The following is a 72,089-nucleotide window of genomic DNA, read 5'->3' on the forward strand; positions in this document are numbered from 1 at the left end:
CGAAGGCCAGCCAACGAGAGCGTACAGGTCGCAGTGGTGGGTAGTATATGGGGCTTCGGTGACAAAACGGATGTCACTGTGATAGACTGCATCCAGCTTGTTGAGTAGGGTATTGGAGGCTATTTTGTAAATGACATCGCCGAAGTCGAGGATTGGAAGGATGGTCAGTTTTACGAGGGTATGTTTGGCAGCATGAGTGAAGGATGCTTTGTTGCGGAATAGGAAGCCAATTCTAGATTTAACTTTGGATTAGAGATGTTTGATGTGAGTCTGGAAGGAGAGGTAGGCCATCATTGTAAATAAGAATTTGTTCTTAACTGTCTTGCCTAGTTAAATAAAGCTTAAAATAATGTTTAAAATGTAGCAGAATTAAATACCCACAGCATTCATTCTGGGGGAACTAGATTGACTCTGTTCACAGACCGTCAGCCAGACAGTGATTGTGCATCAATATCATCAGACTAAATTAGAGAAACAACCAAATAAAACAGACAAACAGGGAATGTTCAATGACCCAAAAAGACACTATAGTTGATTGTGTGAATCCACTTTATTTCCTATCATAAAAAACAGCTGTGGAAATGGGCTGTGGATTTAGACGTCCATCTGACTCCACAACAAGACATGACTGAATAGTTCAATAGTGTCTAATCCAAATAATCAGCACAATGTCAGGTGTTAGTGCAGGGCTGGAACAGAAACCTGCACACCCAGTAGCTAGATCTCTAGCAGCAAGGTTGGCCATGCATTTTCTAGGTCTCTGCATCGTTGCTTTAACAGTATTGGTGTAGTCATACAACTTATTCTAACAGTAAACCAATAGCATATACAGAGCATTTAGAAAGTATTCAGCCCCTTGACCTTTCCCACATTTTGTTACGTTACAGCCTTATTCTAAAATGTATTCAATAATATTGTTTTCCTCATTAATCTACACACAATACCCCATAATGACAAAGTGAAAAACAGAAATACCTTCTTTACATAAGTATTCAGACCCTTTGCTATGAGACTCGAAATTGAGCTTAGATGCATCCTGTTTCCATTGATTATCCTTGAGATGGTTCTACAACTTGATTGGAGTCCACCTGCGGTAAATTCAATTGATTAGACATGATTTGGGCACACACCTGTTTATATAAGGTCCCACAGTTGACAGTGCATGTCAGAACAAAAACCAAGCCATGAGGTCGAAGGAATTGTTCTTAGAGCTCCGAGACAGGATTGTGTCGAGGCACAGATCTGGGGAAGGGTACCAAAAAATGGCTGAAGTATTGAAGGTCCACAAGAACACAATGGCCTCCATCATTCTTAAATGGAAGACATTTGGAACCACCAAGACTCTTCAAACAGAGCAATCGGGGGAGAAGGGCCTTGTTCAAGGATGTGACCAAGAACCCGCTGGTCACTATGACAGAGCTCCAGAGTTCCTCTGTGGAGATGGGAGAACCTTCCAGAAGGACAACCATCTATACAGCACTCCACCAATCAGGCCTTTATGTGGACAGATGGAAGTCACTCCAGACCATGAGAAACAAGATTCTCTGGTCTGATGAAACCAAGATTGAACTCTTTGGCCTGAATGCAAAGCATCACGTCTGGAGGAAACCAGGCACCATCCCTACGGTGAAGCATGGTGGTGGCAGCATCATGCTGTGGGGATGTTTTTCAGTGGCAGGGACTGGCAGACTAGTCAAGATCGAGGGAAAGATGAACGGAGCAAAGTACAAAGATGTTTCTACTGATGAAGCTCATATCATGCTGAAATCAATAGAACAGGGGGAAACGTTTAGGGGTTTACATTGACATAATTAAAATACTTCTACTACAATGTTAAAACCTTTTAGGGACAGACGTTCCGCAAGCGGAACGCCTCACCAATATCCAATGGTAGAGCGTGGCGCAAAATACAAATACCTCAAAAATGCTATAACTTCAATTTCTCAAACATATGACTATTTTACACCATTTTAAAGACAAGACTCTTGTTAATCTAACCACATTGTCCGATTTCAAAAAGGCTTTACAGCGAAAGCAAAACATTAGATTATTTTTGGCAGGGTACTCTCCTGATATAATCACACAGCCATTTTCAAGCAAGCACATATGTCACAAAAACCAAAACCACAACTAAATGCAGCACTAACCTTTGATGATCTTTATCAGATGACACTCCTAGGACATTACGTTATACAATACATGCATGTTTTGTTCAATCAAGTTCATATTTATATCAAAAAACAGCTTTTTACATTAGCATGTGATGTTCAGAACTAGCATACCCACCGCAAACTTCCGGTGAATTTACTAAATTACTCATGATAAACGTTCACAAAAAACATTAAATTATTTTAAGAATTATAGATACAGAACTCCTTTATGCAATCGCGGTGTCAGATTTTAAAATAGCTTTTTGGCGAAAGCACAATTTGCAATATTCTGAGTAGATAGCTTGGCCATCACAGGCTAGCTAATTTGACACCCACCAAGTTTGGTACTCACTAAACTCAGAATTACTATAAGAAAAATTGGATTACCTTTGCTGTTCTTCATCAGAATGCACTCCCAGGACTTCTACTTCAACAACAAATGTTGTTTTGGTTCCAAATAATCCAGTTATATTCAAATAGCTCCGTTTTGTTCGTGTGTTCAAGTCACTATCCGAAGGGTGACGCGCGAGTGCATTTTGTGACAAAAAAAAATCAAAATATTCCATTACCGTACTTTGAAGCGTGTCAAACGCTGTTTAAAATCAATTTTTATGCTATTTTTCTCATAAAATAGCAATAATATTCCAACCGGGTGACGTTGTATTCATTCAAAGGCTAAAATAAAAAAATGGAGTAGTCTCGTGGACGCGCATCTCCAGTGTCACTGTTCCCAGGCTGACCACTAACAAATTATCCTGCTGTTCTTTGCCCAGAGACTGCAGACACCCCATTACACTTTCTGGCGCCTTCTGAGAGCCAATGGAAGCCTTAGAAAATGTCACGCTACAGCACAGATGCTGTATTTTCGATAGAGATGCCACAGAAGGAGAACAAATTGTCAGACAGGGCACTTCCTGTAAAGGAATCTCTCAGGTTTTTGCCTGCCATTTGAGTTCTGTTATACTCACAGACACCATTCAAACAGTTTTAGAAACTGTGGAGTGTTTTCTATCCAACGCTACTAATTATATGCATATTCTAGTTTCTGGGCAGGAGTAATAACCAGATTAAATCGGGTACGTTTTTTTATCCGGCCGTGAAAATACTGCCCCCTATCACAAACAGATTAAAACATTCTACATTGTGACATCATTAAAATACTCCAACTACAATGTTAAAACATTCTAGATTGTGACATCATTAAAATTCTCCTACTACAATGTTGAAACATTCTACATTGTGACATTAATTCATTGATATCATGAAACAACTCCTTCATGTATTTTCTGATGTTTAATCAGAGATCTTTTATCAGAGTATCTCTTGTTACATTGATCACAGCTATGAGGTTTCTCTCCTGTGTGTGTTCTCTGGTGTACAATAAGACTACTAGACTTAGTAAAACTTTTCCCACATTGATCACAGCTATAAGGTTTCTCTCCTGTGTGTGTTCTCTGGTGTGATACCAGGTTGCTTGACTGAGTAAAACTCTTCCCACATTGATCACAGCTGTAAGATTTCTCTCCTGTGTGTTTTCTCTGGTGTGATAACAGGCTGCCTAAATGAGTAAAACTCTTCCCACATTGAGTACAGCTAAGATATTTCTTTCCTGTATGTGTTCTCTGGTGTACAATCCATTGGCTAGATGTAGTGAAACTCTTCCCACATTGAGTACAGCTATACGGTTTCTCTCCTGTATGTGTTCTCTGATGAATAGTCAGACAGCTAGATATAGTAAAACTCTTCCCACATTGATCACAGCTATAAGGTTTCTCTCCAGTGTGAATTCTCATGTGTACTTTTAGTGATTTTAATCTTAAGTAACTCTTCCCACAATCAAAACAGTGGTGAGATTTCTCTCCAGTGTGAATTCGCAGGTGTACTTTTAGTGAATTTGATCTTGAGAAACGTTTCCCGCAGTCAGAGCAGCAGTATGGTTTCTCTCCTGTGTGTACTTGCTGGTGTATTTTAAGTTCTGATGAAGGTTTGCAACCTTTCCCACAGTCAGAGCAGCAATGAGATTGATCATCTGTGGGTCTCTGCTGGTGTTTCTGGAGGTGTTCTGATGTGGAGAGACTCTGCTCTGCCTTGTCAGCATCATGATGATGTTGAGGCTCCCCAGAGGATCCACGATAGTCCCGTAGCTCTCCTGTGTGAACAACAAAGTCAGACAGATGGTTAAAGGCCACAACAGCAGAAATCCACTGTAAAAGGTGATGCTGTCTTAAGACAGTCAAGTCAGAAACTGTAGTGATATTTTGTCTTGTTTTCACATTAGCAGAAACATCAATGATTGTAGGCTAGAAATAAGTTATTAAAGTTGTTGAAATCCTAAGCAGTGTGCCAGACAACTTTTTGGTCTCCAATATAGGCCTCTTCTGTGTTTGCAAAAATTGCAGCACGAGGGCGATGCACACACAATCTGGTTGCAGAAACTCCTCCCTGCTAATGAGGAAACCACTAGTTATGGATGTAGTATATCTGGTAATGAGGAAACCACTAGTTATGGATGTAGTATATCTGGTAATGAGGAAACCACTAGTTATGGATGTAGTATATCTGGTAATGAGGAAACCACTAGTTATGGATGTAGTATATCTGGTAATGAGGAAACCACTAGTTATGGATGTAGTATATCTGGTAATGAGGAAACCACTAGTTATGGATGTAGTATATCTGCTAATGAGGAAACCACTAGTTATGGATGTAGTATATCTGCTAATGAGGAAACTACTAGTTATGGATGTAGTATATCTGGTAATGAGGTAACCACTAGTTATGGATGTAGTATATCTGGTAATGAGGAAACCACTAGTTATGGATGTAGTATATCTGGTAATGAGGAAACCACTAGTTGTGGATGTAGTATATCTGGTAATGAGGAAACCACTAGTTATGGATGTAGTATATCTGGTAATGAGGAAACCACTAGTTATGGATGTAGTATATCTGGTAATGCGCACGCAATTTGGTTGCAGAAACTCCATGCTAATGCAGAAACTGCTAGTTATACCAATACCATAGACCTACTGTAGGACCCATAACTTCACCTAACAACAACATAGACCTACTGTAGGACCCATAACTTCACCTAACAATAACAAAGACCTACTGTAGGACCCATAACTTCACCTAACAACAACATAGACCTAGGACTATAAATCATTTAATATTTCAGGTGAAACATGGAAAGTAAAATGTCTTTGTCATGACATTTCATAACTGATCACCAGATAATTTTGTGAATAATCCCACTAGGCTACTCTGTGATGTGTTGTCATTCTAAATGTCCTGAATAAAGGAAAATAGCTCTGTGTGTTGTACAATAGCCTTTCCATCAAGGAACAGTTTTCTACACATTATGAGCTAAGTATCTCCGTTTCCAAACGGACTAACGAGACCCTACTGTAAATCAAGTAGACAATAACACATTATAAATATCGATTTGTTTGGGATGTTGGATCCAACGTGGAGCACGGCATAACTGTCTTTACCGGTGTAATGAATGAAGAACTACATTTGACTGGCATGCAGAAAATGATTTCCTGGATCAGCTGATGATAGTTGAACATGTGACTGTAACTAAACAGCTACAGTATTAAGTATTATGCGTAATTATTTAAGAACCGCATTAATGACAGTATCCATTTGGGAGTTGTCAATAAAGTTAAGGTGACTCTCGGTTAGAACCATTGGATTTAGTAAACTGAAATGATTTAGGATTTCTGTTCCAATGAAAACTGTTTTCCCAGCGTAACATAAGGAGACAATAAATGTTACGTAGTTAGAGAGCATTTCAGAGATCTGAATACAAAAAAACTGTCCGACAGCAAGATCCGGTATTTAAGTTAAAGTTCATCACTACATGCCGTGGCCCCCCAGTCTGCGGTCAGCAGATAGACCCTCCTCAAATATATATGTTAAGTCACTTTTTGGAAACGGAACGGAGAAAACAAGGGGCAGCTTGTTCTCTACGTCGTCTGATTCTAGACATATCAGTCATCATCCCAGGACCCTCCGTTGAAGAGGTATTGACGAGCCAACTCCGAATATCCAAAGTTAAAAACTAATTGAAGGCGGTACTTACTGGTGTTACTCAGATCTCCTGTCTCCTCCTCTTCATCTTTCAATGTGACAGTAATCTCTCCTTCCTTCTTCACTCCAAAAACAGCATCATCCTCTTCTTCCTCTTGTTTAACTGAAACGTCTTCCTCTTCATCTTTCACTGTAACAGCCTCACCCTCTACTTCTTGTTTAACTGTAACATCCTCCTCTTCCTTCTCCTCTTCCACGACAATGTTCAGCCCCAGAGCTTCTTTCTCCGTCCAGCAGACCTCCTCTTCTTTAACAGGAGGGGAGTAGTTTAGGGAGCTCATGTTCGGGGATGTTAGCTAGCTAGCTATCATTAGCGACTAGGCTAATGCTAACTTAACCAGCCAGCTACTATAGCTGACTAATAAACAATAACGTAATATTAAATTAAATAGGTTAACAAGTAGATACGACAGAAGTGTGTCTAAAACACAGTAGGTAATATAGACCGAAAGCGTATAAATAGGTTGAATCTTTCGGCTATGTTGGCTAGCAAGCTACCGAGGTGGTTGACGAGCTGTTTATGAAGAACCGTCCACTAGATTATACGTCACGCTGCAGCATCGCCTGAAAGACGCACATCGCCGTCTGCTGACTGGAGGGAAACGCAGTTGAGGATCACATTTTATTTTCAGACTAAGATTATTTTACATGGATTTAATTAAATAATACTATTATATTGAGACATACAAAGACAGTAATGTGTTGATTGATTAGTGCGAATATTTTTTTTTTTACTGTGGCACATCGCCGTCTGCTGTAACAATACATCATGTAGATGTATATAATGAACAGACTAGGTCTATACTGCTCCTACATGGTGTAACAATACATCATGTAGATGTATATAATTAACAGACTAGGTCTATACTGCTCCTACATGGTGTAACAATACATCATGTTGATGTATATAATGAACAGACTAGGTCTATACTTATCCTACATGGTGTAACAATACATCATGTAGATGTATATAATGAACAGACTAGGTCTATACTGCTCCTACATGGTGTAACAATACATCATGTAGATGTATATAATGAACAGACTAGGTCTATACTGCTCCTACATGGTGTAACAATACATCATGTAGATGTATATAATGAACAGACTAGGTCTATACTGCTCCTACATGGTGTAACAATACATCATGTACATGTATATAATGAACAGACTAGGTCTATACTGCTCCTACATGGTGTAACAATACATCATGTAGATATATACTACCGTTCAAAAGTTTGGGGTCACTGTTTTTTAAAGAAAGCACATTTTTCATCCATTAAAATAATAATAAAAATGATTAGAAATACAGTATAGACATTGTTAATGTTGTAAATGTTGTATCTAAGCAGGTGGCCAGTTGAGAACAAGTTCTCATTTGCAACTGCGACCTGGCGAAGACAAAGCAAAGCAGTGCGACACAAACAACAACTTGTTCTTTAACAAAGCTTTTGTAAACAGTGTTTTTCCATAACAATCAGGCAGTAGAACAACAATAATAATCACCCTCTTGACCAATCTTCCCTCCCCTTAACATTGGGTTGATTCAGACCCTGTCAGTGTACCAGGTGGACATTGGGTTGATTCAAACCCTGTCAGTGTACCAGGTGGACATTGGGTTTGATTCAGACCCTGTCAGTGTACCAGGTGGTCATTGGGTTTGATTCAGACCCTGCCAGTGTACCAGGTGGACATTGGGTTTGATTCAGCCCCTGCCAGTGTACCAGGTGGACATTGGGTTTGATTCAGACCCTGTCAGTGTGCCAGGTGGACATTGGGTTTGATTCAGACCCTGCCAGTGTACCAGGTGGACATTGGGTTTAATTCAGACCCTGCCAGCATGCCAGGTGGACATTGGTTTGATTCAGACCCTGCCAGTGTCCAAGGTGGACATTGGGTTTGATTCAGACCCTGCCAGCATGGCCAGAAATGTATTCCAAAGTCAGTAACTTATAACCACAGAACCACCCCAGACCTTTCATGCATGACTAAAAACACCTAAGTATTAGATGTACTACCATGGTCTAGTATGTCACTGCATCAGACACCAGTCACAATGCTGGCTGAGGTACTTGTAAAACATGAAATATTATTTCCTAACCATTCACAATGCTGGCTGAGGTACGAGTAAAACATGACATATTATTTCCTAACCATTCACATTGCTGGCTGAGGTACGAGTAAAACATGAAATATTATTTCCTAATTGTAAAAAATTCCCCAATCTTTTAAAAAAGATCTGAAATGGCAAGGCTTTAGTTCAGTGGACTTTTCTATTGTTGAGGAAAGCAGGGGAAGTGTTGTGAGTAACAGAACTGCCTGAGATGTGGGGGAAGGGACACTGCTCACTGATTGGCTGTAGTGACAAGGGTCCCTCCAAAAATCTATCACTATTCCAACTCAAACTCTCCCCCAAATCTACCACTAATAGGCCAAGCCTCCACAGACCCTGTCTTGTATTGACAAACAGAACAAATCATTTGACATTCAAATATGTCATTTTAAATAGCTCAATTCAATCCAGCTGGGCCTTTTAAACACAGACAGTTGTTCCTGCTGTAGATGTTATGCCTTTGTACAGATCTAAGATCAGTTCTCCTCCACAATGCATATTCAGTACCGGTCAATTGTTTGGACACACCTACAAATTCAATGTTTTTTCTTTATTTTAACTGTTGTCTAAGTTGGCCTTCCCTGTGGCTCAGTTGGTAGAGCATGGTGTGTGCAACGCCAGGGTTGTGGGTTAGATTCCCACGGGGGGCCAGTACAAAAACAAATAATGCATGAAATGTATGCATTCACTACTGTAAGTTGCTCTGGATAAGAGCTTCTGCTAAATAACTAAAATGTAAATGTAAAAAATTTACAATAATAGTGAAGACAACACAACTATGAAGTAACTCATATGGAATCATGTTGTAACCAAAAAAGTGTTAAACAAATCAAAATATATTTTATATTTGAAATTCTTCAAAGTAGCCACCCTTTGCCTTGATGACAGCTTTGCACACTCTTTGCATTTTCTCAACCAGCTTCACCTGGAATGCTTTTCCAACAGTCTTGAAGGAGTTCCCACATATGCTGAGCAATTGTTGGCTGCATTTCCTTCACTCTGCGGTCCGATTCATCCCAAACCATCTCATAGGCATAGTTGTTGTCTTCACAGTTAACTCTAATGAACTTATCTTCTGCAGCAGAGGTAACTCTGGGTCTTCCTTTCCTGTGGCAATCCTCATGAGAGCCAGCTTCATCATAGCGATGGATGGTTTTTGTGACTGCACTTGAAGATTCATTCAAAGTTTTTGAAAGTTTCCGTATTGACTGACCTTCATGTGTTAAAGTAATGACGGACTGTCATTTCTTTTTGCTTATTTGAGCTGTTGCCATAATATAGACAAATAGGGCTATCTTCTGTATACCACCCCTACATTGTCACAACACAACTGATTGGCTCAAATGCATTAAGAAAGAAAGAAATTCCACAAATGAACATTTAACAAGGCACACCTGTAAATTGAAATGCATTCCAGGTGACTACCTCATGGTAGATGATAGGAGATGGTCAAAAGATAAAAGTTGTTTTTATTTTTTTAAGTCAAAATCAAACATAATAAAAAGTACATTTGAATGACACTAAGTGGCAGTGTTTTTACAACTAATGCTGGTTTGCCTGAGGCTGATGCCGTGCAGGAACACATGCATATTCACACACTCTCATTCAAACAAACACATACAAGAACACACACATACATGTAATAGTGCCAGACATGCACAAAAACATATACAGTTGGCATTGCTGTTATGATTTTAGTTGTCCTTGATGTCCTTTGTTTTAAATGTATTATTTTGTTTTATAATTTTTTTGCATTGTTGTTTGCTGTTTTCTTCTGTCTTTTCCTTTTTTCTCTTTAGTTCATTCTCTTGGTTGTTGGTGCATTATGGGGGTTCTTGGAGGTGGGGAATGGAATTAATTGTCTTTTTTTATTATGGGGGACTGTGTGAGGGGTCTCGAATGGTTGAGGGACAGCTATTGGGGAACTGTGGGGGGGGGGTCTCGAAAGGGTGAGGGACAGCTATTGGGGAACTGTGGGGGGATCTTGGAGGGTTGAGGGACAGCAATTGGGGAACTGTGGGGGGGATCTTGGAGGGTTGAGGGACAGCTATTGGGGAACTGTGGGGGGGATCTTGGAGGGTTCGGGTTTCACTAGATTGTGATCATGAAAAAGGAAACTATGACATACATTTTATATCACTATCATGCACACGCACCCTCACACATAAGGATGGCTCTGTTGTGGACAGACTGATACATGTTAGATAGTGTCTTGATGCTGTATTGTTTGTCCTTCATGTTCTAATACTTTAATGTTACCCCTTCCTTGTGTTGTTTGTAATAAATAATAATATATATATATATATATTTTTAAATCAGTCGGGGTCTAAACTTACTGTTGAGAGTTAGAATAGAAGAATAGACAAGGTGTCATTTAGAAATGTGGTTGTTCATCAGCAGTTTTTCTCTTGAAAAAAATAAAGAGGTGGGGAAAAGTACATTCAACACAAATGACCTTCATTATATCAAAGAACAAATGTGTGTCTGAGGGGAAATTAACTTTCATACAGCCACAAGGGGTGAGAAGTTATACCAATATCAGTGGACAATTTGCACTGCTGCTGAAACACATCCCCACAGCATGATGCTGCCACCACCATGCTTCACCGTAGGGATGGTGCACATTTTCCTCCAGACGTGACACTTGGCATTCAGGCCAAAGAGTTCAATCTTAGTTTAATCAGACCAGAGAATCTTGTTTCTCATGGTCTGAGAGTCCTTTAGGTGCCTTTTGGCAAACTCCAAGTGGGCTGTCATATGCCTTTTACTGAGGAGTGGCTTCCGTCTGGCCTCTCTACCATAAAGGCCTGATTGGTGGAGTGCTGCAGAGATGATGGTCCTTCTGGAAGGTTCTCCCATCTCCACAGAGGAACTCTGGAGCTCTGTCGGAGTAACCATCGGGTTCTTGGTCACCTCCCTGACCAAGGCCCTTCTCCCCCGATTACTTAGTGTGGCCGGGCGGCCAGCTCTAGGAAGAGTCTTGGTGGTTCCAAACTTCTTCCATTTCAGAATGATGGAGGCCACTGCGTTCTAGGGGACCTCCAATGCTGCAGACATTTTTGGAACCCCTCCCCAGATCTGTGCCTCAAAACAATCCTGTCTCAGCGTTCTATGGACAATACCTTTGACCTCATGGCTTGGTTTTTGCTCTGACATGCACTGTGAACTGTGGGACCATATATAGACAGGTGTGTGCCTTCCAAATCATATCCAATCAATTGAATTTACCACAGGTGGACTCCAAACAAGTTGTAGAAACATCTCAAGGATGATTAATGGAAACAAGATGCACCTGAGTCTCACAGCAAATGGTCTGAATACTTATGTAAAAAAGGTATTTCTGTTTTTTACCTTATTTACCTGTTTTCGCTTTGTCATTATGGGCTATTGATGACACCCCTCTGAAACAAGATAGCCTAACCATCAGAAAAAAATAGTTTCTGGTAATAGACTATACCAGCAGTCGTGGGCCAGTACAAAAAAAAAAAAAAAAATGAAATGTATGTATTCACTGCTGTAAGTCGCTCTGGATAAGAGCGTCTGCTAAATGACTAAAATGTAATGTAAAATGTTATGCTCCTATAGTTTCTGGTAATAGGCTACACCAGCAGTCGTTATGCTCCTATAGTTTCTGGTAATAGGCTACACCAGCAGTCGTTATGCTCCTATAGTTTATGGTAATAGGCTACACCAGCAGTCGTTATGCTCCTATAGTTTCTGGTAATAGGCTACACCAGCAGTCGTTATGCTTCTATAGTTTCTGGTAATAGACTACACCAGCAGTCGTTCTGCTCCTATAGTTTCTGGTAATAGACTACACCAGCAGTCGTTCTGCTCCTATAGTTTCTGGTAATAGACTACACCAGCAGTCGTTATGCTCCTATAGTTTATGGTAATAGACTACACCAGCAGTCGTTATGCTCCTATAGTTTCTGGTAATAGACTACACCAGCAGTCGTTATGTTCCTATAGTTTCTGGTAATAGACTACACCAGCAGTCGTTATGTTCCTATAGTTTCTGGTAATAGGCTACACCAGCAGTCGTTATGCTCCTATAGTTTCTGGTAATAGGCTACACCAGCAGTCGTTATGCTCCTATAGTTTCTGGTAATAGGCTACACCAGCAGTCGTTATGCTTCTATAGTTTCTGGTATTAGGCTACACCAGCAGTCGTTATGCTCCGATAGTTTCTGGTAATAGGCTACACCAGCAGTCGTTATGCTCCTATAGTTTCTGGTAATAGGCTACACCAGCAGTCGTTATGCTCCTATAGTTTATGGTAATAGGCTACACCAGCAGTTGTTATGCTTCTATAGTTTCTGGTAATAGGCTACACCAGCAGTCGTTATGCTCCTATAGTTTCTGGTAATAGGCTACACCAGCAGTCGTTATGCTCCTATAGTTTCTGGTAATAGGCTACACCAGCAGTCGTTATGCTCCTATAGTTTCTGGTAATAGACTACACCAGCAGTCGTTATGCTCCTATAGTTTCTGGTAATAGGCTACACCAGCAGTCGTTATGCTCCTATAGTTTCTGGTAATAGACTACACCAGCAGTCGTTATGCTCCTATAGTTTCTGGTAATAGACTACACCAGCAGTCGTTATGCTCCTATAGTTTCTGGTAATAGGCTACACCAGCAGTCGTTATGCTCCTATAGTTTCTGGTAATAGGCTACACCAGCAGTCGTTATGCTCCTATAGTTTCTGGTAATAGGCTACACCAGCAGTCGTTATGCTCCTATAGTTTCTGGTAATAGACTACACCAGCAGTCGTTATGCTCCTATAGTTTCTGGTAATAGGCTACACCAGCAGTCGTTATGCTCCTATAGTTTCTGGTAATAGTCTACACCAGCAGTCGTTATGCTCCTATAGTTTCTGGTAATAGACTACACCAGCAGTCGTTATGCTCCTATAGTTTCTGGTAATAGGCTACACCAGCAGTCGTATGCTCCTATAGTTTCTGGTAATAGACTACACCAGCAGTCGTTATGCTCCTATAGTTTCTGGTAATAGGCTACACCAGCAGTCGTTATGCTCCTATAGTTTCTGGTAATAGGCTACACCAGCAGTCAGCAACCTTTTCCATTTGGTGCCAATTTATCTGACCATTTCTACTGATCTGGTGCCAGTTATGATTTTCATTTTCACATTTTACTGGAACAGTTTCATTTAATTTATAATAGTAATAATAATTATAATAGTCTTTATATCTCAACAATTCTGTGGTTAATCTACATTATATTTAAATTAAAATATAAATAAAAAATGTATTGCCATTGCTACGTTTTTTTTTTTTAAACCTACATAAAGCTCAAATTTAAACATTGCAGCCTGCAGGTAGAAAATATGATAAAAATAAATATCATATAAATCACATTGCTGCACATGGCCTGTCTTCAATGAACTTGCAACATTGTATAAAATATTCAGGGCTCTCAGTTTCTCGCCAGTGAGTTCTGGACAGACACAGCTGTAGGCTATTTGTGCAAAGGATAAGAAGTAATCAGGTATTTTATGACATTTCCACTGGATCAGAGAATTACATTTTTCCCTTTTATGCTGAGTGGTTATCGAAAGGGTGAGAGCTGGAAATATTTTACGAAAATACTTTGAGGAACTATTGTCATTCGCAATTGATTTTAGTAAGACTTTGTTTACTTACTGTTTGAGGTGAAGAAAAAATTACTTTGAGAAGCTCCACAACTCATTAGTGGTGGTGCATTAAGACAATCAGAAATACTATCAGACATCCACAAATGGACACATTTATAGACCTACATTTGCGAGCAGGACAGGTAGACTAGTCCTACTGCTATCAAATCAAAATGTATTTGTCACGTGCGCCAAATACAACAGGTGTAGACCTTACAGTGAAATGCTGACGTACAGGCTCTAACCAACAGTGCAATTTCTAAGTAAAAAAAAATGCACTCGAACTATGTAACTTTTAGTGGCTGCTTATGTTACGCTGGGAAACAGTTTTCATGGGCACAGAAATGCTAAATCATTTCAGAGTTTGCTAAATCCAGTGGTTCTAACCGAGAGTCATCTTAACTTTATTGACACCCAAATGGATACTGTCATTAACACAGTTCTTCAATAATTACACTTAATACTGTAGCTGTTTAGTTACAGTCTAGAGGTCGACCGATTATGATTTTTCAACACCGATACCGATTATTGGAGGCCCAAAAAAGCCGATACCGATTAATCGGACATTTTTGAAAAATTTCTTTGTAATAATGACAATTACAACAATACTGAATGAACACTTATTTTAACTTAATATAATACATCAATAAAATCAATTTAGCCTCAAATAAATAATGAAACATGTTCAATTTGGTTTAAATAATGCAAAAACAAAGTGTTGGAGAAGAAAGTAAAAGTGCAATATGTGCCATGTAAGAAAGCTAACGTTTAAGTTCCTTGCTCAGAACATGAAAACATATGAAAGCTGGTGGTTCCTTTTAACATGAGTCTTCAATATTCCCAGGTAAGAAGTTTTAGGTTGTAGTTATTATAGGAATTATAGGACTATTTCTCTATATACAATTTGTATTTCATATACCTTTGACTATTGGATGTTCTTTTAGGCACTTTAGTATTGCCAGTGTAACAGTATAGCTTCCGTCCCTCTCCTTGCTCCTACCTGGGCTCGAACCAGCAACACATCGACAACAGCCACCCTCGAAGCAGTGTTACCCATGCAGAGCAAGGGGAACAACTACTCCCAAGTCTCAGAGCGAGTGACGTTTGAAATGCTATTAGCGCGCACCCGGCTAACTAGCTAGCCATTTCACATGGGTTACACCAGCCTCGTCTTGGGAGTTGACAGGCTTGAAGTCAAAACCAGCGCAATGCATTGCGAAAGCTGCTGGCAAAACGCACGAAAGTGCTGTTTGAATTAATGCTTACGAGCCTGCTGCTGCCTACCATCGCTCAGTCAGACTGCTCTATCAAATCATAGACTTAATTATAATATAATAACACATAGAAATACGAGCCTTTGGTCATTAATATGGTCGAATCCAGAAACTATCATCTTGAAAAAAAAAACATTTTTTTTCTTTCAGTGAAATAGAGAACTGTTCCGTATTTTATCTAACGGTGGCATTCCTAAGTCTAAATATTGCTGTTACATTGCACAACCTTCAATTTTATGTCATAATTACGTAAAATTCTGGCAAATTAGTTTGCAACGAGCCAGGCGGCCCAAACTGTTGCATATACCCCGACTCTGCGTGCAATGAACGGAAGAGAAGTGACACAATTTCACCTGGTTAATATTGCCTGCTAACCTGGATTTCGTTTAGCTAAATATGCAGGTTTAAAAATATATACTTCTGTGTATTGATTTTAAGAAAGTCATTGATGTTTATGGTTAGGTACAGTCGTGCAACGATTTTGCTTTTTCGCAAATGGCTTTTGTTAAATCATCCCCCGTTTGGCGAAGTTGGCTGTCTTTGTTAGGAAGAAATAGTCTTAACAGTTCGCAACGAGCCAGGCGGCCCAAACTGCTGCATATATCTTGACTCTGTTTGCAAGAGAAGTGACACATTTTCCCTAGTTAAAAGAAATTCATGTTAGCAGGCAATATTAACTAAATATGCAGGTTTAAAAATATATACTTGTGTATTGATTTTAAGAAAGGCATTGATGTTTATGGTTGGAGCAACGTGTACCTAAGCGATTATATGCAACACAGGACAGGCAAGATAAACTAGTAATATCATCAACCATGTGTAGTTAACTAGTGATTATGATTGATTGATTGTTTTTTAAAAGATAAGTTTAATGCTAGCTAGCAACTTACCTTAGCTACTTACTGCATTCGCGTAACCTCGGGGAGTGCAATGTAAAGCAGGTGGTTAGAGCGTTGGACTAGTTAACCGTAAGGTTGCAAGATTGAATCCCTGAGCTGACAAAGTAAAAATCTGTTGTTCTGCCCCTGAACAAGGCAGTTAACCCACCGTTCCTATGCCGTCATTGTAAATAAGAATGTGTTCTTAATTAACTGACTTGCCTAGTTAAATAAAGGTTACATATAAATAGTGTTTCATGACAAACCGTTTTCTACAAATCCGTCAAGGGACCAACTTTGAGAAGGTTTTAAAACAAAGGTTTCAAACCAATTCATGAATGTAATTGAATCTAGGTATGTTTCGCCTTTAACATAATGGCATGAAAATTTTTTGCTGAATATTATAAAATGACTTATCAACACCTGTAACAATTTGCCTCCAAAGGAAAACTACACTGGCAGTTATAGAATATACTATATATCCTAGAAACCTGGTTAAACTATCATTATGACATCATGGATGAATTCTAGAATATACTATATAGCCTAGAAACCTGGTTAAACCATCATTATGACATCATGGATGAATTCTAGAATATACTATATAGCCTAGAAACCTGGTTAAACTATCATTATGACATCATGGATGAATTCTAGAATATACACTATATAGCCTAGAAACCTGGTTAAACTATCATTATCATAGATTATCATAGATGAATTCTATTATATACTATATTAGAGGTCGACCGATTAATCGGAATGGCCGATTAATTAGGACCGATTTCAAGTTTTCATAACAATCAGAAATCGGTATTTTTGGACGCCGATTTGGCCGATTTAAAAAAATAAAATAATAATAATAATTATACATATATATATAATTATTTTTATTTTTTTGACCTTTATTTAACTAAGCAAGTCAGTTAAGAAGAAATTATTATTTACAATGACTGCCTACCCCGGACGACAGAGGGCCAATTGCGCGCCGCCCTATGGAACTCCCAATCATGGCCGGTTGTGATACAGCCTGGATTTGAACCAGGGTGTCTAGTGATGCCTCAAGCACTGAGATGCAGTGGCCGCTGCGCCACTCGGGAGCCCCAAAATCATGTTCAAGTGCTGTCCCCAACTAAAATACATCTTGGTCAACCAAGTCATCTGTTCTTTCAGTCAGAGTGCCAATTTGTCTGACCATTTCTACCAATCTGTGTGCCAGTTATGATTTTCAGTTGCACATTTTTTGTGGAACAGTTTCATTTCATTTATAATACACTGCTCAAAAAAATAAAGGGAACACTTAAACAACACAATGTAACTCCAAGTCAATCACACTTCTGTGAAATCAAACTGTCCACTTAGGAAGCAACACTGATTGACAATACATTTCACATGCTGTTGTGCAAATGGAATAGACAACAGGTGGAAATTATAGGCAATTAGCAAGACACCCCCCAATAAAGGAGTGGTTCTGCAGGTGGGGACCACAGACCACTTCTCAGTTCCTATGCTTCCTGGCTGATGTTTTGGTCACTTTTGAATGCTGGCGGTGCTTTTCACTCTAGTGGTAGCATGAGACGGAGTCTACAACCCACACAAGTGGCTCAGGTAGTGCAGCTCATCCAGGATGGCACATCAATGCGAGCTGTGGCAAGAAGGTTTGCTGTGTCTGTCAGCGTAGTGTCCAGAGCATGGAGGCGCTACCAGGAGACAGGCCAGTACATTAGGAGACGTGGAGGAGGCCGTAGGAGGGCAACAACCCAGCAGCAAGACCGCTACCTCCGCCTTTGTGCAAGGAGGCGCAGGAGAAGCACTGCCAGAGCCCTGCAAAATGACCTCCAGCAGGCCACAAATGTGCATGTGTCTGCTCAAACGGTCAGAAACAGACTCCATGAGGGTGGTATGAGGGCCTGACGTCCACAGGTGGGGGTTGTGCTTACAGCCCAACACCGTGCAGGACGTTTGGCATTTGCCAGAGAACACCAAGATTGGCAAATTCGCCACTGGCGCCCTGTGCTCTTCACAGATGAAAGCAGGTTCACACTGAGCACGTGACAGACGTGACAGAGTCTGGAGACGCCGTGGAGAACGTTCTGCTGCCTGCAACATCCTCCAGCATGACCGGTTTGGCGGTGGGTCAGTCATGGTGTGGGGTGGCATTTCTTTGGGGGGCCGCACAGTCCTCCATGTGCTCGCCAGAGGTAACCTGACTGCCATTAGTTACCGAGATGAGATCCTCAGACCCCTTGTGAGACCATATGCTGGTGCGGTTGGCCCTGGGTTCCTCCTAATGCAAGACAATGCTAGACCTCACGTGGCTGGAGTGTGTCAGCAGTTCCTGCAAGAGGAAGACATTGATGCTATGGACTGGCTCGCCCATTCCCCAGACCTGAATCCAATTGAGCACATCTGGGACATCATGTCTCGCTACATCCACCAACGCCACGTTGCACCACAGACTGTCCAGGAGTTGGCGGATGCTTTAGTCCAGGTGTTGTAGGGAGGTCATACAGGCACGTGGAGGCCACACACACTACTGAATCTCATTTTGACTTGTTTTAAGGACATTACATCAAAGTTGGATCAGCCTGTAGTGTGGTTTTCCACTTTAATTTTGAGTGTGACTCCAAATCCAGACCTCCATGGTTTGATGAATTGGATTTCCATTGATTATTTTTGTGTGATTTTGTTGTCAGCACATTCAACTATGTAAAGAAAAAAGTATTTAATAAGATTATTTCATTTATTCAGATCTAGGATGTGTTATTTTAGTGTTCCCTTTATTTTGTTGAGCAGTGTATTTTCATTGTGAGAAAAAAGCTATTGGTTTTCTACCCAAAGTTGGAAAGAAATTGTTGTGAGCCATTTAATAAACACAGCAATATTGATTAAAAAAACGTGTGGCGTTAGTATTCACACAGTTCGCAACGAGCCAGGCGGCCCAAACTGCTGCATATACCCTGACTGTTGCAGAGGTGACACATTTTCCCTAGTTAACTCTTTCACACGTACCATCACACGGGGTGTGATCGTTCTACAGTGGTCCCTGAACCGTACGATCACACCCATGTGATTAGAACAGTCATTTTGAACGGCCAGTTTCGAATGACGCAACAATCAGCATTTGAGCTGGCCACATTTTTTTTCAGAAACTATTTACACAAACACAGTCCTTACAAAGTTATGTCCAGAATGTGAGCAGTTTATTTTTGGATGCAATGTTTAGATATTCACAGAAGTATCTATAGCACAACACGATCATCCTAACCGGAAAAATGTAGGCTACATTTGTCGTAGCGCCAACTGAGGAAAGATTGACCCAACACAAGCGGTCATATTTATCTAACTCTGGGCTGACATAAACTACAATATGAATTAGCTAATAGCAATTACTATGTATAATTAATCACATCACGGGTGAGCTCACCATTGATCAAAATCATTAGGTAAAACACTTTCTAGAAATCGAAAGTAATCCGTTGATTAGTTTCAGCACGCAGCCATGCATTTTTCCCCCTTACAGAAACCGAAGACAAGATGAGTTTGGTCTGTTTATAGTGTTGAAGGGGTGTGTCATCTACCGTCGTTCACATCCCACCATTCATTTCCAGAAGTCCTCAAAAAATGAGTGAACTCGTACTCACCTCATTTTGTTATAACATCTTTTGGTCAAACAGACGATTACGTGAAACCCAGAATGCATTGTATGTCAACAAACATTGCTGCACTGCTGGAAACAGCTTAGCTCATCATAATCAGTACAACCTTCAAAAAAGTATTTTACACACATAATATGCACCCATTACAATCTACGCAAGAATCGGAATGCATGATTTGTCACCTAGAATTGAAAACGTGAATAAAACAGTAAATACACAAATAATTACCACACAAAACATTTTCTGACAGTGATTTATTGATACAAATGGCGGTGCAGGCAATCAATCACGGTAACCTCTCACTCCCACTCTGAGCCGTTCAGTGTTGTTGTTTATGTAACAATCACATTCTGGAATGGAGAGAACGTTCGAACATCACGTGCATAAAAAAATCTCACGCTGAGGCGACCGTTAGAGATATTTGGAACTCACGCATGAGAGGGTTAAAATAAATTCATGTTAGCAGGCAATATTAACTAAATACTTACATTTACAAAGACCTGAATGTGTTGATTGATTAGTGCGAATAAAAAAATGTTCACTACATTCCACACTCTGTGTTCTCCTACCCAGGTCTGGTGATGGAGATCATTCCACACTCTGTGTTCTACTACCCAGGTCTGGTGTTGGAGATCATTCTACACTCTGTGGATCTCCTTACATGTATTTTCTGATGTTTAATCAGACCACATGAATGAGAGTATCTCTTGTCACATTGATCACAGCTATAAGGCTTCTCTCTTGTGTGTTCTCTGGTGTTGTGTCAGGTTTCTTAGGGAAGCAAAGCTCTTCAAAGTCAGAACAGTGGTAAGATTTGTCTCCTGTGTGTGTTCTCTGGTGTTGTGTCAGGTTTCTTAGGGAAACAAAGCTCTTCAAAGTCAGAGCAGTGGTAAGGTGTCTCTCCTGTGTGTGCTCTCTGGTGATACCAGGCTGTTTGACTGAGTAAAACCCTTCCCACACTGATTACAGCTATAAGGTTTCTCTCCTGTGTGTGTTCTCTGGTGTCCTTTAAGGTGTTCTATCCGAGAAAAGCTTTTCCCACATTGCTCACAGCTATATGGCTGCTCTCCTGTGTGTGTTCTCTGGTGTGATACCAGGTTGCTTGACTGAGTAAAACTCTTGCCACATTGCTCACAGCTATATGGCTGCTCTCCTGTGTGTGTTCTCTGGTGTGATACCAGGTTGCGTGACTGAGTAAAACTCTTCCCACACTGATCACAGCTATAAGGTTTCTCTCCTGTGTGTGTTCTCTGGTGTCCTTTAAGGTGTTCTATCCGAGAAAAGCTTTTCCCACATTGCTCACAGCTATATGGCTGCTCTCCTGTGTGTGTTCTCTGGTGTGATACCAGGTTGCTTGACTGAGTAAAACTCTTGCCACATTGCTCACAGCTATATGGCTGCTCTCCTGTGTGTGTTCTCTGGTGTGATACCAGGTTGCTTGCCTGAGTAAAACTCTTCCCACATTGATCACAGGTGTAAGGCTTCTCTCTTGTGTGTGTTCTCTGGTGTGTTTTCAGATTACTTGAATGAGTAAAACTCTTCCCACATTGATTACAGCTATAAGGTTTTTCTCGTGTGTGTACTCGCTGGTGTTTTTTAAGTTCTGATGAAGATTTGAAATGTTTCCCACAGTCAGAGCAGCAGTGAGGTTTCCTTTCTGTGCGTCTCTGCTGGTGTTTCTTGAGGTGTTCTGATGTGGAGAGACTCTTCTCTGCCTCGTCAGCTTCATGGTGTTGTTGAGGCTCCCCAGAGGTTCCACGATAGTCCTGTCTCTCTCCTGTGTGAAGGACAAAGTCAGACAGTCAATGTAGTGAATGGTTAAATGTTTTTACAAACTTTGACAAAAGTCTTGTTTTAGTTTGATTCTGGTCCAACAGCCACTGTAGCAGGCAGATGATAGAATATACCAGCCACTGTAACAGGCAGATGATAGAATATACCAGCCACTGTAACAGACAGATGATAGAATATACCAGCCACTGTAACAGGTAGATGATAGAATATACCAGCCACTGTAGCAGGCAGATGATAGAATATACCAGCCACTGTAACAGGCAGATGATAGAATATACCAGCCACTGTAGCAGGCAGATGATAGAATATACCAGCCACTGTAACAGGCAGATGATAGAATATACCAGCCACTGTAACAGGCAGATGATAGAATATACCAGCCACTGTAACAGGCAGATGATAGAATATACCAGCCACTGTAACAGGCAGATGATAGAATATACCAGCCACTGTAGCAGGCTGATGATAGAATATACCAGCCACTGATTTTTTACCAGCCCAAATATTTTTTTGCCATGACTGATCACACCAAAAATCACAACAACAAGAAACTAATGAGCAGCTTGGCAATGTTTGTAACACAAGGAATGTAAGTAAGAAGTAATGTGGTATATTACTCAATGTAATTACATTTTTGTGACAAGAGTCTTTTAACCAATGTGTTAAAATAATTCATTTAGATACAATAGTAATGATGAACATGAAGAATCACCAAAGTGCCTCCATAACACAACACATCACAACACACTGTCCTGCCAGATAAACTGCTGATCACTACACACCACACTGTCCTGCCAGATAAACTGCTGATCACTACACACCACACTGTCCTGACAGATAAACTGCTGATCACTACACACCACACTGTCCTGCCAGATAAACTGCTGATCACTACACACCACACTGTCCTGACAGATAAACTGCTGATCACTACACACCACACTGTCCTGCCAGATAAACTGCTGATCACTACACACCACACTGTCCTGCCAGATAAACTGCTGATCACTACACACCACACTGTCCTGCCAGATAAACTGCTGATCACTACACACCACACTGTCCTGACAGATAAACTGCTGATCACTACACACCACACTGTCCTGCCAGATAAACTGCTGATCACTACACACCACACTGTCCTGACAGATAAACTGCTGATCACTACACACCACACTGTCCTGCCAGATAAACTGCTGATCACTACACACCACACTGTCCTGCCAGATAAACTGCTGCCTTATTATTATAGTTCAGGGCTCTACGCTGATATGTGTTCCTAAGTTTATATACTGAACAAAAATATAAACGCAACATGTAAAGTGTTGGTCCCATGTTTCATGCGGGATCGTCTGAGGGAGGGGGTGCGGAGGCGTATTTCTGTCTGTAATAAAGCCCTTTTGTGTGGAAAACTCATTCTGTTTGGCTGGGTCTTGTGCCCCAATTGACTTTTATGAACTGTAACTCAGTAAAATCTTTGAAATTGTTGCATGTTAAAATGTATGGAAAACAAAACAACTGCTGCTTTAAAACCACGTGTGTGTTCATCAGTTCAACAACTGCAGGGTTTGTGCCCCGTTATTAAATATTAGTATTTACTGGTGTTAATCTGACCTTTTGCCTCCTCCTCCTCCTCTCCTTCCTCTTTCACTCCATAAACTGCATCCTCCTCTTTCTCTTCCTCCTCTTCTTTTACTGTAACATCCTCCTCCTCTTTCACTCTGAAGGCGTCTTCCTCTTGTTTAACTGAAACGTCTTTCTCTTCTTCTTTCACGGTAACAGCCTCACCCTCTACTTCTTGTTTTACTGTAACATCCTCCTCTTCCTTCTCCTCTTTCACGACAATGTTCAGCCCCAGAGCTTCTTTCTCCGTCCAGCAGACCTCCTCTTCTTTAACAGGAGGGGAGTAGTTTAGGGAGCTCATGTTCGGGGATGTTAGCTAGCTAGCTATCATTAGCAACCAGGCTAATGCTAACTTAACCAGCCAGCTACTATAGCTGACTAATAAACAATAACGTAATATTAAATTAAATAGATTAACAAGTAGATACGACAGAAGTGTGTCTAAAACACAGTAGCTAATATAGACCGAAAGCGTATAAATAGGTTGAATGTTTCGGCTATGTTGGCTAGCAAGCTACCGAGGTGGTTGACGAGCTGTTTATGAAGAACCGTCCACTAGATTATACGTCACGCTGCAGCATCGCCTGAAAGACGCACATCGCCGTCTGCTGACTGGAGGGAAACGCAGTTGAGGATCACATTTTATATTCAGACTAAGATTATTTTACATGGATTTAATTAAATAATACTATTATATTGAGACATACAAAGACAGGAATGTGTTGGTTGATTAGTGAGAATAAAAAATATTTACTACAGCACATTTAAGCCAGTTTCATTCTGTCAAACTAAATCTAAATAAGTAGCCAGCTACTGTCGGTCTATACTGCTCCTACATGGTGTAACAATACATCATGTAGATGTATATAATGAACAGACTAGGTCTATACTGCTCCTACATGGTGTAACAATACATCATGTAGATGTATATAATGAACAGACTAGGTCTATACTGCTCCTACATGGACTAACAATATATCATGTAGATGTATATAATGAACAGACTAGGTCTATACTGCTCCTACATGGTGTAACAATACATCATGTAGATGTATATAATGAACAGACTAGGTCTATACTGCTCCTACATGGTGTAACAATACATCATGTAGATGTATATAATGAACAGACTAGGTCTATACTGCTGCTACATGGTGTAACAATACATCATGTAGATGTATATAATGAACAGACTAGGTCTATACTGCTCCTACATGGTGTAACAATACATCATGTAGATGTATATAATGAACAGACTAGGTCTATACTGCTCCTACATGGTGTAACAATACATCATGTAGATGTATATAATGAACAGACTAGGTCTATACTGCTCCTACATGGTGTAACAATACATCATGTAGATGTATATAATGAACAGACTAGGTCTATACTGCTCCTACATGGTGTAACAATACATCATGTAGATGTATATAATGAACAGACTAGGTCTATACTGCTCCTACATGGTGTAACAATACATCATGTAGATGTATATAATGAACAGACTAGGTCTATACTGCTCCTACATGGTGTAACAATACATCATGTGGGGCTTTAAGGTAATGCTGTTGGTGTGACGTATAATGTAGTGGACGGAACGCTTCTTTCAACAGCAGCAACAGTTATTCAGCCACCTCGGTAGCTTGCTAGACAAAATAGCCGAACCAATAAAGCTCTTTAGACGCTTTCGTGTATATTAGCCACTGTGTTTTAAACCCACGTCTGTCGTCTAGTTAGTTATCCGATTTAATTTCATATTTACGGTGTTGTTGTTATTATTCAGCTAGCGGGCTGGTTAAGTTAGCATTAGCCTAGCTAGCTAACATACCCAACCATGAGTTCACTAAACTACTCTCCTCCTGCTGAAGAAGAGGTCTGCTGGACGGAGGAAGAGGGTCTGTGGCTGAACGTTGTCGTGAAAGAGGAGGAGGAAGAGGATGTCCCAATACAAAAACAAGTAGAGGGTGAGGCTGTTACAGTGAAAGAAGAAGAGAAAGACGTTACTGTGAAAGAAGAGGAAGACGCATTCAGAGTGAAAGAGGAAGAGGATGTTACAGTGAAAGAAGAGGAGGATGCTGTTTATGGAGTGAAAGAGGAGGAGGAGGGGAAGATGACTGTTACATCGAGAAAGGAGGAGGAGGAAACTGGATATCTGGGCCCGGTTTCCCAAAGGCATGTTAAGGCATCAAATGGTTCTAACGATGAACGGACCCTGATTAACACTAGTAAGTACTGTCTTAAATACAGTGGCACAAACTCTGCAGTTGTTGAGCTGATGTTTGGTGTTAAAGGGTAAATATGCAATAGCTACATCCATATTGTGACTTTTTAAATGATTTATTTATAGCCATTGAGTCTTGAAGAATATAACACATGCCTCATGAACTTAGTTCAACTGTTGTTCCCCATCAGATCCCCTAATAAGCTTTTTTTACTCCAATGTTTAGAAACAATGTAAATGATAAACAAACACTGTAAACACTCAACATGGTTAAAACTATAATGTTGATATCATGGATGGTCAGTCCTTGCATCCGTAGGTCTGTCTATGAATTTGAGAGTAGTTACATTTCTCCAGCCCCATCATCATCTTATAACCAAACTAGTGGTGGAATGGCAGCTTTGTTATTGTATGAACTGTAGATTGGTTGATAGATGTGCTGCTATTTTATAGGGGTAACCTAGGATTTAAATAGCAAAAAAATGGCTGCCCAGAGACTTGGTTTGGTAAACATCTGAGGGATGGGGGCTGGAGAAATGTAACCACTCTCAAATTCATAGAGGAAGCTATTGTAGCAACCGTAACCCAACACCTAGCGACCTCGTCAGGAAGTTCAGACGTCTTGGTGTAACAGTTATAAGGTGTTGGCTTGACAGTCGCTGGACCCAGGTTTGAGTCCAGCTCAGGACTACCCCCTGAGTTGACTACACTATAAATACAAGCACTGGCCATCCATAAGGTCAAAATGATAGTTTTAACCAGATTTCAAGGCTATACAGTGCTTGTTTACAAATTGTGGTGTTATACGAGCTCATGTTCTGGTTTCTGGTGGGGTAATACAGTTAACATTTGAGGCATTTATAAGTTAAATTCTTCAAGAATCAATGGCTATATAGTAAATGGGTCTTTCTATAACTGCCAGTGTAGATTTCCTGTGGGGGTCAAATTGTTAGAGCTGTTGATAAGTCATTAGCTGTGTTAGAATTCTCATACTAACCGTACTATTTGTGATGTTAATTGAGTATATAGTATGCTTATTGGTCATAGTATGATATAGTTAGTATGCCAAAAGTTCCCGGATGTCGTACTAAATTCGCCATAATATGACGTAAACACGCAGTACGTTAGGGCCCATAATGCAATTCTTCAGGAAATCGGCGTGGCTTCACATTGTTTTCAGATTTGTAGAAAATGGCGGAAAATATTCAGCCGAAGTCCAACAAGAGCCGATACAAATTCATTGTTTTAACTAATTATGACAAATGTTAAGAACATTTTGAGCAATGTAATAAAGTTATGACTTTTCAAATAAGTTACCTTACACGTTATTTTGGCTGACAATGTGTTAGCATGTTATTACAGCAGTATGTACCAGTATGTTAACTAGCTACCTACCGTTAGTTGGCTACTTGTACATCAAACTTGCCAGTATATTAACTATATTCTATCTAACTACCTACCCAACGTTTATTGACTTGATTATTCCCGTCATTCTTAGCTTAGCTAAACGGTATAGTCATTGTGCTTTCTCAATGGACATTCGGGTGTTTTCATAAATTCACTCTGACTATCTACTCTGATTTCAGAGCATCTCGTCTGAGTACCAGAGAGCAGAATAATGAATTTACTAGCGCTCAACACCCGTTCAATATGTCCAGGTGTCAGTAAACGTAGGCAACAAAAACCGTAATTAAATGTTTTCCAGCAGCACAGTTACAGTCACCCTGGATAACATGAAAACTGCCTAACCAGCTCTGCTAGGGCGAGTAACATGGTCAGAGTCTCATTTGTGTCTGGAAGTAGCTAGCAAGCTAAGGTCAGAACGGTCAAATCAACCCAACTCCTCGGCCGGAGCGGCCAGTGGCTCCGAGAGCGAAACGGGCTGAATTTATAAACGGACAATCTGACAACGGTCTGAATTTATGAAGCACTCTGGTATTCAAGATTGAATTTAAAAACATGTCTAACTAGTAATGTGTTATGCTAACTAGCTAGCAAGAGGTTGCATAGCAACAGCATAAACATCCGGTAGACAGGAGAAGAGCCTCAACTGAAAGGAAACGGTTCGGTTACAGTATACTACAATTAACTAATAGTATGTAGTATATACTCATTAACTATGTAGTTACAGTATACTACAATTAACTAATAGTATGTAGTATATGCTCATTAAGTATGTAGTTACAGTATACTACAATTAACTAATAGTATGTAGTATATACTCATTAAGTATGTAGTTACAGTATACTACAATTAACTAATAGTATGTAGTATATACTCATTAAGTATGTAGTTACAGTATACTACAATTAACTAATAGTATGTAGTATATACTCATTAAGTATGTAGTTATAGTTTATTACAATTAACTAATAGTATGTAGTATATACTCATTAAATATGCAGTTACAGTATACTAGAATTAATAGTACTCATTAAGTATGTAGTATACAGTATGTTAGTATGGGTATTCAAACACATATTCGCCTTTTTCCATTTATTTTCAATGCCATTACATTAAAGGAGAAACATACCTACATTCCATAACATTTATGAATTGTTAGAAACCTTTGTTTTAAACCCTTCTCAAAGTTGGTGCCTTGCCGGATTTGTATTTTAATTTTATTTAACACTACTTGACTTTCCTTGTATTTATGGCAGTGTAGTTCCCTTCAGGGTCAGTCAACTTTGGTACAACATACTATAGGGAGTCGCGACTTCGGTTGAAGGATCTAAAATCACATCTGAAAAGGCCAATGAAATCCGCTCCTGGTTGCAAGTCCCGCCTTCCACAGGTGATGAGCGTCAGGCTGGGATTCATTCCTTCCATTATTCCGCCCTTCACCTCGGTGTCAACAGGAACAATTCATGCTACTAAAACATACAATTGGAACACGAGACTGTCTTACGTTGCTCCAACTAAACTGACCCTTAGTGGTAGAGTGTGATCACCCCCTGGACTTTGTGTGGTTCTCATAGTTTCCTAATCACAATGTCCTGGTTATAGCAATGAGTAAGATGGCTAAAAATGAGACCTAGACAATGAAAGTTCAGACCGAGGTAAAGTTGGATTTATATTCACACATTCAGATATTCAACAGACATTGGCCAAAAGCCATTTAAAATGGTATAAATCAATAACTAATTCATTGATTGTCACAGAAACATCAAACTAGATGTATTATATACATGTCTAGCATACTTTTACAACCTTTTTTAAACATAAATTCCAGTTTTGATTTTATAGAAATATATAAATCTATAAAATGCCATTTAAAAGTGGTATAAATCAATAACTAATTCACCATTTGTCACAGAACAAATAATAATTAAAAGTTAATTTGTGAAATGTCTTTCCTTAATGCATTTGAGCCAATCAGTTGTGTTGTGACAGGGTAGGGTTTTCTCACTTTCTAGTAGGCTTATATTGAACATATGGTTAATAGGAGTGGCAATGTCGTCCTCTATTATCCTCAGTCATTTTCCATCCAAGTTGTCAGACCCCGGTGGCCTGAAAAAGAAAAGGAGAACCTCACACTCTAGGAGCTCAGATGCAATAATTTAATAACCTAATAACCAACGTTTCCACAGACAAGCTGTCTTCATCAGGGTATAATGACAAACACTGCAGGTAACTGGTTTATACAGACAAGCTGTCTTCATCAGGGTATAATGACAAACACTGTGGGTCACTAGTTTATACAGACAAGCTGTCTTCATCAGGGTATAATGACAAACACTGTGGGTCACTAGTTTATACAGACAAGCTGTCTTCATCAGGGTATAATGACAAACACTGCAGGTAACTGGTTTATACAGACAAGCTGTCTTCATCAGGGTATAATGACAAACACTGTGGGTCACTAGTTTATATTGTGTCAAAGGACACACACAGGTGTCTGTAATCATGTCTGAGTGTGGCCTGATATCATTGGTTAATTTACAGATATAAATAGAACATATGAAAACATAAATGGATAGCATACGATCATAGATACAATTTGGCTATGTTGACCTCCAAACATTTACAATGAATAGCAATATTACAATAATGGATACATAGACCTCCAAACATTTACAATGAAAAGCAATATTACAATAATGGATACATAGACCTCCAAACATTTACAATGAATAGCAATATTACAATAATGGATACATAGACCTCCAAACATTTACAATGAATAGCAATATTACAATAATGGATACATAGACCTCCAAACATCTACAATGAATAGCAATATTACAATAATGGATACATAGACCTCCAAACATTTACAATGAATAGCAATATTACAATAATGGATACATAGACCTCCAAACATTTACAATGAATAGCAATATTACAATAATGGATACATAGACCTCCAAACATTTACAATGAATAGCAATATTCCAATAATGGATACGTTGAGACCGACGGGAGCAAAGGTCTTTAAATTAAAGATCCAGACAGCCTCTTGTTTTTAACAATAAATTGTCGAGGTCACCCCCTCTCCTAGGGAGGGTGACGTGTTCGATGCCGATATAATGTAGGGACGAAATCAAGGGGTTCGCTTCCAAAAAGATTTTACTACTAGGACAAATTAAAAGATAAATAACTGCCTTAGTGGTGCACCTGATAACACCTGTGATTGGGATCTGTTTCCCTGTTTGGGGGTGTTTGAAGGATCTACATTTGTAAGTGCCATTGCATTGAGCGCAGTGACCAAATTAATTAATGAATATGAAACTGCCTTAAATACAGATGTGAATGATAGCATGTTTTAAATTCTCACTTAAAATATACAGTGCTCTATTTGAACGTCTCAATATAATATTAATATTTCATGAAAGGAATGAAAAATAAATTTGTGTGCAACAAAAAAAACAATCTTAACTGCGTTTCCCTCCAGTCAGCAGACGGCGATGTGCGTCTTTCAGGCGATGCTGCAGCGTGACGTATAATCTAGTGGACGGAACGGATCAACAACAACGAGTCAGCCACCTTGGTAGCCAACAGCCGAAACATTTAGACTGTTTCTGTGCATATTTGCCTCTGTGTTTTAAATATACTTCCGACATCTAGTTAATTGCCCCCATTTAAATGTTATAGGTACATTGTTAGTCAACTAGCTGGCTTGATAAGTTAGCCTAGCACTAAACTAGTCGCTCATGCTAACTAGCTAGCTAGGGTGAGGCTGTTACAGTGAAAGAAGAGGAAGACGTGTTCAGAGTGAAAGAGGAGGAGGATGTTACAGTAAAAGAAGAGGAGGAAGAGAAAGAGGAAGATGTAGTTTTTGGAGTGAAGAAGGAGAAAGAAGGAGAGATAACGGTCATACTGACAGAGGAGTCAGGAGATCTGATTACCATCAGTAAGAACTGTCTTAAAAACGGGCTCTAACTGTCCAACTGTTTTGAACGAATGTGTTGTTTTAAAGCAGCATGCTACTGAAATTCTATACTTGAAAATGTTGTTCTGTACTATAGCAATTTATGTTATAATATAATGTTAAAGCTACATTTTAAAATGGGTGATTAAAGCCCTGAATGCTGATTGGCTGACAGCTGTGGTATATCAGGCCGTATACCATGGGTATGACATGTATTTCTACTGTTCTGATTACGTTGGTAACCAGTTTATAATTGCAATAAGACACTTCGGGTTTGTGATAGATGGCCAATATACCACGGCTAAGGGCTGTATCCAGGCACTCTGTTGTGCGTAAGGACAGTCTTTAACCGTGCTATATTGGCCATATACCACACTTCCTCTGGCCTTATTGCTTAACTGTAACATGTGTATACCATCAGAGTCCCCCCCCCCCCCCACCACCACCACAAAATCACAACTTAATTCTCACAGACTGGTAAAAAGTTATAAATGAAACTTTTGACGTGTGTCCATTGTAGGCCTTGCGTAGAGTGTGTATACCAGCAAAACGCTGATTTTTAAATAATGTTGGAGAAATACATAAAATAAGAAGCATTATTGACATGAAATGGACATGTGTTATGGGGAGACTGAACATATTAGCAAAAGGACAAGTGTTTTGGGGAGACTGAACATATTAGCAAAAGGACAAGCGTTTTGGGGAGACTGAACATATTAGCAAAAGGACAAGCGTTTTGGGAAGACTGAACATATTAGCAAAAGGACAAGCGTTTTGGGGAGACTGAACATATTAGCAAAAGGACAAGCGTTTTGGGGAGACTGAACATATTAGCAAAAGGACAAGCGTTTTGGGGAGACTGAACATGTTAGCAAAAGGACAAGTGTTTTGGGGAGACTGAACATATTAGCAAAAGGACAAGCGTTTTGGGGAGACTGAAGATATTAGCAAAAGGACAAGCGTTTTGGGGAGACTGAAGATATTAGCAAAAGGACAAGCATCTTGGGGAGACTGACCATATTAGCAAAAGGACAAGCATTTTGGGGAGACTTTAGATATTAGCAAAAGGACAAGCGTTTTGGGGAGACTGAAGATATTAGCAAAAGGACAAGCGCTTTGGGGAGACTGAAGATATTAGCAAAAGGACAAGCGCTTTGGGGAGACTGAACATATTAGCAAAAGGACAAGCGTTTTGGGGAGACTGAAGATATTAGCAAAAGGACAAGCGTTTTGGAGAGACTGAACATATTAGCAAAAGGACAAGCGTTTTGGGGAGACTGAACATATTAGCAAAAGGACAAGCGTTTTGGGGAGACTGAACATATTAGCAAAAGGACAAGCGTTTTGGGGAGACTGAACATATTAGCAAAAGGACAAGCGTTTTGGGGAGACTGAACATATTAGCAAAAGGACAAGCGTTTTGGGGAGACTGAACATATTAGCAAAAGGACAAGCGTTTTGGGGAGACTGAACATATTAGCAAAAGGACAAGCGTTTTGGGGAGACTGAACATATTAGCAAAAGGACAAGCGTTTTGGGGAGACTGAACATATTAGCAAAAGGACAAGCGTTTTGGGGAGACTGAACATATTAGCAAAAGGACAAGCGTTTTGGGGAGACTGAACATATTAGCAAAAGGACAAGCGTTTTGGGGAGACTGAACATATTAGCAAAAGGACAAGCGTTTTGGGGAGACTGAACATATTAGCAAAAGGACAAGCGTTTTGGGGAGACTGAACATATTAGCAAAAGGACAAGCGTTTTGGGGAGACTGAAGATATTAGCAAAAGGACAAGCGCTTTGGGGAGACTGAAGATATTAGCAAAAGGACAAGCGTTTTGGGGAGACTGAACATATTAGCAAAAGGACAAGCGTTTTGGGAAGACTGAACATATTAGCAAAAGGACAAGCGTTTTGGGGAGACTGAACATATTAGCAAAAGGACAAGCGTTTTGGGGAGACTGAACATATTAGCAAAAGGACAAGCGTTTTGGGGAGACTGAACATGTTAGCAAAAGGACAAGTGTTTTGGGGAGACTGAACATATTAGCAAAAGGACAAGCGTTTTGGGGAGACTGAACATATTAGCAAAAGGACAAGCGTTTTGGGGAGACTGAAGATATTAGCAAAAGGACAAGCATTTTGGGGAGACTGACCATATTAGCAAAAGGACAAGCATTTTGGGGAGACTTTAGATATTAGCAAAAGGACAAGCGTTTTGGGGAGACTGAAGATATTAGCAAAAGGACAAGCGCTTTGGGGAGACTGAAGATATTAGCAAAAGGACAAGCGCTTTGGGGAGACTGAAGATATTAGCAAAAGGACAAGCGCTTTGGGGAGACTGAACATATTAGCAAAAGGACAAGCGTTTTGGGGAGACTGAAGATATTAGCAAAAGGACAAGCATTTTGGAGAGACTGAACATATTAGCAAAAGGACAAGCGTTTTGGGGAGACTGAACATATTAGCAAAAGGACAAGCGTTTTGGGGAGACTGAACATATTAGCAAAAGGACAAGCGTTTTGGGGAGACTGAACATATTAGCAAAAGGACAAGCGTTTTGGGGAGACTGAACATATTAGCAAAAGGACAAGCGTTTTGGGGAGACTGAACATATTAGCAAAAGGACAAGCGTTTTGGGGAGACTGAACATATTAGCAAAAGGACAAGCGTTTTGGGGAGACTGAACATATTAGCAAAAGGACAAGCGTTTTGGGGAGACTGAACATATTAGCAAAAGGACAAGCGTTTTGGGGAGACTGAACATATTAGCAAAAGGACAAGCGTTTTGGGGAGACTGAACATATTAGCAAAAGGACAAGCGTTTTGGGGAGACTGAACATATTAGCAAAAGGACAAGCGTTTTGGGGAGACTGAACATATTAGCAAAAAGACAAGCGTTTTGGGGAGACTGAAGATATTAGCAAAAGGACAAGCGCTTTGGGGAGACTGAAGATATTAGCAAAAGGACAAGCGTTTTGGGGAGACTGAACATATTAGCAAAAGGACAAGCGTTTTGGGGAGACTGAACATATTAGCAAAAGGACAAGCGTTTTGGGGAGACTGAACATATTAGCAAAAGGACAAGTATTTGGGGAGACTGAACATATTAGCAAAAGGACAAGCGTTTTGGGGAGACTGAACATATTAGCAAAAGGACAAGCGTTTTGGGGAGACTGAACATATTAGCAAAAGGACAAGCGTTTTGGGGAGACTGAACATATTAGCAAAAGGACAAGCGTTTTGGGGAGACTGAACATATTATCAAAAGGACAAGCGTTTTGGGGAGACTGAACATATTAGCAAAAGGACAAGCGTTTTGGGGAGACTGAACATATTAGCAAAAGGACAAGCGTTTTGGGGAGACTGAACATATTAGCAAAAGGACAAGCATTTTGGGGGAGACTGAACATATTAGCAAAAGGACAAGCGTTTTGGGGAGACTGAACATATTAGCAAAAGGACAAGCGTTTTGGGGAGACTGAACATATTAGCAAAAGGACAAGCGCTTTGGGGAGACTGAACATATTAGCAAACGTTTGTTAGTCGACAAAAAACATGGGCAAAAAAGCCATTTCAAGGAAAGGCTAAACTAAAGAATTATCATTTAGAAAAGATGGTAATTATTACTTTAGAGATGAAGTGGGCCACCAACAAAACGTTAATAACATTGGATCAACTGCAGCCTATAACATTGACTGAAATAGTAATATATATTATTATAGAGCTCTGCTCAGCCTATAAACATGACATTATCTATTATTATAGAGCTCTGCTCAGCCTATAAACATGACATTATCTATTATTATAGAGCTCTGATCAGCCTATAAACATGACATTATCTATTATTATAGAGCTCTGCTCAGCCTGTAAACATGACATTATCTATCATTATGACATCACGACATTCCCTGAGAGATTAGATTTGGAGCTCTACATCATTTGTTTTTAAATCTCACCGTCACCAAGTTTATTATTAATGATGTAATGTTGTGAAAACTGACCTCAGGGTATTGAGGGATCTAGTCTAGATTAAACCTCATAGGAAAACAATTTTATTGAATGGAGGTTTAATTCAGGACTCTCTGTTTAACTAAATAATCTGTTTGTCTTTTGCAGGAGAGAGACCAGACTCTGACAGCGGGAAGAGTTCCTCAGAGGAAACAGACCCAGCGATGCCTAACCAACACCACTGCTCCCACTGTGGAAAGAGTTTTAGGTGGTTTGGGAGCCTGAAAATGCACGAGAGAACACATACAGGAGAAAAGCCCTACCACTGTTCCCACTGTGGGAAGAACTTTACTCAGTTAGGAGCCCTGGTTGGGCATGAGAGAACACACACGGGAGAGAAGCCTTATCACTGTTCCCACTGTGGAAAGAGTTTTAGGTGGTTATGGGTCCTGAAAAAGCATGAGAGAATACATACTGGAGAGAAGCCTTATCACTGTTCTCACTGTGGAAAGAGTTTCAGGTGGTTAGTGAGCCTGAAAACGCATGAGAGAATACACACAGGAGAAAAGCCTTTCCAATGTTCCCAGTGTGAAAAGAGTTTTAGGTGGTCAGGGAGTCTGCAAAAGCATGTGAGAAAACACACAGGAGAAAAGCCTTTCCAACATACTAATACACAGGAGGAGAAGACATACCACTGTTCTCATTGTGAAAAGACATTTTCCCAGTCAGAGGACCTGAAATCACACGAGAGAATAGAGAGGCTGTGTTCTGACTTATGTTTCTGACTGAGAATTTGTCCACGGCCAGGATTCATAGGGCCAGGGTGTCCGCTATGGACGCCTGGAAAAAATCAGCAGTGGACATTTCTGAACGTTTTTCCAACAGACCTGTACATCCATGAATGGATCTCTATAATGTGTAACTATTTCTGATGTATGTGTTGTGATGTATTGTTTAATAGATGTACTATGTTAGGTATATTTATCTGTGGTTTAATTTCAACAGATTTTACTGATGCTATTAGATTGCTGTGTGGGGGGAGTTTTATATATACAGTGCCTTCAGAAAGTATTCACATCCCTTGACTTGTCCCACATTTCATTGTGTTACAGCCTAAATGTAAAAATTATTTGTATTTATTTTTATTTCACCTTTATTTAACCAGGTGGGCTAGTTGATAACAAGTCCTCATTTGCAACTGCGACCTGGCCAAGATAAAGCAAAGCAGTTCGACACATACAACAACACAGAGTTACACATGGAATAAACAAACATACAATCAATTATACAGTAGAAAAATCTATATACAGCATGTGTAAATGAGGTAGGATAAGAGAGGTTAGGCAATAAATAGGCCATAGTGGTGAAGTAATTACAATATAGCAATTAAACATTGGAATGGTAGGATGTGCAGAAGATGAATGTGCAAGTAGAGATACTGGGGTTAAATGGATTCAATACCCCGTCATGTCAAAGTGGAATTATGTTTTTGGAAATGTTTACACATTTAATTAAAAGCCTAAATAAGTTCAAGAGTAAAGATTTTACTTAACAAGTCACATAAGTTGCATGGACTCACTGTGTGCAATAATAGTGTTTAACATGATTTTTGAATGAATACCTCATCTCTGTACCCCACACATACAATTATCTGTAATGTCCCTCAGTCGAGCAGTGAATTTCAAACACAGATTCAGCCACAAAGACCAGGAAGGTTTTCCAACGCCTCGCAAAGAAGGGCATGTATTGGTGGATGGGTAAAAAAAAGCAGACATTGAATATCCCTTTGAGCATGGTGAAGTTATTAATTACACTTTAGATGGTGTATCAATATACCCAGTCACTAACTCAGTTGCTGGAGAGGAAGGAAACCGCTCAGAGATTTCACCATGAGGCCAATGGTGACTTTAAAATAGTTACAGTGTTTAATGGTTGTGATATGAGAGAACTACGGATGGATCAACAACATTGTAGTTACTCCAGAATATTAACCTAATTGACAGATGGAAAAGAAGGAAGCCTGTACAGAAATAAAAAATATTCCAAAAAATGCATCCTGTTTGCAATAAGGCACTAAAGTAATACTGCAAAAAAATGTGTTGAAGAAATTACCTTTAAATCCTGAATACAAAGTGTTATGTTTAGGGCAAATCCAACACATCACTGACTACCACTCTTCATATTTTCAAACATGGTGGTGGCTGCATCATGTTATGGGTATGCTTGTCATTGGCGTCACTAGAGTCGTCACTACAGTCCCTGGTTCTAATCCAGGCTGTATCACAACTGGCTGTGATCGGAAGTCCCATAGGGCGGCGCACAATTGGCCCAGCGTCGTCCAAGTTAGGGGAGGGTTTGGCCGTCCGGGATGTCCTTGTCCCATCGCGCTCTAGCGACTCCTTGTGGCGGTCAGCATGCACACTGACTTCGGTCGCCAGCTGGACAGTGTTTCCTCCGACACATTGGTGTGGCTGGCTTCCGGGTTAAACGAGCAGTGTGTCAAGATGTGCAGTGCGGCTTGGCAGGGTCGTGTTTCGGAGGACACATGGAACTCAACCTACGCCTCTCCCCCGAGTCCGTAGGGGAGTTGCAATTGGATATCATGAAATTGGTGAGAATAAGGGGTAAAGGTACAAAAAAAATAACATATATATATATATATATACACTCGTACTGAAATTAGATTTTTTTGATGACCTGGCAGATGTGTAAAACCATGTAAACACCTGCAAGACTTCGGTTAGAAGTGAATCACCTGCCTGAACATCCTAATAAGCACCACACAGAGACCTGCATTTTGAAGTCGCTTTAATAATACTTGTGAAAACTGACTTCAGGTGATTGAGGGATCTAGTCTAGATTAAACCTCATAGGACGTTTTATCATGTGGAGGTTTCATTCAGGTCTCTGTTTAATTAATTAAATAATCTGTTTCTCTTTGACAGGAGAGAGACCAGACTCTCCTTCTGACAGCAGGAAGAGTCCTTCAGGGGAACCAGACCCAGAGACGTCCAAACCAGCAGGATGACATCACTGCTCCCAGTGTGGAAAGAGTTTTACTCAGTTAGGGAGCCTGAGAGCACATAAGAGAATACACTCTGGAGAAAAGCTTTACCACTGCTACTTGTGCGGAAAGAGTTTTAGGTGGTTAGGGAGCGTGGAAAGGCATGAGAGGACACACTGTCACGGTTGTAGTTGGGAAAGGATGATCAAAATGCAGCAGGATGGTGGATGCTCATCTTGACGTTTTATTTAACTCAAAATTACGAACACCAAAATAATAAACAACGAACTCACGATCAACACAACAGTCATGTAAGGCTCACTCACGCTAAACAAGAAACAGGCAAAACAAGAAACAATCTCCCACAAAATACAAACCCAAACACACCCTAATATATAGGACTCTCAATCAAAGGCAAAGAGACAACACCTGCCTTCAATTGAGAGTCCCAACCCCAATTAACTAAACATAGAAACAGATACACTAGACTAAACATAGAAATACATGAATATGACACAGTGCCCAAAAACCCCGGAATACATAAATCAAATGCCCTTCTACAACAACCACCACCCCGAACCACATAAAACAAATACCCTCTGCCACGTCCTGACCAAACTACAATAACAATTAACCCTTATACTGGTCAGGATGTGACACACACAGGAGAAAAGCCTTTCCAATGTTCCCATTGTGGAAAGCATTTTGCCCAGTTAGGAAAACTGAACATGCATGAGAGGACACACACAGGAAAAAAGACGTACAACTGCTCCCACTGTGGAAATAAATTTACCCGGTTAAGGTACCTGAAAGAAAACATACAAATACACAGGAGGAGAAGACATACCACTGCTCTCATTGTGGAAAGACATTTTCCCAGTCAGAGGACCTGAAATCACATGAGAGAATAGAGAGACTGGGTTCTGACTTGTGTTTTTGACTGAGAATTTGTGTTTTTGTTTGGACTGTCAGACTTGAGTTCACTTTGTGTAATGTTAGTGCACTATTTTTTTATCACGATTAATCCATTGTCTGGAAGGGTTAAAAATACACTGAAAACATCCAAAATACATCCTGTGTTAAAATCTACAATGCCATGTAAAAACAAGATGACATTGAGGTTAAATAAAGGGTGCTTTACCAATGTAACATATTTTGACACGTCCACTGTGGGGCTCTGCAGAGTCATAATATCCATAACAACTACAGGTCAAACAGGGAAATGGTTCGCATCGTTTTTCCACCATTCATTTTTCCCATAGGGCTGTGTTTTGTTTAGGCTCACCCTGGTGTGACGTTTTGATAACCATGTAAATCTCTCTAGGACAAGGTGACTGAGGACACACAGTGTGTTGTGAATGTATTGTAATGTTTTTAAAATGGTATAACTGCCTTTATTTTAGCTGGACCCCAGGAAGAGTAGCTGCTGCCTTGGCAGGAACTACTGGGGATCCATAATAAACCCCAGGAATAGTAGCCGCTGCCTTGGCAGGAACTACTGGGGATCCATAATAAACCCCAGGAAGAGTAGCTGCTGCCTTGGCAGGAACTAATGGGGATCCATAATAAACCCCAGGAAGAGTAGCTGCTGCCTTGGCAGGAACTAATGGGGATCCATAATAAACCCCAGGAAGAGTAGCTGCTGCCTTGGCAGGAACTACTGGGGATCCATAATAAACCCCAGGAAGAGTAGCTGCTGCCTTGGCAGGAACTAATGGGGATCCATAATAAACCCCAGGAATAGTAGCCGCTGCCTTGGCAGGAACTAATGGGGATCCATAATAAACCCCAGGAAGAGTAGCCGCTGCCTTGGCAGGAACTACTGGGGATCCATAATAAACCCCAGGAAGAGTAGCTGCTGCCTTGGCAGGAACTAATGGGGATCCATAATAAACCCCAGGAAGAGTAGCTGCTGCCTTGGCAGGAACTAATGGGGATCCATAATAAACCCCAGGAAGAGTAGCTGCTGCCTTGGCAGGAACTACTGGGGATCCATAATAAACCCCAGGAAGAGTAGCTGCTGCCTTGGCAGGAACTAATGGGGATCCATAATAAACCCCAGGAAGAGTAGCTGCTGCCTTGGCAGGAACTAATGGGGATCCATAATAAACCCCAGGAAGAGTAGCTGCTGCCTTGGCAGGAACTAATGGGGATCCATAATAAACCCCAGGAAGAGTAGCTGCTGCCTTGGCAGGAACTAATGGGGATCCATAATAAACCCCAGGAAGAGTAGCTGCTGCCTTGGCAGGAACTAATGGGGATCCATAATAAACCCCAGGAAGAGTAGCTGCTGCCTTGGCAGGAACTAATGGGGATCCATAATAAACCCCAGGAAGAGTAGCTGCTGCCTTGGCAGGAACTAATGGGGATCCATAATAAACCCCAGGAAGAGTAGCTGCTGCCTTGGCAGGAACTAATGGGGATCCATAATAAACCCCAGGAAGAGTAGAAGAGTAGCTGCTGCCTATATTTGTCTCTCTTTACTCTCGGATTCTAAAATGCTAATTGGCGTCAAAGTAGACGACATGCAAGACTACAAATCTCTGCAAGCTCCTGCATGTCATCTCTAGTGTGCTGCAGAGATGGTTGTCCTAGAAGGTTCTCCCATCTCCACAGAGGAACTCTGGAGCTCTGTCAGAGTGAACATCGGGTTCTTGTTCACCTCCCTGACCAAGGCCCTTCTCCCCCGGTTTCTCAGTTTGGCCAGGCGGCCAGCTCTAGGAAGAGTCTTGGTGATTCCAAACTTCTTCCATTTAAGAATGATGGAGGCCTCTTTGTTCTTGGGGACCTTCAATGCTGCAGACATTTTTAGGTACCCTTCCCCAGATCTGTGCCTCGACACAATCCTGTCTCAGAGCTCTATGGACAATTCCTTTGGACCTCATGGCTTGGTTTTTGCTCTGACATGCACTGTCAACTGTGGGACCTTACATAGACAGATGTCTGCCTTTCAAATCATGTCCAATCAATTGCATTTACCACAAGTGGACTCCAATCAAGTTGTAGAAACATCTCAAGGATTATCAATGGAATCAGGATGCATCTGAGCTCAATTTCGAGTCTCATAGCAAAAGGTCTGAATACCTAAGTAAATACATTTGCAAAAATCTCTAAAAACCTGTTTTCACTCTGTCATTATGGGGTATTGTGATGTCATTATGGGGCATTGTGATGTCATTAAGGGGTATTGTGATGTCATTATGGGGTATTGTGTGTAGACTGATGAGGGGGGAAAAAGTACATTTTAGAATAAGGCTGTAACGTAACAAAATGTGGAAAATGTGAAGGGGTCTGAATACTTTACTTTTCTACCGCAGTTTTGTACATGATCAAATCAAAGTTTATACACTGTCATGTGATACGTGATATAGAAAAGTCCAATCTTAGGAGAGTACATGGGAGGCACTATACTGTGTATCTGCAGGTGTCTCCACCCTCTGGTGGGATGGACCATGTCTACAGAGAAACCTAGATTCAAATACTTAGATTTGTGTGTATTGGGTATATGTTGTGAAATTGTTAGATTTTACTTGTTAGATATTACTGCACTGTCGGAGCTAGAAACACAAGCATTTCACTACACCCACAATAATATCTGCTAAACATGTGTATGATAAAATGTGATTAGATTTTTATTTGAAATAAACGTCCTATTTATCAAAGCTGCTTTTGGCTGGGGTCAAAATGACTCCAAAGGATTTGAATTTGTTAAAAGTCCATATTGATACAGAAACACTAAACCATGATTTAGATTTACTAACAACAAGTTGATTGACAAAGTCATGAAAAATGTAATAGAATTGAATAAACCACATTTTGGCTATGATAAAAGATATGCCTCTGGGGTCAAAATGATCCATGTCAGAAGTATGGTTCAATGCAAATATGTTGTGGGTGTAAAGTTTGTTTTAAATTCTCACTCATTAAAAACGAATCAATTAACACATGCTTCTCTTTGAACGACTTAATATAATATTAACCTTTTATGAAATAAATGAAAAATAAACGTTTGGTTCCTCAACTGCGTTGCCCTCCAGTCAGCAGATGGCGATGTGCGTCTTTTAGGTTCAGGCGATGCTGCCAGTGTGACGTATAATCTAGTGGACGGGACGCTCCTTCAACAACAACAGCTAGTCAGACACCTCGGTAGCTTTCTAGCAGACATAGCTACAACATTCACGCTCTTTACACTGTTTTGGTGTATATTCGTCGCTGTGTATTAAACACACTTCTGTTGTATGTACTTGTTGGCCCATTTAATTATATATTTACGTTGTTTGTCAGCTAGCTGGTTTGCTAAGTTAGCTTAGAACTAGGCTAGTCGCTAATGCTAACTAGCTATTATCCCCGACCATGAGTTCACTAAGCTACTCTCCTCCTGCTAAAGAAGAGGAGGTCTGCTGGACGGAGAAAGAAGCTCTGGTGAAAGAGGAGGAGGAAGAGAAAGATGTTACAATACAAAAACAAGTAGAGGGTGAGGCTGTTACCGTGAAAGAAGAAGAGAAAGACGTTTCAGTGAAAGAAGAGGAAGACGTGTTCAGAGTGAAAGAGGAGGAGGATGTTACAGTAAAAGAAGAGGAGGATGCAGTTTTTGGAGTGAAAGAGGAGGGGGAGATGACTGTCACATTGGAGGAAGAAGAGAAGGTTGGAGATCTGTTTAACACCAGTAAGTACCGTCTCTGCAGTCGTTGAACCAATATGCAGTAAAGGGGTTCTACACTTTAATGTTGTTCTGTAGGAATGGCTGAAGCTTCACTGTAACGTGTAGAACATCAAGAGTGGACCATCAACAACACGTTAACAATTGATCAAATGCATCCAATGACAATGCCTGAAATACTGTAGTCCTCAATATCTCCTATTAGATTAGCCCAATATGTTCTCTTAAAGGGGCAATCAGCAGTTGTTACATCCATTTTGGGACTTATACATTAATGATATGTACCCATCTGTTTCTTGAATAAATCACTTATAAATGCCTCATGAGCTTAGTTCAACTGTCGTACCCCATCAGAACCCAAAATGCACTGCTCAAAAAAATAAAGGGAACACTTAAACAACACATCCTAGTTCTGAATGAAAGAAATAATCTTATTAAAAACTTTTTTCTTTACATAGTTGAATGTGCTGACAACAAAATCACACAAAAATAATCAATGGAAATCCAATTTATCAACCCATGGAGGTCTGGATTTGGAGTCACACTCAAAATTAAAGTGGAAAACCACACTACAGGCTGATCCAACTTTGATGTAATGTCCTTAAAACAAGTCAAAATGAGGCTCAGTAGTGTGTGTGGCCTCCACGTACCTGAATGACCTCCCTACAACGCCTGGGCATGCTCCTGATGAGGTGGCGGATGGTCTCCTGAGGGATCTCCTCTCAGACCTGGACTAAAGCATCCACCAACTCCTGGACAGTCTGTGGTGCAACGTGGCGTTGGTGGATGGAGCGAGACATGATGTCCCAGATGTGCTCAATTGGATTCAGGTCTGGGGAACGGGCGGGCCAGTCCATAGCATCAATGCCTTCCTCTTGCAGGAACTGCTGACAAACTCCAGCCACATGAGGTCTAGCATTGCCTTGCATTAGGAGGAACCTAGGGCCAACCGCACCAGCAAATGGTCTCACAAGGGGTCTGAGGATCTCATCTCGTTACCTAATGGCAGTCAGGCTACCTCTGGCGAGCACATGGAGGGCTGTGCGGCCCCCCAAAGAAATGCCACCCCACACCATGACTGACCCACCGCCAAACCGGTCATGCTGGAGGATGTTGCAGGCAGCAGAACGTTCTCCACGGCGTCTCCAGACTCTCTCACGTCTGTCACATGTGCTCAGTGTGAACCTGCTTCATCTGTGAAGAGCACATGGCGCCAGTGGCGAATTTGCCAATCTTGGTGTTCTCTGGCAAATGCCAAACGTCCTGCACGGTGTTGGGCTGTAAGCACAACCCCCACCTGTGGACGTCGGGCCCTCATACCACCCTCATGGAGTCTGTTTCTGACCGTTTGAGCAGACACATGCACATTTGTGACCTGCTGGAGGTCATTTTGCAGGGCTCTGGCAGTGCTCCTCCTGCTCCTCCTTGCACAAAGGCGGAGGTAGTGGTCCTGCTGCTGGGTTGTTGCCCTCCTACGGCCTCCTCCACTTCTCCTGATGTACTGGCCTGTCTCCTGGTAGCGCCTCCATGCTCTGGACGCTACGCTGACAGACACAGCAAACCTTCTTGCCACAGCTCGCATTGATATGCCATCCTGGATGAGCTGCACTACCTGAGCCACTTGTGTGGGTTGTAGACTCCGTCTCATGCTACCACTAGAGTGAAAGCACCGCCAGCATTCAAAAGTGACCAAAACATCAGCCAGGAAGCATAAGAACTGAGAAGTGGTCTGTGGTCACCACCTGCCGAACCACTCCTTTATTGGGGGTGTCTTGCTAATTGCCTATAATTTCCAACTGTTGTCTATTCCATTTGCACAACAGCGTGTGAAATTTATTGTCAATCAGTGTTGCTTCCTAAGTGGACAGTTTGATTTCACAGAAGTGTGATTGACTTGGAGTTACATTGTGTTGTTTAAGTGTTCCCTTTATTTTTTTGAGCAGTATATAAGCTTTTTTTACTCCAATGTTTGTCAGTAAATATTAACAAACACTGTATATACTCAAAACATGGTTAAAACTATAATGTTGATATCATGGATGGTTACATTTCTCTAGCCCCATCCCTCAGCTTTTTACCGAAACAGGCAGGGAGTACGCTTTGTTATTGTTTCTACTGCTGATTGCTGCACCCGTTACTCCTCAAGGTCCAAGGACTGTATGTTATTTTCAGATGTAGACTGGCTCTGGCAGTCAAAATAGTCAAATATTCCATCATCAAATTTATTTATATAGCCCTTCTTACATCAGCTGATATCTCAAAGTACTGTACAGAAACCCAGCCTAAAACCCCAAACAGCAAGCAATGCAGGTGTAGAAGCACGGTGGCTAGGAAAAACTCCCTAGAAAGGCCAAAACCTAGAGAGGAACCAGGCTATGAGGGGTGGGCAATCCTCTTCTGGCTGTGCCGGGTGGAGATTATAACAGAACATGGCCAAGATGTTGAAATGTTTATAAATGACCAGCATGGTCAAATAATAATAATCACAGTAGGTGTCGAGGGTGCAACAAGTCAGCACCTCAAGAGTAAATGTCAGTTGGCTTTTCATAGCCAATTATTGAGAGTATCTCTACCGCTCCTGCTGTCTCTAGAGAGTTGAAAACAGCAGGTCTGGGACAGGCAGCACGTTCGGTGAACAGGTCAGGGTTCCATAGCTGCAGGCAGAACAGTTGAAACTGGAGCAGCAGCACGGCCAGGTGGGAGAAGCAAGGAGTCATCATGCCAGGTAGTCCTGAGGCATGGTCCTAGGGCTCAGGTCATCCGAGAGAGAGAGAAAGAAAGAAAGAGAGAGAGAACTAGAGAGAGCATACTTAAATTCATACAGGACACCGGATAAGACAGGAGAAATACTCCAGATATAACAGACTGACCCTAGCCCCCTGACACATAAACTACTGCAGCATAAATACTGGAGGCTGAGACAGGGGGGTCAGGAGACACTGTGGCCCTATCCGACGATTCCCCCGGACAGGGCCAAACAGGCAGGATATAACCCTACCCACTTTGCCAAAGCACAGCCCCCACACCACTAGAGGGATATCTTCAACCACCAACTTACCATCCTGAGACAAGGCCGAGTATAGCCCACAAAGATCTCCGCCATGGCACAACTCAAGGGGGGTGCCATCCCAGACAGGAAGACCACGTCAGTGACTCAACCCACTCAAGTGACACACCCCTCCTAGGGACGGCATGGAAGAACACCAGTAAGCCAGTGACTCAGCCCCTGTAATTGGGTTAGAGGCAGAGAATCCCAGTGGAAAGAGGGGAACCGGCCAGGCAGAGACAGGAAGGGCGGTTCGTTGCTCCAGAGCCTTTCCGTTCACCTTCACACTCCTGGGCCAGACTACACTCAATCAAAGGACCTATTGAAGAGATGAGTCTTCAGTAAAGACTTATAGGTTGAGACTGAGTCTGCGTCTCTCAAATGGGTAGGCAGACCATTCCATAAAAATTGAGCTCTATAGGAGAAAGCCCTGCCTCCAGCTGTTTGCTTAGAAATTCTAGGGACCATTAGGAGGCCTGCGTTTTGTGACCGTAGCGTACGTGTAGGTATGTACAGCAGGACCAAATCGGAAAGATAGGTAGGAGCAAGCCCATGTAATGCTTTGTAGGTTAGCAGTAAAACCTTGAAATCAGCCCTTGCCTTAACAGGAAGCCAGTGTAGAGAGGCTAGCAATGGAGTAATATGATCAAATGTTTTAGTTCTAGTCAGGATTCTAGCAGCCGTATTTAGCACTAACTGAAGTTTATCTAAATGTGAATCGATTCTCAATTGCGATAAGTTTCTAGAAACATAAATTACTGTACTTTCATATCACATCAAAATAATTTCACCTAATACTTTCATATCACATCAAAAACATTTCAAATAATACTTTCATATCACATCAAAATCATTTCACACAATACTTTCATATCACATCGTAACAAGTAACGCCCCAAATGGTAAACCAAATTAGTTTCTCATCATTTCTCCTTCCTTCGGGCTTCTTTTTCTTTGGACTTTATATGGCGGTTGGCAACCAACTTTAAGGTGCATTACCACCATCAACTGGACTGGAGTGTGGACCTCAGTTCATCTTTCAATCACCCACATGGGTATATACCAAGACAGTCATGAAGAGGGCACAACAAAACCTTTTCCATGGGTCCCCAGATCCTCAAAAGCTAATACAGCTGCACCATCGAGAGCATCCTGACCGGTTGCATCACCGCCTGGTATGGAAACTGCTCGGCATCGGACCATAAGGCACTACAGAGGGTAGTGCGAACTGCCCAGTACATCACTGTGGCCAAGCTTCCTGCCATCCAGGACCTATATAATAGGCAGTGTCAGAGCAAAGCCCATAAAATTGTCAGAGACTCCAGTCACCCAAGTTTTAAACAGTTTTCTCTGCCACCGCACTGCAAGCGGTACCGGAGCGCCAAGTCTAGGACCAAAAGCCTCCTCAACAGCTTCTACCCCCAAGCCATAGGACTGCTGAACAATTCATAAAATCGCGACCGGACAATTTACATTGACCCCCCACCCCCCTCCCTTTTGTGCACTGCTGCTACTCGCTGGTTGTTTGTTACCTATGTATAGTCACTACGCCCCCACTTTCACCTTCATGTACAGATTACCTCAACTAGCCTGTACCCCTGCACACTGACTTGGTACCGGTGCCCCCTGTATATAGCCTGGTTATTTTTAATCTTATTGTGTTACTTTTTATTATTACTTTTTATTTTTGTCTACTTGGTGTCTTAGACCGCTGCGCAACTCAGGAGCCCCAAAATCATGTTCTAGTACTGTCCCCAACTAGAGTCATCTGTTCTTTCTACCAATCGATTGGTTGAAATGTTATGTGTATTTTTCCATATATAGACACACCCCATGTGTTTTAATAAAATCAACTGTGTGTACTGAACTGGTCTGATGCTTTAAGCTGTTTGATCAAATAATTAAGACAAATTACTGGAGGGAGCCAGAGATCAAGATAACCTAACCAGAAGGAGAAACATTCTGCCGTTATGCTCCTGAAGTTTCCAGTAATGGGCTACACCAGCGGTCGGCAACCTTTTCCATTTGGAGTGGCAATGTATCTTACCATTTCTACCAATCTGGTGCCAGTTCTGATTTCCATATGCATATTTTACTGGAACAGTTTCATTTAATTCATAATAGTATCTCGAAATCATTGTCTGTGATTAATCTACATTCTATCTAAATCTAAATGAAAATTATACAAATCTAAAAGTAACTTTTATTGCCATTGCCAACTGTGTAAAAATAGCCTACATAACAAATAAAAACATTGCAGCCTGCAGGTAGAAAATATCCTACAAAATCACATTGGCTATTTAGTCCTTGTTAGCCACTGCTAGCGGCCTTTATCTTTTCAGCTCAGACACCAGCCGCTTTTTGCCTGGATAATACCTGCCAGTCCGCACAGCCGATATCAACACTGAGCATATCGGACTGTTTTTCTCCACTACATCACCGTATTCCTGCCGTAAGCTCTGGACCATTACACCAGATAATCGCAGCTAGCTAGCTGCTAACGAGTGGCCCAGCCCCGAAGCTAGCCTTGAGCCAGGCCCATCTCCCGGCCTGCTCAGTGGACCCTATGATCACTCGGCTACACAGCTGATGCCTCCCAGACTCTTCACCAAGACTACATCACCGGATTCCTGCCGTAAGCTCTGGACCTTTGCACCGGACGCACCGGAGTGGCTATAGTGGCTAATTCCCTTGTCCCAAAGCTAGCACCAGATAGCTTCGAGCCAGGTGCATCTCCCGGGTAGCAAACAAAATTACTCCAGATACAATACCTCTTTTGCCAATTGGCCTGGACCCTTTGTTGACACGGAGCCCCGCCGATCCATCACGTCTGGTCTGTCGATGCAATTCCGTCCGATGTGCTCTCAACCAGCCTTTGCCAGACGTCGGTGATGCCCTTGTCCCGAAGCTAGCACCAGTTAGCCTCGAGCCAGGCACATCTCCCGGCTAGCGTAGTAACGACTACCTAACAGCTTCCCTGGTTCATATATTGCTGTTCACTGGACCCTATGATCACTTGGCTACATAGCTGATGCCTGCTGGACTGTTCATTAATCACTACTCCATTTTGTTTATCTGTTGGCCCAAGCCTCGAACTCAGGCCCTGTGTGTAGTTAACTGACCCTCTCTGCCCATTCATCGCCATTTTACCTGTTGTTGTTGTCTTAGCTGATTAACTGTTGTCTTACCCGTTGTTGTCTTAGCTAGCTCTCCCTATCAACACCTGTGATTGCTTTATGCCTTGCTTTATGTCTCTCTCTAATGTCAATATACCTTGTATACTGTTGTTTAGGGTAGTTATCATTGTTTTATTTTACTGCGGAGCCCCTAGTCCCACTCAACATGCCTCAGAGAACTCTTTTGTCCCACCTCCCACACATGCGGTGACCACACCTAGCATAATTGGTGCCTCCAGAGATGCAACCTCTCTTATCGTCACTCAATGCCTAGGTTTACCTCCATTGTACCCGCACCCTACCATACCCCTGTCTGTACATTATGCCTTGAATCTATCCTACCACGCCCAGAAATCTGCTCCTTTTATTCTCTGTTCCCAACGCACTAGAAGACCAGTTATGATAGCCTTTAGCCTTACCCTCATCATTCTCCTCTGTTCCTAGGGTGATGTAGAGGTTAACCCAGGCCCTGTGTGTCTCCAGGCGCTCTCATTTGTTAACTTCTGTAACCGTAAAAGCCTTGGTTTCATGCATGTTAACATCAGAAGCCTCCTCCCTAAGTTTGTTTTATTCACTGCTTTAGCACACTCCGCCAACCCTGATGTCTTAGCCATGTCTGAATCCTGGCTTTGGAAGGCCACCAAAAATTCTGAAATTTCCGTTCCCAACTACAACATTATCCGTCAAGATAGAACTGCCAAAGGGGGAGGAGTTGCAATCTACTGCAGAGATGGCCTGCAAAGTTCTGTCATACTTTCCAGGTCCATGCCCAAACAGTTCGAGCTTCTAATTAAAAAAAAGAATCTCTCCAGAAATAAGTCTCTCACTGTTGCCGCCTGTTACAGACCCCCCTCAGCTCCCAGCTGTGCCCTGGACACCATATGTGAATCGATTGCCCCCCATCTATCTTCAGAGTTTGTTCTGTTAGGTGACCTAAACTGGGATGTGCTTAACACCCCGGCCGTCCTACAATCCAAGCTAGATGCCCTCAATCTCACACAAATTATCAAGGAACCCACCAGGTACAACCCTAAATCCGTAAACATTGGCACCCTCATAGATATTATCCTGACCAACTTGCCCTCCAAATACAGCTCTGCTGTTTTCAATCAGAATCTCAGCGATCTCTGCCTCATTGCCTGCATCTGTTATGGGTTCTCGGTCCAACGATCAACCCTCATCACTGTCAAACGCTCCCTAAAACACTTCTGCAAGCAGGACTTTCTAATCGACCTGGCCCGGGTCTCCTGGAAGGTAATTGACCTCATCCCGTCAGTAGAGGATGCCTGGTTGTTTTTTTAATTATAATTTCCTCACCACCTTAAATAAGCATGCCCCTTTCAAAAAATATAGATCTAAGAACAGATATAGCCCTTGGTTCACTCCAGACCTGACTGCCCTCAACCAGCACAAAAACATCCTGTGGCGTACTGCACTAACAGCTCCCCACCCCCCACAGTTACTTCCCCAAGCCTCCCCAGCATCTCCTTCTTCTTCCATCTTCTCAAGATTCCTAAAGATTGGAACGCTTCCGTGGTCATCCCCCTCTTTAAAGGGGGTGACACTCTAGACCCAAACTGTTACAGAGCTATATCCATCCTGCCCTGCCTTTCTAAAGTCTTTGAAAGTCAAGTTAACAAACAGATCACTGACCATTTTGAATCCCACCATACCTTCTCCGCTGTGCAATCCAGTTTCCGAGCTGGTCACGGGTGCACCTCAGCCACGCTCAAGGTACTAAACGATATCATAACCGCCATCAATAAAAGACAGTACTGTGCAGCCGTCTTCATCAACCTGGCCAAGGCTTTCGACTCTGTCAATCACTGTATTCTTATCGGCAGACTCAATAGCCTTGGTTTCTCAAATGACTGACTCGCCTGGTTCCCCAACTACTTCTAAGACAGAGTTCAGTGTGTCAAATCGGAGGGCCTGTTGTCCGGACCTTTGGCAGTCTCTATGGGGGTACCACAGGGTTCAATTCTCGGACCGACTCTTTTCTCTGTTCAACGATGTTGCTCTTGCTGCGGGTGATTCCTTGATCCACCTCTACGCAGACGACACCATTTTGTATACATCTGGCCCTTCATTGGACACTGTGTTAAAACAGGGACATTGATCTGTTTAACACCAGTAAGTACAGTGAGTAATATCTAATAAAACAGGGACATTGATCTGATTAACACCAATAAATACAGTGAGTAATATCTAATAAAACAGGGACATTGATCTGATTAACACCAGTAAATACAGTGAGTACTATCTAATAAAACAGGGACATTGATCTGATTAACACCAGTAAATACAGTGAGTAATATCTAATAAAACAGGGACATTGATCTGATTAACACCAGTAAATACAGTGAGTAATATCTTATAAAACAGGGACACAAACTCTGCAGTTGTTGAACTAATGTGTGATTTTTAAAAGGGCATTCTACACTCAAATATGTTTTTGTACTGTATGAATTGTTCATGACGTCCTCCAGGGATTTTTAAACTTTTCCTGTTGAAAAGTGATATAAATACAGTAAAGTATAAACACACTAATGGGAAACAAATAAATTTTTTGAGCAAAATAGTGTTTTTTTAACAACTGCAAACTAGAAGGAGTGAGTGATGTCATAGTAAGGCCTTCAAGGAGTTGGCTTGATGGGAAGTCGTGATGTCCTCCAATAGGAGACTGATCTTCATGTGAATATTCATTATTCTTTTTAAAATCCTTCCTGTTCTGTCAAGTTGGTTGTTGATCATTGCTAGAAAGCCGTTTTCAAGTCTTGCTATAGACTTTCAAGATGATTTAAGTCCAAACTGTAACTAGGCCACTCAGGAACATTCAATGTCATCTTGGTAAGCTCCTCCAGTGTAGATATGGCCTTGTGGTTTAGGTTATTGTCCTGTTAGGACAGTTTTTGTTGTATTCAGATCTCTGAAATGCTCTCTACCTACGTAACATTTAGTATTTCCTTATGTTACGCTGGGAAACAGTTTTCATGGGCACAGAAATCCTAAATTATTTTAGAGTTTGCTAAATCCAATGGTTCTAACCTAGAGTCACCTTAACTTTATTGACACCCAAATGGATACTGTCATTAATGCGGTTCTTCAATAATTACACATAATTCTTAATACTGTAGCTGTTTAGTTACAGTCACATGTTCAACTATCATCAGCTGATCCAGAAAATCATTTTCTGAATGACAGTCATATGACAAACATCACGACATGCAACAACAACCAAAGTGCTTCTTCATTCATTACTCTGGTAAAGACAGTTATGCCGTGCTCCACGTTGGATCCATCATCTCAAACAAATTGATGTTTATAATGTGTTATTGTTTGGTTGATTTACAGTAGGGTCTCGTTAGTCCGTTTGGACACAGAGATACTTAGCTCATAATGTGTAGAGAACTGTTCCTTGATGGATAGGCTATTGTACAACACACAGAGCTATTTTCCTATATTTGTTGTTTGGTGAAGTTATGGGTCCTACAGTAGGTCTATGTTGTTGTTAGGTGAAGTTATGGGCCATTTTGGCAAACAGTGTACAAACCCTCATTGTCTCATTGATGAAAAAGCCAAAGAGTTTAAGTGTTTTTTAAGTACAAAGAGGTTGATTTGCGATGATGACACAACCATTATATTAAGCAGGACATTCAAGCGAGCCTTACAATTATAATCCAAAGTAGTGTGAAATGTTCTCATAAGCAACCTGGAAATGGAGGTTACTCCCCTGAGCAAAAATCTTTTCTCACCAGCAAACACAGAAAGGGGCTACAATCTTAGATGTTACTACTAATGTGAAAACAAGACAAAATATGACTATTGTTGCTCATTTTAAGACAAATGTCAAATAATCATTACATTCATTACAGACGTCAATTGTTGTACAACATCAACATCATGGCTACGCTGTTGGCATCACCTTTTACAGTGGATTTCTGCTGTTGTGGGCCTTTGACCTGTTGGGGCTAGGGGGCAGTATTTTCACGGCCGGATAAAAAACGTACCCGATCTAATCTGGTTACTACCCCTGTCCAGAAACTAGAGTATGCATATAATTAGTAGATTTGGATAGAAAACACTCTAAAGTTTCTAAAACTGTTTGAATGGTGTCTGTGAGTATAATAGAACTCATATGGCAGGCCAAAACCTGAGAAAATTCCATACAGGAAGTGCCCTGTCTGACAATTTATTGTCCTTCTGTTGCATCTCTATCGAAAATACAGCATCTGTGCTGTAACGTGACATTTTCTAAGGCTTCCATTGGCTCTCTAAAGCCGCCAGAAAGTGGAATGGGGTGTCTGCTGTCTCTGGGCAAAGTACAGCAGCTCTGTTTGTGAGTGGTCAGCCTGGGGACAGTGAGACTGAGATGTGCGTTCACGAGACTTCTCAATTTTTTTTTCTTTCAGCCTTTGAATGAATACAACGTTGCCCGGTTGGAATATTATCGCTATTTTACGAGAAAAATAGCATAAAAATTGATTTTAAACAGCGTTTGACATACTTCTAAGTACGGTAATGGAATATTTTGAAATTCTTTGTCACGAAATGCGCTCGCATTTTTGAGGTATTTGTATTTCGCGCCACACGATTCCACTGGCTGTTGACTAGGGTGGGACGTAGAAGTTAACCATCTGTATGACTTTGTCATTCACACAGGAGAAAGACTTGACTATCGTGGATCCTCTGGGGAGCCTCAACAACCTCATGATGCTGACAAGGCAGAGAAGAGTCTCTCCAGATCAGAACTCCTCAAGAAACACCAGCAGAGAACCACAGGGAAGATAATTCACCGCTCTGACTGTGGGAAGAGATTCACCTCATCAGCAGAAGCTAAAATTAATCAGAGAAGCCACACAGTAGAGAAACCTTATTGCTGTACTCAATGTGGGAAGAGTTTTGATACATCTAGCCATCTTATTGTACACCAAAGAACACACACAGGAGAGAAACCTTATAGCTGTGATCAATGTGGGAAGAGTTTTACTCAGCTAAGCCACCTGATATCACACCAGAGAATACACACAGGAGAGAAACCTTATAGCTGTGATCAATGTGGGAAGAGTTTTACTCACCAAAGCAGCCTGATATCACACAAGAGAATACACACAGGAGAGAAACCTTATAGCTGTGATCAATGTGGGAAGAGTTTTACAAAGTCGAACAATCTGACCCTTCACCAGAGAACACACACAGGAGAGAAACCTTATAGCTGTGATCAATGTGGGAAGAGTTTAACTCATTCAACCAGCCTGATATTACACCAGAGAACACACACAGGAGAGAAACCTTATATCTGTGATCAATGTGGGAAGAGTTTTACTCAGCTCAGCAGCCTGACATCACACCAGAGAACACACACAGGAGAGAAACCATATAGCTGTGATGAATGTGGGAAGCGTTTTACTAGGTCGAGCAGTGTGACTCTCCACCAGAGAACACACACAGGAGAGAAACCCTATAGCTGTACTCAATGTGGGAAGTTTTTTTTTACATCTAGCCATCTGAAGATACACCAGAGAAGACACAGAGGAGAGAAATGTTATAGCTGTACTCAATGTGGGAAGAGTTTTGTTCAATCTGGCGAACTGAAGAAACACCAGAGAACACACATAGGAGAGAAACCTCATGGCTGTGACCAGAGATAATCTGATAAAAGATCTCTGATCAAATATCAGAAAATACATGAAGGAGTTGTTTCATGATATCAATGAATTAATGTCACAATGTAGAATGTTTTAACATTGTAGAAGGATTATTTTAATGTCACAATGTAGAACCCTAAATGTTTGTCCCCTGTTCTATTGATATCAACATGATATGGATATTAGCCTCAGGGAAAAATTGATGAATGATGACAAATAAGTGTTGCTTCCTTTGTTTAGTGTCCCCTACATTTAAATGCATCACTCCCAAATATAGCTGACTGTCTTCTGCAGGTCTGTCAAAACGAATGTTTTAATATTCCATCATCATTAAGTTAATTATTGCCAAATCAAAATTAACAAAGGGGTGTACATTTGGTTTTGATATTTACAATTCATGTAACATTTAGTGATCATAATTATTCATGCAACCAACTGACAATTTTCAGGTATAATTATATTGACGTTGTTGCCCTTCTTTTAGAATATCAGGGTTCATTCTCAGATGTGCCAACCCAAATGTACTAGAGCATGACATTGTGGACTGGGCCCTGATCCAACAACATCCCTATCTAGTGAACCCTGAGAAGAGAGAGAAGCTCCGCAGTGAGGTGGAAAGTTACTACGGATATTGCAGGAGTTTCCTCTTGAAATCAGACATGTCCGTGGTAAGGACAACTTGGTTGCTGATTGTCTCAAGTATGGGCAGTCTCAAATATGCGTTTTGCGTTTAGGCAGTGCCTTACCATGGATCACAATTTATTTTGACTGCACGTTTTTCTGTATTGGAGATGTGTTTTGTTTGGGCTCGTTCCAAGGTGACGGGAGTTCTAGAAATTAGTGAGTTTTTCAAAACTTAAGATTGTAGAAAAATATATTTAGAAATGTGTTTTTTCCTGTTTTTAATTGTTGACAGCCAGTAGACACCATGTTTATATTGTAGTTGATTATGTGAAATGGAAGCTGTTTTCTTTTGGTGGTGAGCAAACTTGTCCAACAAAAATATAGGATATATTTGTTGTTTTCAGGGGGAAGGTGTTACAGGCTTTGGTTTTTCCATTTATGTTTCGAGGTTGGACTTTAGCACGTCTAGCTCGTTAGCATGTCTAGCTCGTTAGCACGTCTAGCTCGTTAGCACGTCCAGCTCGTTAGCACGTCCAGCTCGTTAGCCCGTCTAGCTCGTTAGCCCGTCTAGCTCGTTAGCACGTCTAGCTCGTTAGCCCGTCTAGCTCGTTAGCCCGTCTAGCTCGTTAGCACGTCTAGCTCGTTAGCACGTAGGACGCACTGATTGGTGTCACCTCGTTAGTCAGTATGTGTTACACCTGTGCTGGCTTGTCCATCTCGTTAGTGGGAAGGTGTTTCACCTGAGCTGGTCCAGGTTCTATTTAAGAGTGTCTGGCCCAGTGCTCCAGTTGTCTTGATACATGTGGAGAGTCAACACCTTTAGTTGCTCCACCTTTTTGGGTTGCTTCCTGTCTTTAAGTTTGATGTGGGTTTTTCTTTTGTTTTCCTCTTCTTGGGCAGATTTAGTGGGTCTCATGGTGGGTGTCTTTTAGGTCCCAGTTGTTGTTACTAGTCAACTTTCAGTGGACACCCCCATAGTGTCTTTCAGAACCCCTCCTAAAACCCCACCTGTTTAGTTGTGGTTGTTGTCAGTGACTCTTTGTTAGTTCCCTTTTCTATTTAAGGGACATTTCTGGTTTTCTTGCTGGGGAACGTAACAACAAACAATGTAGTAAAACATGCTGATATTTTGGGTTGGATGTTGCATCATATATGCATCAATGAATTGTTAATATTTGAATCAATGTCGTTTCCTTAGAATGCTCATTACTCTTTCAGTTATTCTTCTGTTTTTATCCTCTTATGTTTGTATAGTACATTTTTGTTAATTTTCATTTTTGTGTTTTTTTCCTGTGAAGCCATTGTGTTGCATCCATGTCTGAAATGTGCTGTATAAATAAAGCTTGATTTCATTTGAACATGACCCACCAATCAACAGACTCTTGGTCTAAGTGTAAATTCAGTATATCTACATTATGTCAAATAGTGCATGGTATGTAAGTTTATCACTTTTCAACCAATCCAGTGCATTCGTTGAAAATGAACAATATGTCAATGGATTCAACTACTGAAACAAACAAATGGATCAAACAGATCAATCCCACATTTCCAGCCTGTTGAAGGCGTGGTGGAGTGGTAAACACCACCCCCAGCTCTACCAGGGGCTTGAGGTGGTCTCCCACAGCTCTGCTCTTCCTCCCGGGGAAGGACTGCCCGTTCCATGATCTCGCCATCACGGTTGACAACTCCCTTGTGTCCTCCTCCCAGAGTGCTAAGAACCTTGGCGTGATCCTGGACAACACCCTGTCGTTCTCCACTAACATCAAGGCGGTGACCCGATCCTGTAGGTTCATGCTCTACAACATTCGCAGAGTACGACCCTGCCTCACACAGGAAGCGGCGCAGGTCCTAATCCAGGCACTTGTCATCTCCCGTCTGGATTACTGCAACTCGCTGTTGGCTGGGCTCCCTGCCTGTGCCATCAAACTCCTACAACTCATCCAGAACGCCGCAGCCCGTCTGGTGTTCAACCTTCCCAAGTTCTCTCACGTCACCCCGCTCCTCCGCTCTCTCCACTGGCTTCCAGTTGAAGCTCGCATCTGCTACAAGACCATGGTGCTTGCCTACGGAGCTGTGAGGGGAACGGCACCTCCGTACCTTCAGGCTCTGATCAGGCCCTACACCCAAACAAGGGCACTGCGTTCATCCACCTCTGGCCTGCTCGCCTCCCTACCTCTGAGGAAGCACAGTTCCCGCTCAGCCCAGTCAAAACTGTTCGCCGCTCTGGCACCCCAATGGTGGAACAAGCTCCCTCACGATGCCAGGACAGCGGAGTCAATCACCACCTTCCGGAGACACCTGAAACCCCACCTCTTTAAGGAATACCTGGGATAGGATAAAGTAATCCTTCTAACCCCCCCCCCCCCTTTAAAAGATTTAGATGCACTATTGTAAAGTGGTTGTTCTACTGGATATTATAGGTGAATGCACCAATTTGTAAGTCGCTCTGGATAAGAGCGTCTGCTAAATGACTTAAATGTAAATGTAAATGCTTATGTCATGTTCTGTGGCCTTGCTGTTCCATTTCTTGACTGCCCCTGCAACACAGAAAGAAAAACCTTTAGTTATATATCAAACACTCAAAGTTATGGATATGGAGCATCTATGGCCTCAGTTACACCTGGCACCTAAATGTGACTTCTGTCATCCGATCACTCCAAGTTGCATTTGGTTCAGATCTACCAGGATGGGCCTTTGACAGTCTGGATGCAGTCAGGCCACCAAATATGCATCAGCAATGTAAAGAGATGGGGTGAATGAGTGGGGAAAAGTACATTTTACACAAATTACCTTCATAATATCAAAGAACAAAATGTGTGTGCCTGAGGGGAAATTAACTTTCATACAGACGAAAGGGGTGAGAAATTACACCAGTATCAGTGGACAATTTGCACTAATGTAAATAAACATGGATGATGGAACATATTACCTTTTGCTTATGCGATGAACCGCTAAGGGGACATAAATATTTACCATCTAAACCATGTGTGACCTCTCACCTCTCTGGCTGTAGAAGTGTTCTTCCTAACCAGTCCCTCAACAGCTCTCTGACTGAGCTCCACACTCACTGGGTCTTCAGAGGAGAGGAAGGCTGAGGAGGGATGGAAGGATGAATGGATCAGTCACTCAATAAAGTGTAGAGCTGCTGTCTGACAAAATCACTATTTTAGTAGTTCATTAAAGTAAATAAGGCTTTATGACTGCTGAATACCAATGATCAATCATTTAGATCATGTATTTTCAGGTGGAGATACATCCTTGGGACGTCCCTAGCCCATTGAAGTTGACATTTAAAATGGTTAGAGTTAAGGTTAGGGTTTAGGGTAGGGATGTCCCAAGGACCCCAGATTGCATTGACCGTTGTGCATTCTTCTGTCTCTTTTACAAAGCAGGTGTAAAAGAAACACAGACAAGACAAGTCGGCATGCAGTGCATTATGGTCATTGTAGTTTAAAAAAATAGCATCTAATTATGCCAGTCTATATGTGGGGTTGTTAGAGAAGAATGTGATTGTCAGCCCTAACAATCCATTCTAGCACCTTATCAGGCTCTGAAAATGACTTCATTGATGTTACATCTATTCCTTCTATTCCAGAGGACAGCAGAGGAACTTCATCGATTCTACTCTTTCATCAATACAAGCAGTGAACATCTGAAATTCACCATCAACTTTGATGCACATGAAACAAGTTATCTGGACATTTTGATTTAAGAGGAATGGGGATGGCTTTAGCACAGACCTATACTGGAAGCCGACTGACAGTAATTCTCTCTTACGGGGAGTCAGCTTCCACCCTACACCCGTAAAAAAATAACAATTGTAATACTTGAGTGAAGAAAACATTTTAAAATGTAAATTTGTAATTTTAATTTTGTAAATTTAAAACAAAAACATAACTGTTTGTACTTATAGGGAACCAGATCGTGGCTACAACTAACTTACTAAGTCTCACACTGTGTTGTTACACTGGTGAGTAAAAACTCATGCTTCCTACACTTTAACTTGTTGTCTGAAGATAAAATGTACATTTTACTGAACTGCGTCCAGTCAGCAGATGGACTAGATGCCTCTTAGGCCGCCCATTGTGACTCCATCAAGAATTCAGCAGAGCAAGTTTGTATGAAGGTCTGGTTATTAAATGGGTACATAGTTCAATAGTAATATCCTCTAAAACGATCTGGTGACAAACTTTACTGCCCTGTTTCCAGTTGTCCACATGGCTGGAAGAACCTATTCAAGTAAGTAAATAATGTATTATTAGCTAACTAGCTACAGTGCAGGCTAACTCAAATGAGCTGCTAAATGAGCTATCTAGACAACTTCACATTCTGTATAGATAGATAGATAGCTAAGTGAATGAAACATCACCAGCTACCTAACTTCATATTAGCTAGCTATCTTGATGTATTTATCACTGTAAAAAACAAACTCCAAATACATTTGTAGGTAGCTAGCTAACAGCCATGGAGGAGGGTGAAAGGATAGCAGCCCCAAGTGTCAGTGAGAGAGGAGGCTATTCTGGATAGGGCAGGTTCTTTTGTGTAGTTCCTGTCCCTAGAAGTGAGGACGGAGATAATAGTAACATAATATTCAGTGTGGTGTAATTTGACTATAATGAAGTCTGTTTCTTGTGAGGTTGTCTGTCCTCAGATAAAGAGCTCTATGAAAGCCAGTCTACATATGAAGAGGTCCCAATGAAGAGCAGTGGTTCTCAGTCCTGGGGACTCAGAGGGGCACATTGTTGTTTTTGCCTTCACACTGCACAGCTGATTCAAATGATCGAGCTTCAAGTGGTATTTATGTATTCATTTGTGATGCCCTCCTTGATATGATCCTGTTATTGTCACATGCTACACATGTACATATGTGTGCCCATGCATCTATCAATCCAATGTTATCATGATTTGTTATCAGGGATATTATACTTTAGTAATCCACAATGACCTGGTGATGTAACAGTCTAATAATTACATTGTCTTACATATTCCTACAGAGACCCTGTAACTGGAGATTCCTTCAAAACGATTGCCTACAGTTACCGTGTAGGGCACTGCAAGGTTGGGTGACCAGGGTCATCTAGGACTGCCTCCTGGAGGAATTCAGGTGTGTGAAGGCTACCTGTGTCCTGCGTAACTTCATGAGGATGGACACGAGGACCAGGGGATCTGCAGCTCGCCGCCATGTGCCAGAGGAGGAGTCTGCTGCTCTGCAGGATGTTTCAAGGATGGGGTCCAACAACGCAGCAAGAGAGGCAATCCGTGTGCAGGAGATCTTCACCTCCTACTTCTTCAAAGAGGGTGTTGTTCCCTGGCAACACCATAGACGTCACTATGCACAACCAAAGGCTCTTTTAAGAGCCATTCACATTGCAATAAGAGTATTCTTCCATTTACTGAGCTATGTCAACTGCAGTTATTCAATTCACAGTTTCTCTCCCTTTGATTTCTACTTCTCAGGTGAGGGTGCTGTGTAGGTAAGGGTGTGATGTCTGTACAAAAACAAAACAGGCTATTTTAAATCACCCATATTGAAAAAATGTTGAACAATTAGACACCCTATAACCCACACCTACACACTCATGTATCAATCTGATTGATGGATTGTGTTGTGCTGTAAGCAGGTTCAAGTGTATAACTGTGGCTCCTTCCACCATCAAAGAATAGGCAAGAGGGCCAACCATGGAGAATAGTAAGACACTTCATTATTTCTATAACTACGCTATATTGTTTATCCTTGTGGGTCCGTTCATGTTTTTCAGCATAAAGTCCTCTGCAGCCACTTAGTGTGGTGTGGGCACCAGGTGAGGCCACACACAGATTCCTGTTGAACACTGTCACTTTAACTACCTTAATTTCTCAATAACAGTCTCTCTCCTTCACTTCATCCCTCTCTCCCCTTCTCCCTAAATCCTCTAGGTTATATCAGCTGTGTCGGTGAACTCCTCCTGCATCTGAACTGGCTACATAGAGGGCACAGCATGATCAGAGGTGAGAGGTCACTTGGTCAGGTCAACAGGAAGTAGTATTAAAGAGATGCTTTACATTGAAATACAGATAGAGATGCAGTAGTCCCAGAGTTAATGATCCCAGGTCAGTTTATATTATACAGGAAGTATTATTAAAGAGATGCTTTACATTGAAATACAGTTAGAGATGCAGTAGTCCCAGAGTTAATGATCCAAGGTCAGTTTATATTATACAGGAAGTATTATTAAAGAGATGCTTTACATTGAAATACAGACAGAGATACAGTAGTCCCAGAGTTAATGATCCCAGGTCAGTTTATATTATACAGGAAGTATTATTAAAGAGATGCTTTACATTGAAATACAGATATAGATGCAGTAGTCCCAGAGTTAATGATCCCAGGTCAGTTTTTTATTTCACCTCCTGATTGATGACTAACAATGTTAGAATAAAAAACACAAGGTTTAAACATGCTCTCTCTCGCCGTCTGTCTCTCGTCTGCAGATATGTTTTGATGTGAGAGGATGCCAACCCCCAGTCCCATCATCACCACCTCACCTGCTTTTAAGAACCTTTGTGCCGACGAGAGACACTATTATGTGATTGTGATGAACTGAGAGAATATTTATGTAGCACTGTGATTCATTAATCATGTGCTGCCTTCCCTGCTCCTATGTGCTTACCTCTTTCCCTTTCTGTCTTTTACACCTCTCTCACCACCTTTTCTTTCTTCCTCTGTTTTTATAATGCACAACAGATGTGCATTGAAGGACAGATTAAACTTGTATTTATAACACTTGGTTAATGAGCTTTTCAATAAAGCGTTTCACATTCTCTACTGGTTGAAATGAAGTGTAATGTGATGAAATACTCCACCTATCCTGTGTTTATCAGATCAATGCAGATGAAGGGCATTAGATGTTGAGATGAACCAGTGTTAGAGTATTTACATGATGCATAGGAAGTGTAGTGTTCTGTTTTTTAACATTATATTTATGTATATTTGAATTAACTAGTTAAATCCTGTTTCTAGTCTATTAGTTACAATGTGTAACCATTGATGTCCCAGGACCAAGATTGGTAAACACTTTTGAAGTGTATAATTGTAATACATACATGCAGACACAGCGTCATTCAAAGACTGGAATTTGATACTCCTGGTATTGGATATGACTGAAAAATAATCTTGAAGACATTCATACCTAAACTGCACCTTTATTTGCCAAGGTAGAGTACATGATCAGTGAATATATTAAATGTACAGGCTACAATGTGGGGATCTCATGCATGGTAATAACTACATGTATATACGACTTGCATCCTTGGCACAACATGATATTATATTCTACTCAATCCATAGGCTTCATTAATGTCATTCAGGCTGTTTTGAAGTTGATACAACTGGCTATGATAGCTGAGGTTCATAGGTTCTGAACTAATATGTATACCAAACGTTTGGGTCCATACACAGATCGGCTAGATAGCTAGCTACTCATCCATAGACATACAGGTATTATAATCATCCACTGCACAATAAGCAAGAACATAGCTAGCTACGTTATTTCATCTATCTGCATGGCAAATATCAGCAAGGCAAGCTTACACAATTGTACATTCAATTTGCAGTGAATTCTTCAGCTGGCTAGATTCTATACATCCACTGTTTCACAAAACGACAGCCTGGTTTGCTGGTTATTTCAGGAGTCCCTAAAACAAGCAGAATTACAATTTCATACTCATGTCACAACACCCATAAAGCTAGCCAGCTAACTAACATTCCTGTCAACAGCACATGTTTCTGCATGATTTGTTATGAAGTTATAATCCCTTACATTTGCTTCCATCCTAGTATTTCTGTCCGCCATCTTTGATCCAGTTCAGTTCTGTGTAGGGGTACCCCTCTCTCCTAGTATTTCTGTCCTCCATCTTTGATCCAGTTCAGTTCTGTGTTGGGGTACCCCTCTCTCCTAGTATTTCTGTCCGCCATCTTTGATCCAGTTCAGTTCTGTGTAGGGGTACCCCTCTCTCCTAGTATTTCTGTCCTCCATCTTTGATCCAGTTCAGTTCTGTGTAGGGGTACCCCTCTCTCCTAGTATTTCTGTCCGCCATCTTTGATCCAGTTCAGTTCTGTGTAGGGGTACCCCTCTCTCCTAGTATTTCTGTCCTCCATCTTTGATCCAGTTCAGTTCTGTGTAGGGGTACCCCTCTCTCCTAGTATTTCTGTCCGCCATCTTTGCTGAAGAAAGTCTATCAGTCACTAGTGCAGCAGCAGCCTCCCCCGGTCCTAGTGCCGCCCGGTAAGAAGTTTAAGATGCGATGGAACGGTTGACGAAAAAAAGAAATCACAGAAAATATATATTGACTGATATTGATTTATTTAAGGGGGGCTAATGAATATTTTAGGCCTAGCGACGTCCCTGATTCCTACCCTTTAACTTTTTGTCTGAAAATTAAATGTACATTTTACTCAACTGCGTTACCCACTCCAGTCAGCAGATGGCGGTCTGGGAATTTAAGGTAATACTGTTAGTGTGACGTATAATCTAGTGGACGAAACGCTTCTTTCAACAGCAGCTACAGTTATTCAGCCACCTCGGTAGCTTGCTAGACAAAATAGCCAAAACAATAAAGCTCTTTAGACGCTTTAGTGTATATTAGCCACAGTGTTTTAAACCCACTTCTGTCGTCTAGGTAAATATCCGATTTCATTTCATATTTACGGTGTTGTTGTTATTTGTTAGCTAGCGGGCTGGTTAAGTTAGCATTAGCCTAGCTAGCTAACATCTCCGACCATGCGGTTACTGAGCTACTCTCCTGCTAAAGAAGAGAACATCACAGTAAAACAAGAAGTAGAGGGTGAGGCCGTTACTGTGAAAGAAGAAAAATACGCGTTCAGAGTGAAAGAGGAGGAGAATGTTACAGTAAAAGGAGTGGAGGATGCAGTTTATGGAGTGAAAGATGAGGAGGAGGAGATCACTGTTACATCGATAAAAGAGGAGGAGGAGGAAGAAGAGGAGGAAACTGGATATCTGGGCCCGATTTCCCAAAAGCATCTTAAGGCATCCAACGGTGAACTTAGCCGTGAGATGGTTTTGAGAAACCGTTCCCTGATTAACACTAGTAAGTACTGCCTTAAAAACAGAGGCACAAACTCAGCAGTTGTTGAACTGATGAGTGGTGTTAAAGCGGAAATCTGCAATAGCTACATCCATATTGTGACTTTAAATTTATTTATTTATAGCCATTGATTCTTGAAGAATATAACACACGTCTCATGAGCTTAGTTCAACTGTTGTACCCCATCAGAACCCCAAATAAGCTTTTTTTACTCCAATGTCTAGAAACAATGTAAATCAACACTGTATCAACATGGTTAAAACTATAATGTTGATATCATGGATGGTCAGTCCTTGCATCCATAGGTCAATCCATAGGTAATAATCATCTTATTACCAAAATAGTGGTGGAATGACAGATTTGTTATTGTTTGAACTGCAGATTGGTTTGTTGTGTGGGTTTTTTAAACAGCAACAAAATGGCTGCCCAGAGACTTGGTTTGGTAAACAGCTGAGGGATGGGGGAAGGAGAAATGTAACCACTCTCAAATTCTTAGAGAAAGCTATTGTAGCAACCGTAACCCAACACCTAGCGACCTCTTCAAGAAGTTCAGACATCTTGGCATAACAGTTATAAGGTGTTGGCTTGACAGTTGCTGGACCCAGGTTTGAGTTCAGCTCAGGGCAACCCCCTGAATTCACTACACTATGAATACAAGGACTGGCCATCCATGATGTCATAATGATAGTTTAACCAGGTTTCTAGGCTATATAGTATATTCTAGAATTCATCCATGATGTCATAATGATAGTTTAACCAGGTTACTAGGATATATAGTATATTATAGAATTCATCCATGATGTCATAATGATAGTTTAACCAGGTTTCTAGGGTATATAGTATCTTCTAGAATTCATCCATGATGTCATAATGATAGTTTAACCAGGTTTCTAGGCTATATAGTATATTCTAGAATTCATCCATGATGTCATAATGATAGTTTAACCAGGTTTCTAGGCTATATAGTATATTCTAGAATTCATCCATGATGTCATAATGATAGTTTAACCAGGTTTCTAGGCTATATAGTATATTCTAGAATTCATCCATAATGTCATAATGATAGTTTAACCAGGTTTCTAGGATATATAGTATATTCTAGAATTCATCCATGATGTCATAATGATAGTTTAACCAGGTTTCTAGGCTATATAGTATATTATAGAATTCATCCATGATGTCATAATGATAGTTTAACCAGGTTTCTAGGCTAAATAGTATATTCTAGAATTCATCCATGATGTCATAATGATAGTTTAACCAGGTTTCTAGGATATATAGTATATTCTAGAATTCATCCATAATGTCATAATGATAGTTTAACCAGGTTTCTAGGCTATATAGTATATTCTAGAATTCATCCATGATGTCATAATGATAGTTTAACCAGGTTTCTAGGCTATATAATATATTCTAGAATTCATCCATGATGTCATAATGATAGTTTAACCAGGTTTCTAGGGTATATAGTATCTTCTAGAATTCATCCATGAGGTCATAATGATAGTTTAACCAGGTTTCTAGGCTATATAGTATATTCTGGAATTCATCCATGATGTCATAATGATAGTTTAACCAGGTTTCTAGGATATATAGTATATTCTAGAATTCATCCATGATGTCATAATGATAGTTTAACCAGGTTTCTAGGCTATATAATATATTCTAGAATTCATCCATGATGTCATAATGATAGTTTAACCAGGTTTCTAGGCTATATAGTATATTCTAGAATTCATCCATGATGTCATAATGATAGTTTAACCAGGTTTCTAGGATATATAGTATATTCTATAACTGCCAGTGTAGATTTCCTGTGGAGGCAAATTATTAGAGCTGTTGATAAGTCATTGTATAATATTCAGCCAATTTTTTTTCATGGCCTTACATTAAAGGCAAGACATACCTAGATTCAATTACATTCATGAATTGGTTTGAAACCTTTGTTTTAAACCCTTCTCAAAGTTGGTGTCTTGACAGATGTGTAAAAAATGGTTTGTCATTTAACACATTTTTTATTTATTTAAATGTAACCTTTATTTAACTTGGCAAGTCAGTTAAGAACATATTCTTATTTACAATGACTGCCGACCCCGGACGACGCTGGGCCATTGTGCGCCGCCCTATAGGGACTCCCAATCACGGCCGGTTGTGATACCGCCTGGATTTGAACCAGGGTGTCTGTAGTGACGTCTCAAGCACTGAGATGCAGTGCCCGCTGCGCCGCTCGGGAGCCCCAAAATCATATTCTAGTGCTGTCCCCAACTAAAATACACCTTGGCCAACCAAGAGTCATCTGTTCTTTCTACCAATCACCCCATGTGTTTTAAAAAAAATCTCTATGTACTGAACTTGTCTGATGCTTTAAGCACACTGTTTGATTAAATAAATAAGACACACAAATGACTAGAGGGAGCCAGTCATCAACATAACCTTTTTACATTTTTATTTTATTTGGCAAGTCAGTTAAGAACAAATTCTTATTTTTAGTGACGGCCTAGGAACAGACCGCCTTGTTCAGGGGCAGAATGACAGATTTGTACCTTGTCAGCTCAGGGATTCGATCTTGCAACCTTTCGGTTACTAGTCCAGCGCTCTAACCACTAGGCTGCGCTGCCGCCCCAACCTCACCAGAAGAACCCCCCCACTGCTGGACTTCGTAAATTCTGCTGTTCTGCTCCTGAAGTTTTCAGTAATAGACTAATAGACTACAGATAGATTTGATAAACATGTATTCAGTATAATGGTGCCCAAAGACACGACAATGGCGATGAATGGGCAGAGAGGGTCAGTTAACTACACACAGGGCCTGAGTTCGAGGCTGCGGCCGACAGATCAACAAAATAAACAAAATGGAGTACCGTGATTAATGAACAGTCCAGCAGGCATCAGCTATGTAGCCAAGTGATCATAGGGTCCAATGAACAGGAATATATGAAACAGGGAAGCCGTTAGGTAGTCGTTACTACGCTAGCCAGGAGATGCGCCTGGCTCGAGGCTAACTGGTGCTAGCTTCAGGACAAGGGCACCGACGTCTGGCAAAGGCCGGTTGAGGGCACATCAGACGGAATTACGTCGGCAGACCAGTCGTGATGGATTGGCGGGGCTCCATGTTGACAAAGGGTCCAGGCCAATTGGCAAGAGGTATTGTAGCTGGAGTAATTTTGGAGTAATTTTGTTTGCTAGCCGGGAGATGCACCTGGCTTGAGGCTAACTGGTGCTAGCTTCAGGACAAGGGCGTTAGCCACTATAGCCAATCCGGTGCAAAGGTCCAGAGCTTACGGCAGGAATCCGGTGATGTAGTGGCTTCTAGTCATCTTAGTGAAGAGTCTGGGAGGCATCAGCTGTGTAGCCGAGTGATCATAGGGTCCACTGAGCAGGCCGGGAGATTGGCCAGGCTCAAGGCTAGCTTCGAGGCTGGGCCACTCGGTGGCAGCTAGCTAGCTGCAATTATCCGGTGTAATGGTCCAGAGCTTACGGCAGGAATACGGTGATGTAGTGGAGAAAAACAGTCCGATATGCTCAGGGTTGATATCGCGCTGTGCAGACTGGCAGGTATTATCCAGGCTAAAAGTGACTGATGTCTGAGCTAAAAAGGTAAAGGCCGCTAGCAGTGGCTAACAATGACTAAATAGCTAGTAGCTAATTAGCTGGTTAGCTTCTGATGGAGGTTCTAGCTATAAGGTCTCACCCAATGTGAGGCGGGTTGCTGGAAGGTATATTTAATTAAAAAATGGAACAAGAGATTGAAATATGTTGCAATATATACAAAAAAATACGAAAAAAACATAACATTTACAACAAACACGTCTTACTGCTACGCCATCTTGGATTACAAGATGACTCAGTTAAAAACCATTGGATTTAGCAAACTCTGAAATGATTTAGGATTTCTGTGCCCACGAAAACGGTTTTCACAGCGTAACATAAGGAGCCACTAAATGATACATAGTTCGAGTGCATTTCAGAATACAAAAAAATTGTCCGACAGCAAGATCCAGTATTTAAGTTGAAGTTCATCATATGACAAGCGTAACGTTATGACCCTAACTACTGTTCCCTGAAGGAGGGAAACTAGGTACAACATACTATTAAATCCACGCCTCTCTGGAAGCCCTGCCTTCCACAGGTGATGAGAGTGAGGCTTGGATTTATTCCTTAAATTTAATAAGGCTCTTCACCGACCCAGGAAGGGGTGGGGCCAAATAGGTGTTGCACCTCGTTTCCCTCCTTCAGGGAACACTAATTATAGTGTTAGGTTCCATCCGCTTCCCTAAACCAATCCTGTGATCTCCTCCCGTCCACCCAGCACATTCCACAGCCACTCTGTCTTTCTACAGATCTCACTCCTTTATATACTCTGCCTCTGATCTATCATGTCTTTAATATCTCAATGTTCAAAGTTTAGCCCAAATCCAACGGTCATAAAGTTACACTCCCTTTCAGTCGGTCAACTTCGGTACAACATACTATGGGGAAATACAATCATTCCCCATGCCGACCCAAATGGATACTAAATGAAACGGCCCCTGGCAGACCACCCAGACCTGACCCAGCAAGATGCGTCAGTTTTGTCAATTTATTAATAGTCTTTTGTTTGAAACACTCCTGTCAATGTTGAATAAGGACACACACCTGATTACGCATATAGAAGTAGGACTAGTCTACCTGGCCTGTGTGCAAATGTAGGCCTATAAATGTGCCCATTTGGGGATGTCTGACAGTACTTCTGATTGTCTTAATGCACCACAACTAATGAGTTGCGGAGCTTCTCAAATATTTTTTTTTCACCTCAAACAGCAAGTAAACAAAGTCTAATAAAAAGAAAATAAAGTAATTTCACCTTTATTTAACCAGGAAGGCTAGTTGAGAACAAGTTCTCATTTGCAACTGCGACCTGGCCAAGATAAAGCATAGCAATTCGACACATACAACAACACAGAGTTACACATGGAATAAACAAAACATAGTTAATACAGTCAAAAAATCAATTGCAAATGACAATAGTTCCTCAAAGTATTTTTGTAAAATATTTCCAGCTCTCGCCCTTTTGATAACCACTCGGCATAAAAGGGAAAAATGTAATTCTCTGATCCAGTGAAAACATCATAAAATACCTGATTACTTTTTATCCTTTGCACAAATAGCCTACAGCTGTGTCTGTCCAGAACTCACTGGCAGGAAAACTGAGGGCCAGAATATTTTATACAATGTTGCAAGTTTCAGGGGGTCCAGTTGATAGTTGATACAATGTTTCAAGTTTGTTGTAGACAGGCCATGTGCAGCCAAAGTATTAATTTTTATCAGGATATTTTCTACCTGCAGAATGCAATGTTTTTATTTGTTGGCTATATGTAGGCTATCTTTTTACATAGTAGATTTTTAGATTTTTTTTAGATTTGTATAATTTTCATTTAGATAGAATGTAGATTAATCAGACAATAATTTTGAGATAGTATTATAAATTAAATGAAACTGTTCCAGTAAAATGTGAATATGAAAATCATAACTGGCACCAGAACAGTAGAAATGGTCAGATAAATTGGCACTCCAACTGGAAAAGGTTGCCGACTGCTGGTGTTGTCTATTTGTAGTCTATTAGTCTATCTGTAGTCTATTACTGAAAACTTCAGGAGCAGAACGGCAGAATTTACAAAGTCCAGCAGTGGGGGGGGGCGCTTCTGGTTAGGGCAGCAGTGTAGCCTAGTGATTAGAGCGTTGGACTAGTAACCGAAAGGTTGCAAGATCGAATCCCCGAGCTGACAAGGTACAAATCTGTCATTCTGCCCCTGAACAAGGCAGTTAACCCACTGTTCCTAGGCCGTCATTGAAAGTAAGAATTTGTTCTTAACTGACTTGTCTAGTAAAAAAAAAAGGTTATGTTGATGACTGGCTCCCTTTAGTCATTTGTGAGTCTTATTTTGTCAAACAGCGTGCTTAAAGCATCAGACAAGTTCAGTACATATAGATTTTATAAAAACACATGGTGTGATTGGTAGAAAGAACAGATGACTCTTGGTTGACCAAGATTTATTTTAGTTGGGGACAGCACTAGAAAATGATTTTGGGGCTCCTGAGAAGCGCAGCGGTCTAAGACACTGCATCTCAGTGCTTGAGGCGTCACTACAGACACCCTGGTTCAAATCCAGGCTGTATCACAATCGGCCATGATTGGGAGTCCCATAGAGCGGCGCACAATTGGCCCAGCGTCGTCCGGGGTAGGCAGTCATTGTAAATAAGAATTTGTTCTTAAGTGACTTGCCTAGTTAAATAAAGGTTATATTTAAATTTAAAAAAAAATGGTGTTTCATGACAAACCCTTTTTTACAAATCCGTCAAGGCACCAACTTTGAGAAGGGTTTAAAACAAAGGTTTCAAACCAATTCATAAATGTAATTGAATCTAGGTATGTATTGCCTTTAATGTAATGGCATGGGAAAAAATTGGCTGAATATTATACAATGACTTATCAACAGCTCTAACAATTTGACCCACACAGGAAATCTACACTGGTAATTCTAGAATATACTATATAGCCTAGAAATCTGGTTAAACTATCATTATGACATCATGGATGAATTCTAGAATATACTATATAGCCTAGAAACCTGGTTAAACTATCATTATGACATCATGGATGAATTCTAGAATATACTATATAGCCTAGAAACCTGGTTAAACTATCATTATGACATCAGGGATGAATTCTAGAATATACTATATAGCCTAGAAACCTGGTTAAACTATCATTATGACATCATGGATGAATTCTAGTATATACTATATATCCTAGAAACCTGGTTAAACTATCATTATGGCATCATGGATGAATTCTAGAATATACTATATAGCCTAGAAACCTGGTTAAACTATCATTATGACATCATGGATGAATTCTAGAATGTACTATATAGCCTAGAAACCTGGTTAAACTATCATTATGACATCATGGATGAATTCTAGAATGTACTATATAGCCTAGAAACCTGGTTAAACTATCATTATGACATCATGGATGAATTCTAGAATATACTATATAGCCTAGAAACCTGGTTAAACTATCATTATGACCTCATGGATGGCCAGTCCTTGTATTCATAGTGTAGTGAATTCATGGGGTAGCCCTGAGCTGAACTCAAACCTGGGTCCAGCGACTGTCAAGCCAACACCTTATAACTGTTACGCCAAGATGTCTGAACTTCTTGACGAGGTCGCTAGGTGTTGGGTTACGGTTGCTACAATAGCTTTCTCTATAAATTTGAGAGTGGTTACACTTCTCCTTCCCTCATCCCTCAGCTGTTTACCAAACCAAGCCTCAGGGCTGACAATTTATTGCTGTTTAAAAAACCCACACAACAAACCAATCTGCAGTTCAAACACTGTTTTGGTTATAAGATGATTATGGGGTTGGAGAAATGTAACTACTTTCAAATTCATAGACAGACCTATGGATGCAAGGACTGACCATCCATGATATCAACATTATAGTTTTAACCATGTTGAGGCTATACAGTGTTGGTTTACATTTCTAAACATTGGAGTAAAAAAAAAAGCTTATTTGGGGTTCTGATGGGGTAAACAGTTGAACTAAGCTCATGAGGCATGTGTTATATTCTTCAAGAATCAATGGCTATAAATTAATAATTTCAAAGTCACAATATGGATGTAGCAATTTCAGATTTCCGATATAACACCAAACATCAGTTCAACAACTGCAGAGTTTGTGCCTCTGTATTTAAGACAGTACTTACTAGTGTTAATCAGGGAACAGGTCTTATGTCTAAGTTCACCGTTAGAACCATTGGACGCCTTAAGATGTGTTTGGGAAACCGGGCCCAGATATCCAGTTTCCTCCTCTTCTTCCTCCTCCTCCTTTATCGATGTAACAGTCATCTCGCCCTCCTCCTTTTTCACTCCAAAAACTGCATCCTCCTCTTCTTTTACTGTAACATCCTCCTCCTCTTTCACTCTGAACGCGTCTTCTTCTTCTTTCACAGTAACGGCCTCACCCTCTACTTCTTGTTTTACTGTGATGTCCTCATCTTCTTTAGCAGGAGGAG

At 40.9% G+C, this 72,089-nt stretch overlaps 2 protein-coding genes and 1 long non-coding RNA gene across 3 annotated transcripts; 2 read left to right on the plus strand and 1 right to left on the minus strand.

Annotated features, from left to right (window-relative positions):
• Window positions 1–20,590: 20,590 nt before the first annotated feature.
• Window positions 20,591–28,441, minus strand: LOC115149603 (gastrula zinc finger protein XlCGF7.1-like). The gene is made up of 2 exons (XM_029692556.1): window positions 28,394–28,441; window positions 20,591–21,491 (listed from the first exon to the last, which is right to left on the minus strand). The coding sequence occupies exons 1-2, from the start codon at window positions 28,439–28,441 to the stop codon at window positions 20,703–20,705; spliced, it is 837 nt and encodes a 278-aa protein (XP_029548416.1). The 3' UTR covers window positions 20,591–20,702.
• Window positions 28,442–30,368: 1,927 nt separating this feature from the next.
• On the plus strand, window positions 30,369–35,864 carry LOC115148398 (uncharacterized). The gene is made up of 2 exons (XR_003866658.1): window positions 30,369–30,818; window positions 34,956–35,864. It is a non-coding gene; the product is annotated as an uncharacterized LOC115148398 (long non-coding RNA).
• Window positions 35,865–37,332: 1,468 nt separating this feature from the next.
• LOC115149604 (zinc finger protein 239-like) lies at window positions 37,333–54,297 on the plus strand (the record flags this gene model as incomplete). Its single annotated transcript, XM_029692557.1, has 2 exons — window positions 37,333–37,417; window positions 53,351–54,297. Coding segments are annotated over exons 1-2 (1,032 nt in total), but the record flags the coding sequence as incomplete, so codon positions are not given.
• Between the last annotated feature and the right edge of the window lie 17,792 nt (window positions 54,298–72,089).

The sequence above is a fragment of the Salmo trutta genome, chromosome 15 (genome assembly GCF_901001165.1).
Source record: "Salmo trutta chromosome 15, fSalTru1.1, whole genome shotgun sequence".
NCBI classification, from domain to species: domain Eukaryota; kingdom Metazoa; phylum Chordata; class Actinopteri; order Salmoniformes; family Salmonidae; genus Salmo; species Salmo trutta.

Bases quoted from the DNA above. Each gene is read 5' to 3' on its own strand.
- LOC115149603 (XM_029692556.1), bottom strand. From the start codon at position 28,441: ATGAGAACCACACAAAGTCCAGGGGGTGATCACACTCTACCACTAAGG. The intron at 21,492-28,393 runs GTCAGTTTAGTT...AAACACCAGCAG, and splicing joins ATCACACTCTACCACTAAGG to AGACGCACAGAAAGGAAACC.